Genomic DNA, 68,535 nt, shown 5'->3' with positions numbered 1-68,535 from the left:
CCAAATCGGTGATTGAAGGCACCAAAAAAAGAAAAGAAAAAAGATTAGTGTTTTAGGGGGGATTTTAGATCTTGGTAATTGTTGGTAATTTTAGTTCTTGGTTAGCTATTTAAGATGGGCTTGTGGGCTAAATTGATAATTCGAAGTTTAATAATAATTTATCATTTTCTAGAGAAGATTTACTCTCTGTGCACCTCGAATGCCTACTATTTTTTCCTCGATCTTAAATCTCTACGGCGTCAGTTTTTTGATAGTTGGATATTATTATGAAGATGCTGCTTGATGTTGGAAATGTTTGGATTTGTTGTGGAAGAGATGGAGTGTAGTACTTCTTTTTTTCCAGAGTTTGTAACGAATTATAAACAAAACTCGTACAAGTTTGATCACAAAAGGCCTACGCATGCCACTCCCTCATTGGATTCGGACAAACATACCAAATCCAAAAGGAAATTTCCAGAGCAGAAAAGGCGTCGAAGGAAAGTGACTGGAAAGAAACGTTTACGTGTGGAGAATTCCTTTGAACAAGACACCCTTAATTTGTCGGCCTTCAACTTACTGCTTACAGGATAAAATTGTATATTGAGTAAACTAACAAATATGAAGATCAGGGATGTGAAAGCAATATCCTGATGGAGATTATGGATCTAAAAATGTGTATTAAAATTAAATCTAGATACTTGTAGTAATCCATTGCAAGTCAAAAAGAAAAAAACACTAGACTGACATGCAAAATGCCTGTGTAATGAACTATATCTAGTGTCTTCTATGCTTGTTTACTTTTTCCCAGCAAACCCACCTGCTCAGGAATGTTGGAAACGAATATATAATGAAAAACTGTTCCTTTCTTTAATCTGCTATGATCTATGATCCTTTGTAATCCTTTCTGCATTTTTTTTTTTTTTTTCTGTTGGACTCTTCTACTCTTGTAACGTAATAACTTTCTGTCATTCAAATTATGCTGATGAATTCTGTTCAGAGGCTGTTTCTGTTCCTGGCACTCCTGCGGCAGCAATTGCTGCTGGGGGGCCTGGTATTGCTGCATTCATGAATAAGAGTGGTTTCAAGAAAATTTAAGTCATCATAAAATTATGCAGTAGAAGTTAAGAGACTCAACCAGTTGCAGTGGTAGATGGGGAAACTGATGACGTGGGAGGCAAATAAGGATGTTGTGTTGTTTTGGGGATTTGCAGAGGACTTTCATGTCCATATTGGGCATGGAAGGGATAGTAATTATAGGCTTCAGGAGACCCGGCTGCTACAAAGGCGTAATAAGATGGCAACTGTTGGCCACCACCATATGCATTGTAATAGTTCTGCACAAACACCAGTAAATTCAAATGAAAAAAGTTGTCATCAGGCAGTGTAATGATTATAAATCAAAAGTTGCTGTGATCAAGAATTTGTCAATATTGTGCAAGAATCAAGATACAACTGCTGCCTGCCATATACATTCTCTTGTATATTTTCTGTGTGCTAGAACGATGCCCTACATTGAATTACTTATAATAAAAAAAAAAAAAAAAAATCATCAACATTATCAATTTTGAATTATATGTCTCAATGACTGCTAAGTCAAGAATTTGTGAGCAAGAGTGAAAAGTTAAAAGCTTTTTCAGGAAAGATGAAAAATGAAAAATAAAAAACTAACCATCGGAAACATGTCTTGTGGGTAATAAGGATACCTGAATGTTGAAGGTAAAACATTTAGAAGACAGTAAGTGGCTAAAAATTATGCAGATACATATAATTAATTATGAAAAAGAAAGTAATTTTTCTGTTCCTTGAATCTATTTGTTTACCCATATGCTGATTGTGGGAATGCGTAGTGGGGAACATGTTGATGAAAATATGTAGAGGTGGTGGTGCCTTGATAAGGAACTGGAGCCATGGTTCTAAAAGATGATCTGAATTTCTCCATTCCTGCAATTTTTTATTTTTTATTTTGCAGGCAGTAATAATAACAAATAAATAAGAATATCAATATATATATACAATGAATTTGATGATCTAGGTCAAATATTAAACTATTATCACATAACATATGAGAAATAAAATTATTCAAAATTTTCCAACCTCGTTGAGGAGTGGTACTTGGGTAGTTTTTTTGTGCCCCTAAGGCTGCAAGGTTACAATTTGCTGTTCTTCCATCAATATGAGGAGACTTGTCCTGACAAGCTCTAATGGCTGATTCCGGATCCTTAAAGGTTACCTAAGAAACACAAATCAATCAATCAAATGAGAGATTAATTAATTAAAAGCCACCCACATATGATTAATACTTTTAGATCATACTATATATAGAATTATAGAAAGAACATGTATCAAGTTGGTCTGCTGCTTACAAAGCCATAGCCTTTTGATCTTCCTGAATTTTTGTCAAGGATGACAACAGCCTCTTGAATCTCTCCAAACTGCTCAAAATAACGCTGCAAGCTATCCCTTTGAGTCTGCCAAGCCAATCCTCCAACAAAGATCTTGGTGCGGGTTGTGTCGCCTACATGTGCGGCATTGTTTGCACCCACCATCTTGTTCTGCCTTTGTTGAGACATGAATACCAAAAAAATATACAAAAGCCTCTGCTGCAGACAACCTCTTCCGCCAATAAACCACCGAAAATTCGGATTAAAACCAAAGCCAAAATAGAGTTGACAAAGGCAGAGGATGTCAGAGAGAACCGCTTGATGACAAATATGACTAGGATTGAACCAATCAATCAAATAAGTTAGACACCAGAATTTTCTCACCAATATCTGCTCTTTGCTTCTTCTTCTTCTTCTTCTATCTCTTTAATTTGTAGCAAAAAAACCTTCTAGAATTCTACAGTCACGTCCCCTCAGATTCCACAAGAGAGATGCCCTCAACAAGAAACACTCATGATCAGATCAATGCTATTTACAAGGCTGGAAAACATATATAGGAGATTAAAAAACCAAAGGAAACCAGCCAGAAGAGAAAAGATCAAAAAGGAGACAAGAAGAAATTAAATTAATAAGAAAGGTGCAAGTGGGGTAATGACAAAAGGTACAAGTATGCAAGAAATTTCCAATAAAAAATCAAAAGACTTTATATTTCCATAATTATTTTTCTGCCATATCAATGCTTTTCCAAACTTTTAATGGGTCCAAAGATACGTGTGCCTTGCTGTATTCAACTTTCTCTATCTCCTCCTTTTCCTCATCTGTTTACTATAAGTTAATATATTCATATATTCGTTTTCTTTATATTATAAAATCGTTTCTCTTAGCACCACATAAATTATTGCACGTAATAAATAATATATTATATATTATGCTTGGAATATAGGTTTGATGTGGTGACATTTTGTGGGATTTGGACCACTAAGAGAAAGAAGGAAGATTCATTGACCGTCTGCTTAAAACTATCATGATTGAACAGCTGCACACACTAGGAACGTGCATGCGATTTGGTTTTGCTGTGTGAGACAAGCATTTTCTTGCTATTTTACCCTTCAAATCCTTGTTTTGGTGCATAATATATGAATAGAATACTTTCACTTCTGCTTAGATTTGTATTTGTCTTCAAGAAGGCTCGTCTTCAAGGAGGCTCAATCGACTGAAGATTACGTCTCATGAAGCAGAAATCATTAGTAGAGGTGGACCTAGGATTTATATTATGGGGGGAAGAACTTACCTGAATATATGACTACATAGATACATATAATATCTCTCTATATATGTATTTGTGTATGTTTATTTAAAATAAATAGAGATAAGTTTTAAATTTAATTTCATAGTAAATTAATTGTAAGTTATTATTGCATACAAAAGTTATGTTTTAAAATAAATTAAAAAGATCTATAGGATTAAAAAAGAACAAGGTACATTTAGTGTGAACTTTTTCTCCTAACGAGATCACTCGGAGCTCCCATAAATATTAGAGTCAAGCCAAAATAATGTTGCGAACCGAAAGTCATTAATTAAATGGGGGCATTTTCAATTTTTTAAAGCTGAAAGAGTGGACAAAACTAAAAGAAAATTTTAAAAGGGGGCAAAAATATAATTTTGGAGGGACAAAACTAAAGAAACTTTTTAAAAAGGGGCAAAAATATAATTTTGTGGGGATAAATTTATAAAAAATTATATTTTAATAGCATTTTAAAAATGTTTGGGGGGACCTGCTCCGCCCCTAGTCATTAGATCGACCTCTTCTTCCCTCTTTTCTTCTCCTTGTGTGAACATGTAAGAAAAAAAAAAAAAATTAATATAGTATCTTTGTTTTGTTTTGTTTTTAATTCCTTGCATTGAAGAAAGTCACGGCTCTTCATATGACTCCTACCTACACCTATTTTTCACACTTTTTTTTTTTTTTGAAATATACTATACTCAGTCATTGATAAAAGTCGCGAGCCTAAAACTCTTACAAACAGAGGACAGAGCAAAAAAATCTTAAGTAAATCATAGCCTAAAGATACAGTCATTAATAACAGACCAAATCATTCATTGATAAAAGTCGCGAGCCTAAAGCTCTTACAAACAGAGCAAAAAGATCTTAAGTAAATCATAGCCTAAAGATACAGTCATTAATAACAGACCAAATCAACCATAACACAACATTCGCTAACCTATGACTAATAATCAGGTTTAAAAATCAGATCTGCATCAAATAAACACCATCTAATGCATAGGTAGCGCTAGCTTATTCCTTGGTCTTGAGAGCAAAACCTCCAAACCGATACTCATCCTCCTCAACCCAAAGGCCAGGATAAAGTTTACATCCACAACCTAAGGGTTTGGACCAGTAATAACGGGCAACAACAAAACAGGAGGAGATAGCCTTATTACAAGCGAAAAGAAAAAACCATACAGGGAAATAAAGGGAATAGTAAAACAAATGCAGGAAAAGAAATTATAGAAAAACAAAAATACAGGAAAATAAATGCGAAAAACACACAAAGCGGGTCACGGTAGCCGGAGGAGGCCGATCGCGAGCTGGCCGGAAATTGTCACGGAAGGTAGCACAAAAAACTTGGCGCGGGAAGGGCACGTGAAAAGACCCGACAACGAGTGGTGAGCAGCAAAGCGGGCGCGGAGGAAATCGGCGGCACACACAAACAAACAGGGAGAGGGAGAGTTTGAGTGAAAACCCCTAAAAGCAATACCCACCTGAGAGAGAACACAAGAACAATAGAACAGAAAACACCAAAGACAGAAACAAGCCTAAAAACAAAAACCGGGAAGCAAAGAAGCAAAATCAAAGAACAAAATATATTTTTCACACTTATGTTACACTGATTGACACAATATATTTTAAGTAATGACTTTTCATGTAAGCCACTTAAAAAGAACCAAAAAAAAAAAAAACACTTAAAACACGTCAAATTAGTGGGTATAAAATGGGTGCAAAGAATAAGATCACTCTTTATGTAGTCATGCAAAGTTGATAAAGAGCCTGTTTGGGATTGCGTTTAAGAAATAGAGTTTTTAAGAGCTTTTGGTCAAAAGTTTAATTTTTAAGCTTTTGTTAGCTTTTTGACTATTTTTAGGCTTTTTGGACCATTAAAAGCGCTTTTAATTTTTTTACCAAACGAGTATTTTTTTCTTTAAGGGAACTTTTTGAGTATTAAAAGCACTTTTAGGCTCATCAAATGCACCCAAACATACCCTTAGCCTGTTTGGGATTGACCTAATAAGTTAAAAAAATACTTTTAGTACTTAAAAAGTTACAAAAAAAGCTTATTTATCTCACAAAAAACTCTAAAAATACTTTCTTTTTTTTAAAATTTTTTTAATTTTTTAATTTTTAATTTTTAACTTTAAAAGGGGTAACATACTTTTGAAAAAAGCTTAAAAGTGAAGTTTTTTTTTTTTTTTTTTTTTTTGTTAAATTCACTTTACCACCATAGAGTTTCAGGAATTTTTCAATTTAAACCTCAATGTTTAAAAATTGGCAATGTACCCCTTTAATGTTTCAAAATTTTTTAATTCAGACCTTCTATTACTAATTTCCGTCAAATTTGACAAAAAATATTACGTAATTACCCTAAATGTTTTTTTTTTTTTAAATCCCCGTCCAATTAGACGGAAATTAGTAATGAAGAGTTTGAATTGAAAGTTTTTAAGACATTATGGGGGTACATTGTCAATTTTTAAACATTGGGGTTCGAATTAAAAAATCCCTAAAACTTCATGAGGTGAAGTGAACTTAACCCTTTTTTTTTTCTTCTAAAAGTTATTTTTTACTTTAAAAGCTATATTGCTCAGTATTGCAATCTCATATATGCTCTTAAGCGCTTAGCTCAAGAGGTGCATTAACTTTTATAGCGATGGACTTGTTAATTTTTTTTTTTTTTTATATAAAAAAAAAAATCAGTTTATCAATCTTTTCATGATCATGAGAAAAAACTTGAACACTACATTCAGCAGGTACAATGGATATAATTTTGATTAACACGATATAATTTTGTGTTAACTCTGCACGCAGTTTCTTCTCTTTATAAAAAATAATAATGACGATATTTTATAAGATATTTTAGCACTAATTATTCTTAATTTTTTTTTTCCAGAGTAAGAATATTCCTTTTGAAAAAAAAAATACAAGAATTATATATATGAAGGATATTAAAATATGATGAATCAAAAGGCACGTGCTCCAAATAAGGGTTTGTTTGAGATTGCGTTTGAGGGGATTAAAAGTGCTTTTAACACTCAAAAAATCAGTTTGAAGAAAAAAGTATTTGTTTGGTAAAAAAATAAAAAGCGCTTTTAAGGGTCCAAAAAGCCTAAAAATGGTCAAAACGCACTTTTGACAAAAGTTTAGAAATAAAGCTTTTGCCCAAAAGCTCTTTTTGACTTAAAAACTTTATTTTTCAAACACAATCCCAAACAGACTCTAAGTATGAACTTATAACATAAAACTTCATTCATTTTTTTTTTTTTTTCCTTGAGCAAACTTAACCTTTTTTATTGGAGGATAGAAATTTCAAACAATTTTATTGTTTGAATTATTAGCAATTTGGACAGTAATTATGAGAGAGCGAATATGAGGCCACATATCCAAACAAAATTTGGGCTACACCTGATTGGACAATTAGGCCTCATAAGAAATCTTTCACATTTGGGCATGGACCTATTATGAAAAATGGTCATATTTATCAAATTTAGATGGATTTAGGATTATGTTCAATATATGGATCCTATTCTTTCAAATAAGTAATCATGCCAAGGTGTGATGGTGCGTATATGGGCCTAATAAAAAAGGGGAATTCTATTTATCAAATTATTAATGGATTTTAGGTGGATTTGAGATTGTGTTGGATGGATTAACTCGTCTTACTCCTCAAACTAATACTCCTCTTAAAATTTTTCTCATGATGCTTTTTTGTGGCATAAAGTGGAGGCCATTATTACTGTAAAATAGCAAATTTTCTAGATCTTACAATTGGGGCGTCGGCGTCCAAATTATAGTCAACGAAAAAGGACAGGTGGATCACACACTCTAGACTGTTCGAAATAGGTGGGCTCACAATCCCTTTGTCTAGACGGTTCGAATTACACTGCAATTTGAACACCTTAATTAGCAATTCTCTTCCCTTAATATGGGTATTACTCAGCCATTACTTCTTTTTTTTTTTTTTCTTTTTTCTACTCGGCCATTACTTATGGTGAGAAAAATGAAAAGGGAATTTAGCAATGCAATTGGGCCTCACCACTAAGAAATATTGTCTCAAACCTGTTGGGTCAGCTATGACTTGAGCCCATATCACATGCTCATGTGAAACAGAGCCCAGATCCGTAGACAAACTCCAAAATCAGTCTTTAATTCCGAACCAAAATCACTAGTTTGACCAATATTTTTTAATAACCCAATTTTGAATCTAACTAACCAGTTTATGAATTGAATATATATAATCTTGAGAATCAACGATGGGTTTCATATATAACCATGGGCCTAAAGAGACAACCGCATGGCATATATGGGCCTTGTCGTAAGATTAAAGAGAAGGAGCCCAGTAGGTCAGGAGTTAAGTTCTTTAATCATTAATTTCCAAATACACTCTCATGCTCCACTATGTTTGGCAATTTCCTTTCACATAGATTATTATATTGGAGAATTGGGGATAGTATCAAGATCATTAGATAGTTGATTATGGCACTTGGAGAAAAAAAATAAAAGGAAAATTATCTCAAAAGTTCTTGAATTTTGTTCCTGTAATAAATAAGGATAAGAGTTTTTAATTTTGTCAATTTTAAATGTTTGAGTTTTAAGCTTTGTATTCGTACAACTTTTTTACAAATTTTGAGACGTGTCGTGATTGACATATGAACAATTCACATGCGTCAACGTGTCAAAAAAAAAAAAAAAATTATATGTCTAACATTTTTCGGATGGACACCAGCTGGCAAAACAGGTACCTAGCAACCTATGCATGTAACTATTCTTTATAACATCTAGATAAACCTTATTATAAAAAAACATGCATAGGATAAATGGGTCATAAACAAGTCATGGCAGGTACCTATTTTGCCAATTCTGCTGACCACGACACCACCCTCTATCCTTGCATAGAGGTGATGAAAGTTAGAGTTCAAAAAATGTCATTATTTCAAACGTTGCTAATTGAACATTTTTTTGTAGCTAGTGGTGGAGTTCTAGTATCCACCACCTTTTTTGCAAGGTAGAGGGCGGCAGCAGAAGTGGAGATCTATCTCCACCCTCTCTTTTTCTTCCTTTGTATTTTTTTTCTTCTAAATTTTTAAGCTTGTTGGGTATTATTATGTGTATAATATGATAACATGAATCTAAATACACGTGACATGTTTTGTTTGGGCGAAAGTGGAGAAGATGATAATCGGTAAGTCTTCCATTAAAATTTGAATGGAAAATATGATGGAACGACTTATATGTCATAAAATCAAAAGTATTGCATTTTATTGTCAAAATTATAAATTCATACCTTTATTTTTCACATTAAAAAAACCTTGAAAACTTTTTAGACGAGAAATGACAATACAATAAAGAGAAATGCTATTTTGCTTTCTCTCAATATATTCAACTGATGTGTAATGTTAAATCTACTCTTGAATTTGTTTTTCTTTTAATTAAGATTGATTTAATAATGAATTGAGCATGACACGTCGACGAAATATACTAAAAAAAAAAATGCAAAACAACATTTTTCGGTCATTAAAGTTCATATTATATGTGATTTTAAGCCTAAATGAATAGCAATTATGGTGTTGAAATCATCCACGTGTAAAGGAGCTCCTTGTCCTTTAAGGTGAGGAGGGGGAAGAGTTGTCTTAACATAGCCATACAAGAGAAGGAAAAGTGTTCTTCTAACAACCCATTAAAATCGACCCCATGCCTTACTCTAGAACTGCCATTCCCCTAACAACCCATTACATGCCTTTTACTGGAGCCCTAAACAAGACAAAAAGACAACACACACATCAAAACGTGTATGCCTGTTGCTTTATGTTTGAACTCTTTTTAAGGAATGAAATAGAAATAAATGTCACTTTGACCCAAAATAAATAAATCAAAAGTTTAAAGTAGTGTGGACTGTTAAAAAGGTAGCAACAAAATCAACAGTTTCCGAGCTGTGACCAATGGCCATGGATTCATTGAACCAACAACTATTGTGAGTCTGTTACTCGTCAGCTCTCCTGGAATGAGAGATGGAGGCTCATGGTGATAGTTTGTGCACCACTAGGGCCTTTCTACAAACCTAGGGTCCCACCTTTCTTTTCTTTTTTTTGTTGGGAACCCACTTAATTTCTACTCTTTCTTTTTTAACACGACATTTGGAGAAATATTTTATAATTAATTGTTTGAATTGCGTGAAGAAAGGGTTATTAGAGGCAAGTGGCTGTAGCAACCGCCGCCCTAATAAAACTATCTAAATTACCTATAACTTAGGCAATTAATTACTACTAATCTTAATTTGTTAAGAATTGAATAACAAAACCTAATGGCAACCCGTGTACGAATCTCTTTTATGGTGGTCATGTTGTCTTAATGGGCCGAGTCATTTACTTGACTAATTTTCTCCACTTTGAATAGAAGAAGAAAAAAAAAACAAAAAACAAAACCTAATTTGCCTTCTATACAAGAAATCCTAGTTTGTTAAGGATTGAATAACAAAATATAATTGCAACCCGTGTACGAAACTCATTTATGGTAGCTACAGTTTTTTCAATGGATTGAATCATTTATTTGACCAATTTGCAATTGCCTTCTTTATTTTTTATTTTCTCATTTTTTTTCCTTCTCTGCTTTGAATCGAAGAAGAAAAAAACAAAACAAAAAGAAAAACAAAACTAATTTGCCTTCTATCTCCCTAAGCCACTCACTCAACTCCCACGGGCCCTCCATGGCGTAGGGTCAAAGCTTAACTCATAACCGGCTAGCAAACAGAGTCGTCTTATGTACAACCAACGGAAGACGACGATGTAGCTGTCTTATTACTTGCCTTATGGTCCTCACCTAGTCCCTATAATAAATTGGTCTTATCATATATATTCCAAAATTGTATAAATCCAATTCCAATTTATCTTAAGTGCTATAGTTTTTTTAACGGTCTAAATTTAATCTCAAGTTTTTTTTTCGACGGTTAAAAAAAAAAAACAAAAAAAACCCTAAAATACATTACAAAAGCCCTTGGCCAGGGCTAGAAATGGCCAATTGGGGTTTAGGTACACTGGATTTGGATGTGTTGGACTGAAGAGGCTTGGGAAGGCAGTAATTCCAAAAGAATTATAATTAGAGGTCAACTTGTTGTGGAATTAGGAAATCTTTGGCTTGTGATTTCACCATTCTTTTTCCAAGATATGTGATAAGGAGATTCTCTCAGTGGAGGTTCCATTAATTAACATCTACGAGCACTTAGACAAGTAGATTTGCTTGCTACTGAGTGAAGGTTTAGTGGGTTAGCAACAAATATTTAATAATTATTTACTGTATTCAATGCAGATTCGACATAGTGCTACTTTGATTTTGTATTTGTATTTTCATAATCGTTTTATTAGATTAATTGTTTATGCCAATTTGAATTGGTTTAGCACTTATTCCACATGCAAGTGGGATATGATCAAATCAATTAATTTATAACTTAATATTTCTTTATTTAAAATATTTATTTGAAATGAGAAATGAATAATAACAAGATTAAGTTTGGACTTTCTAATATCATATTAAATCATCGTTTATCCCAAAAAATTTACGTTAATAAGAAATAATGAGCTGCATATATGATGGAAAGGGATGTCGCACCAGGATTCCGATTCTTTAATTTTCTGAAGTTCGGACAAAAAAATTCTAAAAAATCCCGATCCGTTTTTCCTATCAAATCCTGCAAAGCTCTTTCAGCTGATTATGATCTGTGAGAGGCACTGCTCAACCAACAAGCAGATCACCTGATGAAAACCTAAACCATCTCCCAATGGGACCTAAACCATAATGAGTCAACTGCACCTCAGCATGAAAAATCAACGCAAAAGCTAGGCCTTATCATACAACTACCCGATCGAATCAATTCAAGTGCACCCCTGTAGAGAAATATATATTAGTTTTAAGGAATGGAGTAGAAAGCAAACTATTGGAGTTGGGGAAAGAGTACTTAAGCCCCACTATAAAAGCTTATCTTATTTTTCTACCCCTTCATTACCAGGAAGGCACCAAACAAGTTTTAGGGTTATGATCATTCGTTTGACAGATCAACCAAAACCATAAAGATGATGTAAGTACACAGAACAAGAAAAAAATAAATTAAAAAGAGATCAAGGGTCTCTATATATAATAATAAGATATTAATATTTATATATGGACAAACCTTTTTACCCTTCAAGATATTCAAAATTGGCCCATGCCCCATAATGACAAAACTTTAGATTAGTCTAAAGTGCTGCCTAACCTGTAATGCTAGGCCACTTGCACAGTGATGGAGTTCATTTACAGCAAAGGGGGTCCATGTGACACAGACAACAGGGCCTCTAGTTGTATAAATATACAGAGCTTAAGGCCAGCAGTAGCTAAACGATGACAATAAGCCACCTTCCCACTAACCGACCTATCTTGCATGCGTGTTGACAATTTCATCTTCTTCCCCTTTCTTTACACACAATTTATATCTCGCTGCCTCTTTCCTTTGCCTTCAATTTCACAATTAATACTTTTTCTTTTCTTTTCTTTTCTTTTTTTTTGTCACAGAAAGATAGTTTTCTACCGCTCCACTCCACACAAAACAAACCCATCTTTTCTTTTTCCCTTTTCCCTTCCCCACATCCAATTAAAAATAAATAAAAGAACCCCATCTTTTCCTTCATTAATATATAAATACCGTGTTGCCTCTGCTCCACGCTCATAAAACCTCAACTGCATCTCTCTCTTTCTAAAGCAAAATGGGGAATTGCGTTGCTCCTAGTAAACCCAGTAAAGGACTCTGCATCACAGATGTTGCAGCAAAGCGTGAGAGTTTTACAGGTTGTGAAGATGGATGGAAAGGTTTTGGAGTTCAGCACGCCAACCACTGTTAAGGATATCTTGGTGAACTTCTCCGGCACAGGAATTGGTTTATCCAAGGAAGCTTCGGAGCATCTCCCACCCAACTATGAATTGAAGATGGGAAAAGTCTACTACATGCTTCCTGCAGATATTTCATCCACACCTCATGACGACGTCGATATTGGTGTAAAGAGGATTAAGATTGTTATAACGAAACAACAGCTGCAAGATTTATTGACAAAGCAGATATCAGTTGAAGATGTACTGTTGGGGCTCGAGAAACAAACGTGTGATTCCCTTGATTCCCCGAAAAATTGGAAGCCGAAGCTTGAATCCATCCCCGAAGGAAGCGAGTAAAGTTTTCAGTAGTTATTAGATATGTATACAGTAGTAGCATTTTGTCTCATGACCATGTTCTTCCTTCACTGAAATATAAACATGGAAACATGCAGAAAAAAACAATGAATGGTTTTTGTCATATAAGATACAAGGAAGTACTCACAGTAGTTGTTCTTATCGATCCACTTCTTGCTCAACATGTTTGTTTGTGTTAAATCTTGTATAAAAAATAGGGGCTGGTTTGTTTTGATCTTTGTGGTGTTGTTAGGTTTATGCTTGGTTGTAAGCAAGAGACAAGTTGATGATTAACAATTAAACCCTACTACAAAGTGGTTGCTATGGGCTTTTTCCTAATTCCCTTGGATCACTTAAAAAAAAAGAAAGGAGTTTCATCCTCAACATGTGATTGTTAAAATATTGGTATAGACTTAGAGATTAAAAACTCAACAAATCCATTTTGCATGATCTGTAGGAAAGTTTGGCGCTTATCAGTGCTTAGGACTATTCAGAGTGGTAAATTAAACGTAGGTGTCTAACACCGAACTACCTGTAAGTAAATTAATATGTTAAGTAGTTGCTCTGTTTTGAAGATGGTCAAGTGTATCACATGATTCACATCCCTTTTTGTCCCCCCTGTTATAACTAATTTTCTGTTAACATTATATTAAGTGCATAACGTTATTGAATTACAATCTTAAATATTTGTATATAAACTCTTGAATTCTCTCTCTTATAAGCTGTTTTTTAAATGATAAATTTTACCACAAATTTATATCATTTGATTTTAGAGTGAATTGGCTCGGACCTCCCCGGAGTATGAGATAATTTTATTCTAAGCTTGCTTTGGGACAATTATTCCTTAACATGATACTGAAAAACATTCAATCGTGAGAATTGAAGGGGTTGCAATAGACCCGTTTAAGGATTTTTGAACATTTCAATGATCTATAAAGGCTACAAAGCCATAAAGGGATCGCAAGAGGTTGATAGCATGGACAACATGGAGAGTGACGTGGACAAGAATTGAAATAAAGAGCAGTGAAGATACCCGTCTCCTCTCTCTCATCACGGAAGAGCTCTGTTACTTCCCCTTTTTGGAGTGTTGGGCGTGACTTTTCAACCATAACGCGTGGCTTCAATTTTTTCTACTGGGTTTTGGACTTGTATCGGGAGTGCTTTTGGCAGCCGACTTTAACTCATTATAACGTCGGTACTCTTCACACTCATTTATTATATTTATTTTATATTAGTTTAATATAAATGATTTTTATTTTTATTTTTTTAATAGTTGATATGAAAAATCACTTAAAAACATGAATTAGGATCATTTCTAATTAGTTATATTTGATAGATATTTTTGTCTCATCAAAAAGTAAAAAAATAAAAATACCCTTCAAATATAATTAACAAGTCAAAGAGGGTCTAGGGTCTTGTTATTTAGAACACATCATGCCAACTTATATAAAATAAATGTGATAATTAAATAGGTGTGATGAGTAGCTGTTGGACACCAATATAAAATGAAGGTATTTTTTTGTCATAAAAAGCTTTGATTTTTCTTACTGAATACTAATTATTTTTCAGATGAGATCGTCAAAAGTCTGATCCAACAGTAACTATGGGCGAAACTACCCCTAGCTTTGGGAGGTCACTCGTCCCCTCAAAATTTTTAAATCTCTCTAAATTCTAAGTTTTTTTATGAGTTGTGCCCTTCAAAATATATATATATATATATATATATATATATATATATATATATATATATATATATATATATACCCTTTATTTTGGTCCTCCTATCATCTAAAATCCTAGTTCTACTCCCGAGAGTAGCGTTGCTCGACTTGAAATAAGTGTTTTTGCCCCGATTGAGATAATTTTTTCGTGATTGTATCTACCCGTGGATGTACCTACATTGAGAGATTGAACCATACATAAATCGTAGTGTTCTTGTGTGTAATTGTTGTCTTATTTATCGTAATTATGGTCTTTTGCAGTACAAGGAGTTATCATGAGAACTTTAGTTGTTCATGAGTTTGATCATTTCCTGATTGTCATTTTGTATAACTAGTGTAGATTACATTATGGGTATATATGGATGAGCAGGCTAGGATGCAGCAAGAGTCTTAAACTAACCTCAAAATAAACATTTGTGTAAACTATGGTTTTCTACCGTCATCTATCCTAATAGCAATCCAAATTGTAAAACATGTTAGAATATTAATTAAAATAATTAAGTAAATTATTATTTTTATCAATTTAAAGTTGTGAGATAACATGATATAAAAATATTAGTCCATTATTTCTAGCAGCTGACACATATATATATATAGTCTTCTTTGGAGACAATGTGTCCAATGTATATAACTGTGAAACAACTGCAACATGCTTTGTTCTTTGGCTTATTGTATAACATTTAGATTTAAATCTATCTTTCTTTACATTTGTTGATGATAGTATATCACTCTTTCAACAACAAAGCATATATAGGAAACATATCTGACAAAGTTCAACCTAATTCTGGGGTTGGGTTTCCAATGGCATAAAGAACAATTGGTCTGTCACAATTATCAGACTAGCTTGCTTTTTCTTTTCCATGCTTTTCTTCTTTCCCTTGTCTTTTCTGCTTCTCCTCATTTCTCAGCTTCTATTCTCCTTTATCTGTTTAAAGAGATTTTATTTTATTTTATTATTATTATTATTATTTAAGTTCATATAATCTTTTGTAGTCTCTTTGATCTTTAGGCTTTGCTTATGACCAAAGTCATTTCATACTCCCAAGCGTTGTTTTTGTCATTTCCAAGCACGTACTATGGCAGAAAATTAAATGATAAAAATGAGCTTTAATGAAATATTTAAGGGTGATTTGATCGCTCCCAAATTAATTTTCTTGAACCAATTAACGAGGTAGTACATTGAATTGGGATTGTTAGATTAGTGGGGAGGATTTGAGGCAAAGTAGGGAAAGTTTGCAGAAGAGTCTTGAAAGTTTGTGTGAAAGTTCTGGACCCATTAATTGTCACCACCCAAAAAAGACATTTCGTTTCCCATTTATTAAGTTTCTCATTCTTTCGGGGAAAGAAAGCTCTATAGTATGCTTGTAAGTGGAAGAAACGAGGTTTGAAATTTGACCCTTGTGATTTGTATTATTTTCAAATCATTCCCTAATCTAAAACATGCACAGGCGCTCTAATGGGGGCTGGGACTTACGGCCGTGACTCAAATGATAATTTGCCGAGACTCAAATGATAATTTTCTTGCTGTACTTAGTTTGTCTCTTGATTTTCAAATTGACCCAACAATGGCCGAAGTTCTAGTAGGGTTGAATGCTATTATTTTTTTGCAAGAATTTGGGTTATAATAATATCATCTTTGAGGGTGACTCCATTGCAAGTTATTAAGGATATTATTTCAGAGGGTCTGTGTTTGTGTAGTTATGGGCAATTTATATAATGTATTCAATGAGAGCTATTTTTGTTGAAGAACGTCCGTTTTATGTATGTAATGAGGGATGCCAATAAAACTGTGCACACGTTAGCACAATTGGCTACCATTTATGTTATTATGTCTACTTAGTTAGAGGATGCCCCACCTAGTGTAAGTGATATTGTAAGGAGAGAAATTTTTTCTCCTTGTGTGATCTTTTGATGGATTTTTTGAGATAATGAATATTCATAATATTCTTAAAAAAAAAAAAAAAAAAAAAAAAAATTCTATATAGTTATATTAAAATGGTAAACATCCTTAAAATATAATTATCAAACCCTAAAATATGTATATTTAATACATTAAAGCCTATTTAATCTCAAGTGCAACATTAATATGCACTGCAGGAGAGTTGTGAAGGCAGAGGTAATTTAACAATCGATTCCACGCCGGTCGATATTTGATCTACGTAGGGACGGAGGTCTATTTGCATTTTCGATAGGGGCGGAGGTCCTCCTCCGTAGGGGCGGAGGTCCATTTGCTTTGCTCATAGGCACAAACCAGGCAAAAATAACCTCCATAAAAAAAAGTCGGTGGTAAAAAAAAACGACAAACGAAAAAGCCCATTTTCGCCTCCGCCACCTCTCATCGTACCCTGTAGGACCAAAGTGCGACAATAAATGAGAAGAAAAAACCAAAAAACATTAAATGCGGGCAGGATTCAATGTGGCCCAATCTAATTAAAGCTTGCCTACGGTGCGCGCAGTCAGTGGTATCAATTGTCATTGTTGCACAAGGTGGACGTAGGTGAAAAATTCAGGTTTATATTATTATTATATAATGACGTGTCAAAATTTGGGCACACGTGAAAACCTCTCAAAAGTATGAAGAAGTAACTCTATTTGGCATCCCTGATAGAAAGAAAGCAAGAGAATCCTATACACTTTTGACTGGTCCACCCAGTGGGGACTACCCATATCTTTCAACAATAAAATTACAAGGTAAAATTCCTTTTAACAACCAATCCCAACGTGGCACCTTCCAAGAGCACTTCCCTAGCTGCCTTGCATTACTAAAATAACCCTGAAATTTGCATGCTTCTTTGTTCTTTCCCATTGGAGGATCTCTAAATATAAACATCATCCGTGTCTCTTCCCCCACAAATCCCCAAAAGAACACAATTGTCTTTTTTTTTTTTTAATTATTTAATTATTATTATTATTTTATTATCTTTTTTAAGAACACTTTCAATTAAAATAAAAAAGAAAACAAAGAACATGAGAACCAAAGCACCAGAGGGGGGGTGGATCTTTGCCACTACAAATGAGGACAAAAGAGAGGGGAGAAAAGTAAGTGGGAATGCAGTCAGAGTAAATTCTAACCGCAGCCTAATAAGCTACATGGTGAGCGCTGTGTATCTTTTGAGCCATTCAAGAGAAGGAGGTTTGGATGATAGAGATGTAATATGAGATAATGTCTACAATCTTCCAGTCTTGAGCCATGATAACCACAAGAGGGTCCCCTTCTAGAGAAAATTTCTAAAGCTTCAAATCTAACGCCAAAGAGGGGGCAAGATGGGCTGCTAGAGCCTCGCCATAAGTTGGATCACATGGAGGGTTTATTTGAAATACAGCCTTGATGATAAGACCATTGGAGTCCGACTGATAAGACCATTGGAGTCCGGCCAATCCCTACGCTTAGGCTGAAAAATAACACAAGTGTCTATTAAGCACTCATTAGTCTAGCTAAAATAGTTATTCTTGCTAGCTTTGTAGCAAAGTATTCTTGCTAAGTTGTTATTGCGCTCAACAAATTTGCTGAGTACTATAGTTCAACAATGTATAATTTATGTTAATAAAAAATTAATTTGATTATGTATTTATTGTTAGAATAGTGAAAATAAATAATCTTTTAAATGTTGAGCCTAATGAATAGTAATAGTAAAAGTTGATAGTTAAAATATTGAGCAAATGTAAATGCTTCGAAAAAGTGGGTACTTTTTTTTTTTTCCTGAGCAAAAAGGTAAGGGGGCGACCAACTATGGCTACTCTACTTGGACGTGACCATAGTAGTACCTACCCACTGAGAATTGCTCAGGAAGGACCTAGACAACAAAAAACCGCAGACGCTCTCTCAAGACCAATTGAGTCATAACCTAATACAGCTTCACAAAGGGATCAATAAAATTCAAGGTGGCTAACACTAATAAAGAGCGAGAGATTTTTATTGCGGGATTCGAGCTCGCTCCCTAGTGCGTGCCTAATCACATGAGGATTGCCTTGATATCATTGAACCACCACTTATTGTGGTAAAAAAATGGGTTATTAAAATAGAAAACAAATATATATATATATATATTCTTTAACTAAACTTTATATAAAAATTTACTTAACAATGCTCTAGTTACGCGTGAAGCCATGAAAATTCCCTAGTTGTTTTTACAGAAACATAAAAGAGCAAAAGCTTCAAAAGCCCCCCCCTATCTTCTGCTCCTGCTTTCATCAGTCTCGAGAGTAGTCCCTCTCTTTCATGTTGTCTCTTACTGTCTGACATAAAACTCCAGACAGTGTTTACCATGCCACAAAAAACACTCAATTCTTTTAGCATTATATAGTGCAAATGTTGCCGTTGGATTTTATATAATGGAGGGTCTGCTCCCACATACATGGGCTAGCTAGCAAAACCAACTTGGAGACTACATTATTTGTTTCTTTCCCCTCATTCATAGTTCTGTGCCTTCTGCATTTAAAGATGCCAACTACTCAAACAGAAGAGCTCCTGTAAAGTAAAGAAAATCTCCAGAGTCTTGTAATTGCAGCAGGTTGCTTTTGCCTTAGATGTAGCAGGATTTTTTTTTCATGGGGAAGACTGGGGGAAGCTCGTGGTTGACTGCTGTTAAAAGGGCTTTCAGGTCTCCTACTAAGGAGAATGAGAAGAGAAGCAGTAGAAGGAGAGAAGAAAATGAGCAGGAGGAAGAAGAAAAGGTACAAACGTGTGTAATTAATTTCCTCCAACGCTTTGTTCATTATCATCATCTTGTTTTTTGTGTACGTGAAATGTGTTTCTGGGTTTGTGCAGAAGAGAGGGAAGAGAAGATGGATTTTCCGGAAGCCTTCGAATCAGGAAACGATTGTGGAACACTGCGAAGCAAGGACCATAACCGCTACAGCTAACATGAAAGCAAGAACTAGTTCTGTGACGACTGTGGCAACCGATCCTGTTTTTGAGGCTGCTGATGCTGAGCAAAGACATGCCATTGCAGTAGCCATGGCAACCGCAGCTGCTGCTCATGCGGCTGTAGCAACAGCCCAAGCAGCTGTAGAGGTTGTACGGCTCACCAGGCCTCCCATCTTTGGGAGAGAACACTTTGCTGCTGTTGTCATTCAGACTGCCTTCAGAGGCTATCTGGTCGGTAATTTTTATACTGTTATACAATTGGAACGAGGTGAAAGTAAAAATTGACTTCTTTTCACCCACGTCATTTCAAAAATGCAATGCTGTTATATGCAAAAGTAGTTTGATTGACTAATGGTTGTGGTTATGAAGGCAAGGAGAGCTCTTCGGGCACTGAAAGGGCTGGTGAAGCTGCAGGCCCTGGTAAGAGGCCATAACGTTCGAAAGCGAGCAAATATGACTCTCAGATGCATGCAGGCTCTGATTCGAGTCCAAGCTCGTGTATGTGAACAACGTAAGAAGAGGCTTTCAACAGAAGGAAGCGTAGGTTCCTCCATTAATAGTGAACCGAATAGCTTGTGGGGATCATATTTTGCTGAAATCAAGTCCATGGTACTAAGAAATTAAATTAGTTTTAAGATATCTTATATTAAGTTTTAGCTGCCCATATTTTGATTTAGTTGTTAAGCTTTCTTTGCAGTCTAGAGATGAAAGTTGCGTTGCTGATGATTGGATCCACTGGGATGAGCACCCACAAACAATAGAGGACATTCAAGCCATGTTACAAAGAGCAAAGGAAGCTGCCTTGAAAAGGGAAAATGCCCTGGCCAATGCCTTCTCTCACCAGGTTTTGCTCTCTTTTGTTTAACTTTCACATTTTCCCCAATCTTCTTTACTGCACTAGTAATTAGTAACCTCATTGCTACAATTTTCTGCAATGTTTGCATCAAAGATGTGGAGAACTGGTAGGGACCCAATTGCATGTGAGGAAGAGGTAGAAGAGATGCCTAATTGGCTTGAAAGGAAGCAGTGGGAGAGCAAAGGCAGAGTTTCATGTGATCAAAGAGAACCCATAAAAACAGTTGAGATCGACACCTATAGACCTTACTCCTACTCACATAGATCACATAATCAACATCACTGCTACCAACCACACAGACCCAGTTCATTCTCTGTGGCCTCTCCTGTCCATAGAACTCAAAACAATCTCACCCACCATTCACCAATCACACCATCCCCGTACAGGACAAGGCATCTCCAAGTGCATTCTTCCAGTCCTCGATGCTTAAAAGAAGAGAGGGACCACCCAGTGCCTTGCCTAGGCTCCCCATACAACTATGGAATGGGAATGAGTGGTGGTGCTGCTGCCACCGCAGCATTGCCAAACTACATGGCTGCCACTGCATCTGCCAAGGCTCGGTTTCGGTCACAAAGTGCACCAAGGCAGAGGCCTTCAACCCCAGAAAGAGAAAAGACGGGGTCGGCAAAAAAACGCCTATCATTCCCAGCTCCTGACCAATGTGTTGGTCTTGGCAATGGTGGCACTTCTGATTATAACTCAAACAGCCCAAGCTACAAGAACATTCATGGAGGCCATCTTGGAATGGAGCAGAGGTCAAACATGTCATCTTGTTGCACAGAGAGCCTTGGCGATGAAGTATCTCCCCCTTTAACCAATGACCTTAGGAGGTTCTTGAGGTGAGAAAATTCTGTAAATGAAACAGATGGTCATGGCAAAGTGAATGCATTGTCTACTTAAAAGTCAGAACCGGAGGTAGATGAAGTATAAATGTGAGAGGAGCATGTTGAATGAGAATGTATGATTGGAGACATAAAAATCACTGTCATTAATGGAGTTCATCAGACAATCTCATTACTCTTTCTTAAAAGGAAAATTGAATTATCCGTGTTGGCCTCCACGGCATTAAACTATCTTGTTTTGTATTATTCTGCTCCTGCTAAGTACTCTGCAATTTAAGCCTCCAAACTAGCCAGATGCAGCTACCCAGCAAATGGGCTCAACACCACCACCCAGCTAACCAAAACAGAGGTTTTTAGCACATAGAAGACAAAGTAGAAAAAACCAAGGCTATAGAAAAAGAGAAACCTACAAACTCAGGGCCACGAATATGCTACATTAGGCTTAAATCAATTCCCTAATGACCTTTCTTCACAACCATACTCTCAAAAGCAGATCAGATACATTCTTTTCATATTGTATTGTTTTTTTTTTCTAATTTTCATATTGTATTGTTGATTTCTTGCTATAGTGGAGGGAGTACTTTTTGAAGCATATCTTTAACCATGATTCACAGAGATTCTTCCTATGAAATTGTGTCCACCTTTATTCAATAAAAGTGAGAACCAAGGCAGATGTTGACAGGATCTAGATGTTCTCCATAAACCAGACTCCAAGCAGAAGAGACATCCAAGAAGATCCCTCAACAAATTTGAAAGTGGAATGAGAGTGACGCTTAAGAAATTGCATAAGTTATTCATCAAAATAAATAATTTTTTTTTTAAAAAAAAAAATTGCTTAATTTAGACCTCCAACTTAATATGCATCCTTCTCCACCCTTAATCATCTCTACCAAAGGTGATAACTTTTACGGAGGTTAGAAGAAAAACAATGCATCTCTTCATGCATGATGGTCTATGAATTTTGGAGGTTGGAGGAAGAATTACATTTCATTAACTGACATTCGTTCTCTTTGTTTTCCTTCTAGATTTCTACACTTACTCGATTTGGACTTATCCTTCCAAACACTTGCATTCCATTTTCTACATAGTTCCTTTATTGGTATTAGAGACAAGCTATGGAGAAGACAGAGAATAGAATAGAGTTTGAGATTGTTCTGTAAGAGATAAACAAGACCATCAATCGACAAGTTTTGAGTTTGGCTTCACCAGTGACTTTTTACAATCTTGACCAGATAGCCAAATCAGAGGAATAGCCTTCAATTATCATCGTGGGTGGTCTGAAATATACTGGGAACGTAGAGACTTAGAGAAAAAGGTATCTACTAGAAAATGCATACCGAGTCATCACCGCTGCTCGCTGGTCCAACCAAATTGCTTGAACCAAGATTTGGTAATTTTGGTCATTTAGGCCCGTTTCAGCCTCAATTTGGACTGTTTCAAAACCTAATATCATATAGTATAGAATTCTGATATTAGAATAGTTTAGAATTCTGACAAATGATAATCTAAAACGTTGACAAGTTTGATGTTGACAAGTAGCAACTTAGTCTTATATAGTGCAAGACTGTTGCATGACTGCATCAATAGGCTTCATCACAAAATGTCTAGCTTATCATGAACAACACTGGAGCCTTTGATTATACTAGGAAATGTGCAGACCGCAACATCATTTTCCACTTGCAAACTCACATTCTATTCACATATAGGTATAGCTATACCATAATAATGCTCTGAAATCTGAACAGAGTTTTCATGTCCCTCTCACTTTGTGAACAGTTGAGGGGAACAGCGAAAGTATAAAACTCATCCACACTTTACATGGCTTTCGCATAACAACTAAGTCAACTAATTATGAAATCAATGAATAAACATTTTCATTTCCCAAATATTTATTCTCGGGCATATTTGAATTTCTAGCAATTTGTAACTCAAACCACAAACGTGAGAAAGTATTTATAAGACCCATATGTCCAAACAAGTAAATAAACAACTCAAAACTTATTTGAACAGGTAAATTCTATATTAAGCCCCTCACATTTGTATCTTGAGTATAAACCAACACCCCACCCAACAAAAAAAAAAACAAATAGGCCAAAAAATGTTTAACCATACTTAGCCCTGCATAACAGAACAGTAAGCTCTTTGTATTTGGTAGCACCCACAATCTCAGGAACTGGTGGCTTTGATGCATATGGGGCAGATCTATATGTACAGAAGGATGGGTTCCCCATGTACCCCAATGACAATGAGAAATGTTGCACACTAATCTAAATTACATGGAACTATGGACCTAACCTGTTTGTAGCAAAGGCCATTTGATCAACCTGTCTGTACCGAACAAACAAACTGTATTCTGTTCTGTGCTGCCGGATAGAACCGATTGATGGATGAGTACCCTTTTTGTACTGCTAATATTAGGCTCGTAAGCATCAGCTGGGTGATGCATTGCTCCATAGTTATCGAATCTGACAAAATAAGACACGCACATCAACATAAAGACCCTTTTTGACAAAATCTTAGTGTTGCATTTTATGTTTGGCGTGAGTATAAAATTATATAAATTAACTTCAACTGGACTTACCTTTTGATTGTAATGGTTTAAATTCGTATTGTATATTTATTGAACTCGTGAATCGTGTTAAAAATTGCTAGTCTTCCCGCTGCCAGAACCATGGTTATTGCTCCAATATTCAGCAGAAGGTACTAGGGATTGACATCATCAATTTCATGTGACCATATGTACTTTAAAGGAAGGTCGGGCTAAAAAAAAAAAAAAAAAAGACAACGAAAGGCTAGTAGATCAAATACATGCCTCCATCAATGGTCAACAGAGTCAACACAAACCACAACTCCAAACAGATTCTCATTTGACCTTAAAAAAACAGAGTTCAATATCCCACAAAGCTAATTCCAGATACACAACTGATTATCCAAACTAAGATCACAATGAAACTAAGAGAACAATAACTGTAATTCATCATGTTCATTCAAGAAGATCACGGTGCCAATTTGCTCTAATTCAACCACGGCAAAGCGATCTCAGGATTGGCCCTTGAAGTCCCAAGGTTTGGGCTGCTATTACCACTACTATCAGAGAATGAAGCAAATGTTTTCTGAAGCACCCCAGAGGGTGATGAGACCATGATTGCTGGAGAACTACTTGAATCGCCGTTCCCGGCAATTGGAGTTGACGGCTCGGATGCCGCCCCGGCGGTGGTTGCAACCGTGCTTGGCCTTAACACCTCAGCTAAAGGCCCACCTGGTGCGGGAGCAACTGAAGCAGCAGGGGTGAGCCAGCTTAAGAGATGGGATTTGCTACCACCACTTTCATTGTTTCGATCCCTTTCAATTTGGCCTAAGCCCATGTGGATCTGACCAATTTCTTCTCCAATGGAGTTGCTGCCACCCATTGATAGAGTGAGTGAAGAGGGTGAGAGCCCGTCCGATGAGACAGAGCACATGGCACTAGAGTTGGCTATGTTCTCCTCTGTTACTGCATTAGACCATGCATCAATAAAACCCCTTGTGGTTCCCGTGTTAGGCTCTTGATGATTAGAAACCATATCTGGGTTGAGGAACAAACAACAGTCTTTGTTCCGTGGATCTTCACAGCTGCTGAAATACGTATATGAATTCACATTCAGGGGCTCCTCTGAGTAATTTTGTTTGAAGGCAGAGGCATTGGCGTTATAGAACGAGGGCCCATAGCTTAATTCCATTTTATTTTGCATCAGAGATTGCCATTGTTGGACAGTTGTAGCCATTGGAACAGGTTCTCCTTTCAACATCCAGTCCAAGCTCCTTAAAAACGCAAACACAACCATATCAGGACCCAAGAATACCCATCTAAGATTTCCACAATAATATTACCCATTTCACAATTATTTGGCTTCAACAACTTAAATTTCACCCACCTATTCAAAACAACAAGTACTTGCCAATATCTTAAATTCTTTTCCCTGTTCTTTTCCAAAACATTCCCACCAACCAACCAGACTCGTAAAAGGGAAAAAATTATACCCACCTTGGTTCTTTTTGGGATGCAACGGAGACAACAGTAGGCTGATGGTGGTACGGCTGACCGGAAGTAGGTCCAAGAAACTGAGATGAAAAGGCACTAGTATTGATTGTGGGGTTAGAAACAGGGGGAGTAGGAAGAGGCTGATAATCTTCACGGCGAGACCTCTTGATGTTGTCGTTGTTGGCATGAACTTCCACAGGCTTTCTTGAACGGGGACGGCCTCTGTGCAAGTGGCGCTCACAGTACTTGTAATCAGGCGCCACATCTCTGGAGCATCTCCATTTCTTCCCATCTGTTCTCTTGCACCTCCCTGGCTCTGGATCTGTACTGCTCGACAGCCTCAGCTTCAGACCACTGCTAACCACTGTCCACAAAGCATAGTTTTAGTGTAGAATCTCAAAGAAATGGCAGGAAAAGAAAGCAACCCATCATGAAAAGATTGCAGGTGTGTATAACAAAAGGCACAAACTTTAACACGCACATACAACACACTAAGCAAACCCACATCAAACAGCCACAAACACACATCAAATGGCAAAAAACAGACAAGAAACAGGTAGCATATTGTGTGTTTGTGTGCGTGTCTGTGTGTGTGAAGAGAGAGAATTAGACCCACATCAGATCAGTTAAAAAAGGAGAAGAAAATAGTAGCCCATCATAAAAGTAAGCAGAGATTGAAGAACAAAAAGTCAACAAGAGTTGAGGGGTCATTACAGGGAGAGTGGGAAGCAGCAGGGTCTGAGGAAGTCCTGCTAACGGGAATGAGGAGCTCAGGAGGAACAGGAACAGCAGCCATCATGTACTTGTATATCATGGCTTGTCTCTCAAGCTCTTTCCACTGTGTATTTGTAAAAGGAAACCCCAAAGATGATGTCGTTGTTGTTGTTGCCATCCTCCCTGTTTACACACACCACCAAAAACACAACACTAATCCTCATTCCTCAATATTGCCTCAGACAAAACTACCTTTACTCTCTCTCTATCTCTCTCTAATTAATTAATATAACTTTGCAATGACTTTGAAAAGAAAAAGAAAGAAACACAGACCTGGGGACTTGGAGGCGGTCTGAAGAGCTGTAGTGGGAGAAATGTCAAAAGGCTGCACAGCTCTTACAATTGTACCTGCACTTGTAACAGCGGCACCAGAACAAGAAGCAACAACATGGTATGCATCATTAGTTATAGCCCTGTCGTTACACGTGGGACCATCACCATCGCCAACCCAACTCTCAGATGATGATGGAAACGGACGGTGCTGATTTCCATCATCATGACCCATAATCGCCTTGCTAGTAAACGCGTCAAGGCCCTGCAGCTTCACACCAAACTTGGGAAAATCACATCTATTTTCTTTTGCTTCCTTGTCAAAAACGTTAAAGCTATCCATAGTCATGATAATAAAACGCACCACTTTCCAGAAATAGAAAAACCAGAGTTTAGAGCCTTAGACGACCCACCTTCTTTTGTTTTCTGCTGCTAGAGCTTAATTTCTAATAGGCCACCACATGACCCATATCTCATATTTTAATACAAATCTCTCTCTCTCTCTCTCTCTCTCTCTCGGTTGAGTAATGGTATTGTGTTTGTGGGGTTGATGTGAGATTTATGGGTCTCGAGTAGTGGGTTGCCGCCATTCTCGGCCTTTGCTTTGCTTCCATGCTTCCAACATTCGCACCATGCTAGCTAGTAGACAAATTACCAAAAGCGACTACTTTCTTCCCCTCTATCTCTCTCATCATTATTGTGGCATCTATCGTTTTCTGCATGTAAAGCTAAACCCCGTACTAAATCCTCCACTGCCCATATCATTTTGGGAAATGACCATTAGGGCACCCCACCCCCCCACCCCACCCCCGACGACCTTTTCCACAGCGGAATAGGCTGAATAGCCACCCCTAATACGTAGGAGGCACTTGGGAAAATGGCTCAAAGTTTCACACTTGCACTCCATCATAACTTGCTAAAAGGAGTCGATGCACATGTGCTTAGGAAAGTGAGTACCAATTTTCCTCGCTGGACATAATAATAGAAGGATGTTGGTTGTTTCTTCCTTGATCCACTCAAATATTTTTCCAAATAAAAATAGAATTTGATTTGTAAGTTAGTTGAGACGGTGACACCAATTTGCTGTAATATCTACTGTGAATAATAGTTAAAAAAAATGTGTAGTTTATATAATATAATCTAGTCAAAGTCATCCGATAGGCTTTTAGACTAAAATAGTGACAGATTCAAAAGTTTTATCTTAATATGGGCAGAAATAAAATAATTAAATATAATAAACTTGCAGTCTGCAGAAGACGGTTCACTGCTCAAACATGAAAACTTTTACCACAGGCTTCACATAACAGAATTACGGCGTCATAGTAGCCAGCAACGATGAACAAACACAAAAGAACAATTTTGTGATAGCCTGGTAGCTAAAAAGTAGTGTAAAACACCATCTCTTTTAGTTTATTTTGATTTTTGAGTAGAAATTTGGGCTGGGCTGGGTTTTATAGTAGCTAAAGTGTCAATGACATAAAATTTTGGGTTTATTTTATAGGAGCTAGTGGAAAATTTGAGCATTAAAATATTTTTTCTTAAGAAATTTTTTTAAAAAAATTTCCTAGGCCGCCCTCGCCCACCCACGTGTGTATCCGCCACTGGGCTAAGAGGTAGTCTATGTACACTATCCTTTTATACCATTTTATCATTCTTTAAATTTTTATTGAATTTTGAATGGATTACTACTAAATTTTAATTCAAATATAATTTTAAAAATTATGTCAATTTTGGAGACAAAAGGTGATAAAAATAATGGTGTATAGAATTGCTCTATTATATTAGAACCTCACCTTGAGACTATTTATTTATCTTTGATAGAGGTGTGTGAGTGTGACAAGATAAATGTTGTTGGTATCTTTTTGTGCAAGGCCAGCAACATCTCCATTTCATTTTTCATGTTAGATTTTACATATTTAATGGTATATATATATATATATATATATATATATATATATACACGTTATCACATTAAAAATAAAAAAGAAACAGTTAAACGGTGAGACTTTTTCTCATTTTTTTATTAGGAAAAATGAAATTTCTTATTGGGGCACTCAAAACGGTGAGACTTTGATGGTTACAAGCACCGTGAAACCCCCTTTGCCCTAAAAAAGAAAAGCACCGTTAAACCCTTTTGTGCCTCGGAAGACGAACAAGGTGAGCCCACATGGCCGTAGACGTGATGCGCTAACTAATTGTCTCGAAGATTGCCCTGTCTATTATAATATTACAGCCAACAAGTGGACCCTAAGGCCACTCGCTCACTCAACGCGTCAGATACCCCAAAACAATCCAAGGGTCAACTCTGACGATTGCATCGTACGCCCTATCCAGTTAGTGAGTGTCCTGGCAGGCGCGTCGACGAGCGCTTGTGTGATGGTGTTTGGATGCGAGGAAAATTAGAGGATTGAGATGTGGACAAGACATGAGGTGGGACTATGGATGACAAAAAGATGAAATTCTGGGAAATTTATATAATAATGACATTTTGATTGGAGTTGCATGGGAAAGGCAAAATAAAATAATAGTCCAAATATGAGAAACGACTTTAAGATGGTTACTGCTTGGATCTCATTGGCTGACCAAACGGTCGTTGATTTGCATTTGGTTTATATATACTTCTTAATGTTTGTTTTTGTATTATTATTATTATTATTTTTTAAAAAATAAATAAATAAATAAATAAAAATTAGACCGAAAGATACTCAAAGGATGATATTCCTTATCAAGATTGACATGATAATATCCTATTCGTCGGGAATAATTGTAAACGCTTTCTCAAGTCTCAATTACAATTGGAACTGAGATTGGCTATAATTTATTGACCAAATTACAATTAATTTGGATGAAATGATATATGCTGGCGTAAAAAAGGCCACAATAAAAGAAAAAAACAAGGTTATTTTTTTTTAAAAAAAAAACATATTTAGTCTTTTTTATAATTTTATTATGATGACCTACTTCAAAAAATAATAAATTAATGCAGTTGGGTTCCTATAAAATGAAGTTCCTGTTGAGATAGCTTGAAGTGCAAGTGATCTCCACACCTATCCTCTATAAAGAGTTGGTTGCATCGAGTTTAATTCCTGTTATGATTTTTGTCTAGCAACTCTTTTGATTGGTTTGGGACTTTGTTGTAATTTAGTTAATTTTTAATAAAATTTTATCTCACTTACACGCCAAAAAGAAGTGACACAACCACGTACTAACATTATTTGTGTGATTATATATATATTTGTAAGAAACCATTGATGTTGCCACTTTGGACAGAGGAAAATTGGAATAAGAAAGCATAGTGATGTATATATAAAGTAAGAGATATGAACGCAATCCTCAACAATGACTAATTCATTGACACCAATTGTGAGAGACAGAGGGAAGACACTAGACAGAGAGAGCAAAAAGAAGAAATTGATAGATCTTTTGAAGCAACTAGGTTCCCAAGGAAGATTGAGGAAACTTTATTATATTATATTATATCATATTATAAATATAGGTAGGCTATGGATGATGGATGGATGGATGGATGGATGGGGCAAAGACGTGGCAGGTGAAGATATTAGAATCGATGAGAGAGGCAAAAAAACAACAGCTGGACAAGGCAAAAATGGGGTGTCCCCATCACTTGCGCAAAGCAAACCCACTCCTCTTCTCTTCTCTCTTATCTCCTTTGTCTTCCAACTTTCAAACCCTGACGTCTAGTCCCACCCATTGATAATTGATTGATGCTCAATCACTCGGTCAGGAGGAAATGTCTGGTTTTTTTTTTTTTTGTTTTTTTGATGAGCTAATAATAACGAAGTTGCTGAGACAAAAAGGAGCCGTTCTCACTTTTCACCTCGGCATGCGAGCGAGCCCCATTACTTCTCGATTCTCGAATGTGCCTCCCTCCCCTGTCGTTTTCACCCGGCACCGCCCTTCTTGTCGTTCTAAATAAAAATAAATATCTGATTTCACTTAAATTAAATAAATGATAAGTCAAAAAAAAAACCCCAAAAGAAAATATATATATTGGAACGAACCTTTCCAAACAATTAAGATCTTATTGTATGGAATGAGGAAGGCAATTGCAGTTTCTCTAAGCTTCCCGAGCTCTACGACCCTTTGATATTATATTATTCTCCAATTCATGCATGTGAATATGTGATGCTTGAGAGAGAGAGAGAGAGTGAATTATACATGTCCCTCAGTAAGCAACAAGGCAATGACGACGGCATGGACCCCCTACTAAGCGAGTGCCAAGCTACCACCTCCAAAGAAACACAGCTTTAGTGGTACATTTATTTATTTATTTTTTCATTGTCAATGACTTATTTTATTGTGATGGTGCAAAAATCTGCAGGCCAATTTCATATTAAAGAAATATTTGAAATTAACTTGACGGGAAAGATTATTCAAGGTCACCGTCTCTGAAAATGGGAACAACATCATATTCAGATAATTATAGTAGATACGTAATTTTGTTTTTTCACTTTTTGAATGAACAAAAATACCTCTTTTACTATAATTAACTGTATATTTTTCAGTTGAAATAAAATGGAAAAGATCCTCATTCCTAAAAATGAGTGTTACCAATACACCCCGGGTGCAATGAAGGAGCGTGGTGCTCCCTTACACATTAATTGGTGGGTGGTGTAATTATTGGTATGGTAATAGTGGTATGAGTGACAACTTTGTGCTGTAATTTATTTATATATTGATGGTCAGAGGTCCAGGGTAGAAATTTACTCCTCAGTAATATCTTCTTCATGATTGTCAGTCAATTAATTAATGAAGATTTACCTCAAGATATAAAAATTGAAGATATTATTATGCGAGCCACCGAAGGCTCAAGCGAATTGCCCACGGCTATTCTGGGCCATTGCCATTGATGGGTAAGGAAAGCCTCAAGTCTTCCAAATGGAAGTCATATATTAAATCCCTCCAAAGAACTGAAATTAAGTCCATCATGTGTCACAAGCCCATGTCGAGGCTTTTGTGCAGTGAAGGCCCGAGGTTGGCAAAATGTTTTTGTGTATAAGAATTTGAGCCCAAAAGGCCACTAGGAACTTGAAGGAGTCCAATTAGGATTTCCTGCACTTAATTAGAGAATCCCGATCCGAAGGAGTCTCCAAGTTAATTTAAGCATCAATGTTCTATTTATGAAATATGAATATCTATCATTCTTCAAAATCAATGCTGCACCAGTGCACCCAACATAATTCTCCATGGAACAAAATTAAAAGCGTTTTTAAAATAAAGCGTTTTTAAAGGTGCAAAAAGCCTAAAAATAGCCAAAGTGCACTTTTAGCAAAGTTTTAAAATAAAGCTTTTGGCTAAAAACTCTTTTTGACTTAAAAACTCTATTTCTCAAACCCATACAAGCTCTAAGGCCGGTAAAGAATGCAAATAAACTTAATTTCCACAATAATCTGCGATGGAGCTGAAGCCTACCATTTTAACAGCAGAGAAAGCAATATGTTAATACAAAATAGCTCCCAAGTGGAGACACCATGCGCATTTCAGAAGTAAGTAACACAACCACCGCATACAAGGAGAATAACTCACAAAGACAATGCATCAGTTCTTGCAGATACCTACTGATTACAAAAACTATCACAAACACAATTTAACTGGTCTGACCATCCAAATTCAAATTCAAAGGAAATTTTCATCAACAGATCGTGTATGCTGCAAGACAAGTTGTAATTATTCCCTAAGAGGGGAGGGGGGTAACCATTTGCATAGTAAGAAAAAACCATGCTTGGAGCCATAACATTAAATTGCAGTAGTGTGCCTCAAAGCACTACTCTGTCGTCCCCACATTTTCTGAAGTTCCACTTTCTTTCAACTTTTCCAAAGCCGAAATCCGTCTATCCAGTGACTCAGTGAGGCCATTCACCTGGAGAGAGAGATAGAGAGTCATAATTGAAAACCATATCCATGTTTTCTCACAGAAAAGAGAAACATTAAAGATCACAGTGCTTATTCTAGCCACCCAGTAAAATGCCTAAACAATGATCATATAGTTCATCCTTGAAAACCCAAGAAACCGTTATGACAGAAAATGGTAACGATCATGCTTTAGTTCTTGTCAACAAAAAAAGCATAAACTCTAATGCAAAATGAAAATGAAAGTTTTTCTTATCTGGATGATAGAAATCCTTTTTTTCTTTTTAGAGTTCAACTACAAATTTACTTGGAAAGACGGTTCCATGACAATTTATTGCAAACAATAACATAATTTGGCAAAACTGTCAAGATATTGAAGTGCTTCTTCAGTAATTTACTCCCATTTTATGTTTCCAGAAGTGATTCAATCTTGGGTTCCTCAGTGTATGAATGCAATGGCCTAGTATCATAGGTAGTGGCATGCTTTGATGACTCAAAAGAGTCACACGCTCTTAATAGCAAAGTTGTCAATTGCATAATCACATTAACACTAAAGTTGAATTTGGAAATGCTTTTTGATGCCTTTATACAGCCTGGAAGTACATGTAGTTCATGCATGTGTGCATGTATACGTAAGGAATGAAGGAGTACAATAGGAGCAGAATAAGGGAGTAGAAACAAACCTATGAGAAAAAAAACAAGAAGCTAACCACCAATGAGGCAAACTAAAAGACTTATTTTACAGTCAACTTTGACAAAACATAACAAGCAACATTACATACATAAGGAATGTTCCAAGATGGGCAAGGCAACAGCTGAAAATATTGCAGGAAGAACAGAAGAAAAAAATTGAAGCTTGCAACAAATAGAAGACACAGTCCTAAACAGCTTATTTATGAGAAAGAGGACAGCTAAAATCAAACTAAAACAGTTTGAATTCAGGCATTTACGATCATTCACTAGGCCAGGAAACTAGAAGGACAATTGAGCAACTGTGACTATGGAAACTTCTAAGCAACATCACTTGGTTTTGATTGACCTAATGTCCCACGTGTCCAAAACTCATAATCCATCCTATTCATCCAGCATTCTGTTTTCTCCTCCCTCGGACAAAGAAAAATACACCCTGAAACTAACCCAAGTCCAAAACCCAATTCCATTGGCTGATTGAGCACCATCACAGAAATGTCATAGCCACCCTAAAAATTATAACCCCCTAACTCCTCTAAGCAAGACCAACTCAACGCATGGCTCATTACTCATAAACACGAGGATCAAACCCACCTCCCAAAAAAAAAAAAAAAAAAACCCTATTGTACTCGAAACTATTGTCTTTGTTGAACCATGACAAACAAACATTCACCACCACCAAGCCTTCTTCTACCAAACTAAACTCAATATGACATACACACTTCTCCCATATACTTCCGTTTTCATAACAATTCACATAACAATGCCAATCTGGAAGTAATTCGTGATGTAAAATCTCGATCTCTCAACCCATTTCCCCACCTATCCAGCCCATTCAGCTTGCTTCAAAACAAAGCATACCATCAATCCACATACTAATACAACTTTACATACAACAACATGCTAGGCATGTCCTCCAAATATTTGTAAATTAATGATCAATTAATTAACTATCCCCCACCCTCAAATTCCTTCGAATGTTTCAATATCCATATCGACGAAATGGGTTTTATGAATACTAAAATTCCGCATAAATATTCCGAAACCCACATTCAAAATCGAACGAGCAATCCAATATTTCATTCATATAGCAAAAGAATTCAAAGACCCGCTAAAAAAGGTGATTTTTTGCTTTGGTTGGTACCCAGTACCTGTTGGGAAATGGCCTCCTGGGCAACCTTGTAATCCCTGTGAAGAATGTAAATCCCCACAAACGAAGCCACTGCAGCTCCTGTGAAGAACGACGCCAATCTAACTCTCAGAACGTAACCCATTTTCCTCTTTCTAGTCCTCTCTCTGTCTCTCTCTCGGCACTGTCTCTTCTGATCTCTGATTCTTTGTAGCCCTTGTCTCGGTTTGTGATCAAAACGACAACGCAACAATTTTTAGAGTCTCTCAAACGACGCCGTATTAGAAAAAGCGTGTTTATCTTCTTTCTTTTTTTGTTTTTTTTTGGTAAATTAAGCGTATTCGTCTTGGACAGTTGGACGTAGTAAATTTTGCCTTGGCAACAGTGTTTTCTGGGGGAGTGCGGTGTTGAATAGAATATAGGATATAAATTGCGAGTGGGCCGAGTGGCACCTGTGGGGGTCCCATTGAAGTTCGTTTGTTGGAAAACTAGGGCAAAGGATTTTTTGTTGAGAGTAAAGAGAGAATAGAGATGCAGCAGTCACCACAAGTTTTTAATGGTACTCCCACTGCTAATATCACAACTGAGCAAATTCAAAAGGTATTCATAATTCTTTTGTTTGTGTGTGTGGGTGGGTGTAAGTGCATAGTTATGTATGTGTAAAATGTGTGCATGTTTTGTAAATAGGGTGTCTTAGGTATGCCATGTAATATGATAGAAGAAGTGTGAGAAAACTCAGAACCCAGTTGGCTTTTATATTGAAATTTGATTAGTCCTGTTTATATTTGTTTGTGGGTAGTTATTTTAGAAAGTGATCCGGGGGGAGGTTGTGGTTGGTGGGGGTGGTTGAGAAGGAAATACATGAAACATTAAATTGATCCTGAAGTGTTTGATACATTGTGTAACTGAAATCTAACATCTTTCCTTGAGGGCTGGACAGTGTCTCACATGCAGTTCGACCAATTGCATTTTGATGACAAGGGGTAATTTGTGGTAGGCAAATGATATTTTTTCATTCCCCTCACCATCTTCTCTCTCTTGTTTGTTTTGTTTTTTTTTGAAAAAATCAAAATGTTGAAAGAGGGAAGATGGTGAGGGGAATGTATTGTAGCAACCCTCTTTGTGGTAATGTACATTTCATTGAAATACGCCCTGTGGTTGTGATTTATAGGGTCATATGGTTGATGCATAAAAAATGGCACCATAAGTTGATCAAGAGGTGCATTTTCACTGATAAACATGGTTATCTCAATGTATATGATTACATTAGAAGCAGCAATTTTCCCAAGTAATGCGAGTGTTTTTGCCATTCATCTTACAGGAATAGGTACCTGATACTTCCTTTGATGTTCTTATCTGCATTTGTTTTCAGTAGAATGCAGTATGCACCTTTGGTGGGCTTTCATATATTAACATGTTGTGAAGTGTGCTGTCTCTTCCCTTATTTAAAGTATCACGAATGGTTTTGACTATGGAAAGCTTGAATTATTGTTACTTTTATGCGTGTTGTTTAGGATTTGATCATGAATAAGGCTGGACAGATGTTTTCGGATGCAAGTTCAATTTGTTTGAACTAAAAAATTCGTTGATTTGATGGCATGCTACCTTTATAGGAATTTGCACTATGCCTGACGTTGAACAGGAAAAAAAAAAAAAAGGAAGAAAAATGTCCTTTTACACTCATTTGTAGATGTTGATGTTCGTTTGCTTGGTGCAGTACCTGGACGAGAATAAAGAGTTGATTCTTGCAATAATGGAAAACCAAAACCAGGGAAAATTCGCCGAGTGTGCCCCGTAAGTGGTAAACTAACGGAATGTTCTTCTCTTGTTTGTGTCCAATATTCTTTCGTAATTCTGTTGTGAGCTGATTGCCTGATTGTTTTAGGTTAAACTTGAATTCCTTGAACTATATAAACTCATGTTTTTATTTGTGATACTGTCCCCCTTAACTTTTTCCACTTTCCATTTGCTCCTTTCTTTGATGAGAGTGAAGGACCAGATGGCTCGTTCTTGGACTGCCATCTGCTCCTTTCTGGATCCCTTCAATGGCTCGTTCTTGGTGAAGCAATTATGTTGGATTGGTTGCAATGGGGGGTTAAGGAAAAGAAGATCTATTCTTCTATTGTGTGGGAGCAGCAGCATGTCGCTTCTGCACCACACCCTGCAACTTCTGTAGCAGGTTGAGCATCTGGCAGTTCTGAAGGGCAAATTGTGAATGAGTGTTAGTTTAGAGGGGTTAAGCAGCATACAAATCCTTTACTAACGTAAAATGCTCACTTAAAACTCTGAAGAGAGGTTCTATAATGAAATGTTATAGCATACGCAACAGTATGGTGTGCAGTTATTTTTAACTTGCATAGCTGATGCATGAATGGAAAAATCTTGCAATGAATATAGATATTTTTTTAACATGAAACTGCATCCCCATAAAATGAGATTGAACCTAGTTGTTGAGAGATGGTAAGTAGTGGAACGAGAAGGATGAGACTAGGAATGAATGCATTTGTTAGACATTAGATGTACGACCAATTGAACACTAAGTATGAAAGGGGGATGAGATTGTTTAGTAATGTTTAACAAAGACATCACAGCTTATGACCTAATAGATATGGCCATAAATTGGTTGCATGATCAAAAGGAACTAATGTAATACAGGTTACTGGGCTAAGATTTTCTTTGGTTGTACACCAATTTTTGTCAGTTTTGTGTATAATTTCCAGGAATTGGTCACTATATCAACAAAAATCTTTGTAGTTATGACATTTGCGTGGAGTAACTCATGGTGAAAATTTGAATGTTATGTCTTGTATTTCCATAAGATTACTATTTTAGTGTACCCTCCTGGCCAGTGCTTCAGCATCTGAACTGAGTGCTAGAATGTATGATGGCTTATCATCAACTTCACCATGAGTTCTTATAGTATTCATATCCATGAGTATCTTACAATTATATGGTGTTCTAGTATATCTCATTCAAAGCTGTATGCAAAATTATCAGGATTGGAATACTTAAATCTTTAATTTCTTGAGGATCAATATTTTTGCTTGGTTTTCCAACTTGAAGAAAAGAGATGAGAATTATGTTGGCTTATTATTTACTCACTGCTGACTTATCTTCCTGGGATCATCATCATATGACATTTGAAATGGTTTAAGGTACCATGCCCAGCTTCAGCAAAACTTGACGTATCTTGCTCAAATCGCTGATGCCCAACCACAGGCACCAACAATGCCTTCTCAGGTGAATTTTGCTCGTAAACATCCCCTTCCAAAACTAACCATTGACTAAGAAATTTTGGTAACCTCCTTGAAATGTTTGCAGATGCCCTCCCAGTCTACAATGCACCAAGGGCTTTTAATGCAGCACCCCCAGGCAACAATGTTTCAGCAACAAACAGGTCCCATAGCACCTAAGTTGCCTTTCCAGTTGAATGATCAGCATCAGTATCAGCATCAGCAGCAGCGTCAGCAGCAGCAGCACCAACAATCAAAGTACCTCCAGCAACAGCAACTCATCCAAGGGCAGATGGGAGTAAGACCCGGTGGAACAAGTGGCAATTATCAGGCCATGCAGGCTGGCCTTGGAAACAATTTGTTTGGCATACAAGGAAGCAAGCAAGATAGCTCAGAGGCTGGTGCTGAAGATTTTGTCGGAAAGTTATAATTTCCTGTTTCTTCGTTTTGTTTTTTTCCTCAATTCCCCCACCCCTTGGGTTGCTACACCATCATCCCAGAGAAGTTTTATCTTGACACCGAGAGTAGTAGCAGATGGTGCGGGACGATGCTTTTGTGTAATCCTTTTTATCACCTAAAAAATTGGGGCAAAGCATTCCCTTCATCTATTTGGGAAAACTCTACTTATACCCTGCAAACTGTCAAGCCTTTTAAAATGTTCACTCCAAAGTTTAAAAGCTTGCAATGTGAGTATTCAATGTATAAGTTTCTTTTATTCACGTCTTTTGTTATAATTTTTTTGTTAAATCTTAACGGAATAAGCAAAAATGACCAGATTATCCTTATTTATAAAATAAATAAAGGTACAGTGTGAAGAAAAAACAGAATGACCAAAAATCACCAAAATATTATCGTTTATAAAATAAAATAAAATCCACTCACAGCCACATTGAGCCTTTTTGTGGAGAGGAAGAGAGAATTAAATAATGGCCCAAGTTTTGAAGGGTGTCACAAGTATTATCTATCGTAAACTTTAATACCTTAGTCCTTCCATTTATTTTTTAAGCGGAAATTCATGTCTCATTGCTTAAAAAAGCCACACATCCCTTATGCTGCATATTTAAGCCAACTCAACATAATATTATTTTTACCCAAATCAATTAAATCCCATTCATCCTTTCTCTCCAAATCACACAAACAAGTTCTTACGAGTTTCCTTTCTTGTCATTATCTTCCACAAACCACGCGCGCGCACACTTCTTGTGATTGTGGGACTCGAAAGTGAAGTTAATTCAGCTTAAGCTGCATCAACTTCACTTGGGGACCATGGAAGCTACAAACAGCAACTGCATTTTACATACTTGGAAAGCGCAAAGAGAATCAGCCAATGAGTATAAGTTATCAGATGCACTGATGCAATTGTGTGCATGAATATCATTGTTGAGGGTAGAGTCTTGTTTTGAGTTAGATAAACACTCACAAATGCATGTTGTAATTCCGACAATACGAAGAAAATGGAAAATAAATCAAAGCAAACCGATTTTTTTTTTAAAAAAAAAAAAAAAAAAAAAAAAAGGGGGTAAAAATTTCAATCAGTACGCTGACAATTCAATCAGCGACAACACATTCTATTGCAAAACCGGTATCCATCCCCAAATATCCCAATCTGCACTGGTGCATAATCCTGATCAAGAGATTATCCACATAATTCCACGTCTCCTGTCAGCAGAAAAAAAGATATTGATTAAGTGCCATAGTTCGGTTGCATTCAAATCTACCAGCATTAAACTCAGAAATCTCCTTGAGGCATGTAAAATTACTATTGCTAAATCTACTCCAGAACGTATGGGTTACGGCGTACTCAAAACTCATTAAAGGAAAGAACATTTTCAACTTAAATAACTGGGAAACAAGACCAAGATTTGTGTAGTAATTTGAAATGTGTTTGCACTATGCCCCACAAAATGATGGGAGATGCAATTTGGGCCATTTATCTAAATAAGCTTAATAGAATCAAATATTTGCATATATTGGCAAACGAAATATCTTTCCGTGCCACGAAAAAGGCATATGAGATACCATCCCATTATTATCCAACATCTAGATGATGGCTGATACAATGAGCTGCACCTCTTTATATTTTTAACCTTATTTGCAACATAAGCAGGAACTAAAATGATTGATTATCTGATCAAATCATTGATGACTCAGAAATCACAGTATTTCAATTATCCATACCTTAATCAGGTTGTTTCAAAATCACAACAATTAGAAGAACAGCTAACGTAAAAATTCAAAATGATTATACAAGGAGACTCTCATGCAAACACATTTCAAATTTACTTACCAAAAAAAGTGTACTTACTATCTTCTGGAAGTAAATGCAGCTCCAGACATCCTGTCAAGGTAATACACAATTAGCTCAATAACTTTCAATAACCATTTACCCAGGTATAAAATTAAATTTGCAGCCTGCTAGAAGTTTTTTAGCTATACCTGCCCTGCTGTTTTCCAACAAAATTCAAGTTAGTTCTCCCATTAGCTGAGCCTGTGCTTTGGGTATTGCTCAAACTTGATCTATTAAGATTTGATCCATTTCCAACAGTCAAAAATGCAGATTGCATAGGCCTGCTTTCAGGGCCATTCATTTCCCGAGGATCTTTAGATTTGCTCAAAATTTTTATATTTGAAAGACCTCTAGGAAGACCAAAACCAACACCATTTGGTTGCTGATTCGGCATTGCAGAAAACTGTGGTGGCTCATCAGATGAAGTTGAAGGAGATATGACCGCATACTCCTTCAAGGCTGTCTTGTCATTATGTAAAGTTTTTGACTCGATGGATGGAACCTTTTTCAGTCGGTGAGGTTGCGCCACTGGAGTAACAGCCATAGAAGGCACAAATGAAGTGTAAGGAGATGATGCTTTAGCTGCAGCTGCAACTTTGGCAAGAGCTGCTTCAGCTGCTATCATTTCTTGAGCTCCTTCCCGAAGCTGAATATAGTCGCCCTCAATCACAAATAGCTGATATCACATTTCAAGGCTCAGATTTGATTATATATCTATATCAACCAAAAGAAAATAAACATGTGTGAGTGCACACGTGCCCGTGTGCATGCTGAAATTCCAATAAACTTACTTCAGGGTGACCAACCACAAATTCATCAAGCTTCCCATATTTTTTCTTGTAATCATGCCAGTGTAAAGGTGCAAGCATCTTGCCCAGCCTATTTGGTAGCTGTACACAATTAACAAATATAATCAAGTCAACCAATTTTAAATAAATAAAAAGTAGCATGCTTGCTAACATGGCCTAACAGTTTATAAGTAAACGCACTAACCGTTGAACTGATCCGAATTCGACCACCGGCAGTTGTGCGAACTATGCAAGCCAACAGTGATCTTTCATCAAGAAGAGCAGGCTCTGAAGTCTTTCCTACTGTCAGTGTATTTTCCTGCCGAGTTGAGACAAATGATTCAGACAAGCCTGCACCAGTGGCATTGTTTACAGCAGTTTCACTGAGATTAACAGATTGGATCGAGGCATCAGATGATGATGGGTTGGCAGCAGAACTTAATTGTTCTGCAGTTGAAACTTGGCCCTCTAGCCCATGATTAGTTGAAGTCAGAACACTCGGCTCCTGCGCCTGTTCAAGTACAAGAGAAGCTCAATCACTGTCATACTTGCCAGCTGCTCAATAGAGTAACCAGGCTGACCCCATAATAACAAAAATAACTGGAACAAGTAATGACAAACCTTGTTTTCGCTTTTCTGGTCAAGAGTATCCAATCTTAAGGCATCACGAAACTGGGAAGAAATTTGTTGGAGGCTCAGATCAGTTTGGGGGGTAACCAGGTAACCTCTGTCAATTGACTCAAGAACCTGAAACAGAATTTTTGGTGGTTCTAGTCAATATGGCATGTAAAACCAAACAACTGCATATTAATAATCAGGACATTAACAACTTCATTCACAAAACCTGTGCTTCCCCGGTTGATGACATGATACCAGAATCAGTCTTTGCCCCTTGGCTAATATGAACATCCAGATAGTCTTGACGAAGAGCCAGTCCATTAACAGAAATTTCATAGTTGTAGTTCGCCTCTGATCTCATTGGATTTTGGTCAACTTGGGATGGTTGGATTTCATTCTGTGTAGATATCTGAGAACCCTCTGATACAGACTGAAACCAAAAAAAAAAAAATGATGAACAAATTTCAGATAACATGAGTGACACTGAAACATTCAACAAGAACAGAAAAGATGTTTTCATTTATCAAAACCTGTTGGTTCTGCCACTGTTGGAGGGAACCCATTGCTGGTATTGAGTGAAAATGTCCAACATGAGATGGAGGCCCGTGTGACGGCACAGAATGGGGAACCCCTTGTTGATGCATAACATATGGATGCAAAGCAGTCACTTGTCCAGATGGGAGGTAGGTAGGCATTGCAAGCAGAGATGATGGAGCAATTGGTACAACAGGAACATGTTCGGTCTAAAAATAAACACACAAGGATATGAAATGCTATGTAGACATCTTTGAAATTACTATTTCACACACACAAGCACACAATAATCATATATATTATCAGTTGAACACCAAAAAATCTGTTTTCTGAAGCTATGAGGTTATCGGAGAAGTAAGTATTCCAGTGTTATAAGATACATTTCCACAAGCATTTCCATTTTATAATATACACTTCCTTCAAATTACATTTATAACATCAACAAAGACCACCCTTACCCATTCCTCTGCAACACCAACTACAAAATCTTTATCATTTTTCCCCTTCCAGTAGAGAAATGCTTCACTTACAAATTTTCTCCCCAAAAGTTGATCCTCAAGTGATGTGTCACCATCACTTGTGATCTATTATTTTGGAAAATGTGTAACCATCTCAAAGGATGATGACACATCACTTCGGAACCAACTTTTGGAAAGAAAATTTGGTAAGTGTATCACTTCTCTCAATCGTAAGGTCCATTCGATTAATTATCAAAGAAAGGAATGTTATCCACTTTGTGTGTCCAATATACATGGTTCTACCAATAAGACTTCGCAGCATAAAATGCTCATTGAGAAAAAGGCACCATTTTTTTATATAGATAAATAACAATGACAAACCAAAAAGTGCAATTTACCTGGGTTGATGCATTGTCAGTTGAAGCAAAAGATGAAACATTATCTGAACTCCCATTTGGAAGGGCACCAGAATTTCCACCCGATGTACCACCTCTATTGCCGTCTAGTTGGTTTCCATTGCTCTGTACAAACTGAGATACGTCACTTGAATTTGTTTGGGATAAACGCGACTCACCATTGTAAGTTCCACTCCTTTCCCGTGCATCAGCCAGCTCAAGATGGAGCTGTTGTATCGTATGCAGATGAAGTCTTTCCATCTCTGCAAACTAACCAAAAACCCAAAAAGACACAATAAATAAAATTGTATATCTACCTTATGTAAAATAAGGTCCCTCCTTAACCCAAAAAAAAAAAAAAAACAAAACAAAACAAAACAAAACAAAACAAATAAATCAAAATCATAGACACGAACAGATTACACTAGGCAGAAATTAAACCGCATTGTATTTCATCCATTTCAGCATATATTAGTCAACAAAAGCTGACCTAAGTATCACTGAGAAATGTACAGAGTAATGAAATTCAAAAGGTCAACCACAGAGATCCAATATAAAGCTAATAAGAAAAAGATAGAATAATATACATTTACGCATTCATGTGCATCCACATATAAGACAACCTGTCTTTGACAATCCAAAGATAGGTTTAAACTGATTTGAGCATCCTCACAAATCAACGCACTCTAAAACTGCAAAATAGAATCCAAAAGCAAGCTAACCTGTCTTTGACAACCATGCCACAGCTGGTTATATTGTTCAGTACGTTCACGCAATTCAGCTTGTAAAGAATGGTTAGTAGTTGATTGCAAGGCATCCATCTCCTGAACACGAGTAATCCAAGCTTGGGCTTCCCTCAATTGTTCATCTTTATAGAGAATGGCTTCTTGAGCAACCCTATGCTGCAAGATTAGATCATTATCAGGCAATGAACATCTGAAGCAATGGCAAGTATAAGATAGCTTCCAGGAGGATAGAAAAAGGAAGAAAAATTAAAACCTGACCATTATCTGTTGTTTTAAGCTAACATTTTCCAAAGAATAACATTTATCATCATATAGTTAGGAAACTTTGAACAAGAACACAATGCTTTAATCAACATATATGTAGTACCTAGAATGCTTGAAGTTTTAACTTTCACTTCAATATGACAACAGAAGTACACACCATAAATGCAAATATACAGACCTGTTCCTGCAATTCAATAAGCTGTCTCTCTTTCTCTTGAATATGTTCTTGAATGTCGCGCATCTGCTTTATATGTTGGGCTCTTTCAGCTTCAGAATGATCGCGTTCTCTTCTGCAGCATTTGTTCAAAATGTTCAAACCTCCACTTTCAAAACTGGGAATAAATAGTAGAGTTGCAATATAACATATAATTGAATAGAAAATGACTAAAGGCATAAAACACATATACATGCATTTACAAACTGAAAGAAAAAGGGCTAGAGCACAAAATACATGTGTTAGGCATACAATTCGCACCTGAAGGATGCTAGTTCTTGATTTTGTTCTCTCAGAAGGTCCTCTTTAGCCCAGGCCTACCCAGTCAATATAAGGGAAAGTTATTTAAGAAATTTTTATAGCACCTTACCCAAAGGAATAAAGAACACACAAAAAACAAGCAAGCACTCAACAAACCGCTTCATTGTCCAATTTAATTGCATGCAGCTCCCTATCTTTCTCTTCCATCTTCCTTTCCAATTCGCGTATAGCCTGTTCCCTTTCATGCAGTTGCTCCTGCCAAAATAAACCCAAAATTTATAAGTGCAGGCAATAATTGGCCGTTAATATCCTATTCAGGAACCTGCTCCCAGAGATCAAAGGCTGTTATCAACATGTAATTTTAAAAGAATAGATTTCTTTAAAGCTCACAACAGTTCACATATGACTTCACATCAAAAATTGGTCATGCCAGATTTATCACATAATCACATTGACAAATGAAGACATGAATTGTTACTCTCTACAACTACCTTGACAAGACAAAATCCCTTTCTCAAGTTTCACTCCAGAAATAATGTTATTATAAGCTTCTTACAAATATAAATCCAAATTTGGAAGGTCAAACCTGAAGCTTGGCAGCAGCATTAGCATGCTCTTTGATCTGAGCATCGAAGTTGCTTTGCATTCCCATTATCTCAGATCTTGCAATCATTTGAGCTGTAAGTTCAATCTCAGTCCGTTGTAATTCCTCTCTTTGTCTAGTAACACTATGAAGTCTCTGCGGCAAAAGGTCTTCATCTAAGCTACCATCCACTGTGATTGAACAGAAGTCGACATCAAGCGGCTCTCTTCCCTGCTGCACCTTGATAGAACAGCAAATCATTTTTATTTTAAATAACTCCTCAACATCACAATGTATTTCCAGTATCAGAACCCTTACCTCATATATAGTTCTCTCATCTGATTGCCCTAACTTCGATCGTTCCAACTCCTGTGCATCAGAAAATGCCTAATTATGAACAAATAATTAACTCTCAAACTTCAAATCCTTATTTTATAACAATCCCCAATGCTCAGTTGACTACCTTAAATGGTGTAGGAAACGGGACAAGATAGATTTCAACCCTCAGACTATTTCATTATTTCTGATCCAGGAAAAACTGGAAGATATTCTCTTTATCTTTTCCTCCACTTTCCTAAATTTCAATGAAGAGTAACTTCAGAAGTTCTCCTTCCATTCCCCCTCCATCAATGTATCAACACAGTTTTTTTGGTTTTCAAGGAGTTTGGCAAAGCTCAACTCCGCTAAATCAAAATAGCATAATATTGTCTTTTGAGCACAGTAACCCAATGTCTTCTCCTAAATAACAAAGCGAACACAATATTTTCATTTCTTTTCTCTCCCTCAATTACTTCAAGCCCAAGTTCCTAACACACTACTTTTTTGTTCCACTATATTGCCCGCAGTTATATTACCATAGAACATTTCCAACTAATGTCCCAACTTATGATGATGCTTCATTAGCTCGCTCAACGACAACATGTCTTTTAAGAAGATGAGATCAAAGCTTTAATTCACGAAAGCTTATTCATGGTTTAGGCACTAGGAAATATAGTCCGTTCAACTTAACATTAAAACAAGATCATCAGGCTCAGAAACAATGAGATATTCGTAGTTAAGCAACAAAAGCTCAATGACAACATGTCTGTTAAGAAGATGAGATCAAAGCTTTAATTCACAAAATCTTATTCATGGTTTAGGCACTAGGAAATATAGTCTGTTCAACTTAACGTTAAAACAAGATCATCAGGCTCATAAACGATGAGATATTCGTAGTTCAGCAACAAAATCAAGCCTAAAAGCTGAAACTCTGAAATTCATACCTTTTTCTTACTAAGAGCAGAAATGTGATAGATTTTTTTTTTCTTTATTTTTTTAACTTGATGCCCATAATTTTTTTTTACAAACACACACGCAAATCATCGAACTTATGCGTATGTTGGTTGCTAAGAAAACCAACGAAAAGCATTTTAACACAACGAAAAGTGATCCATAAACCATAAACCATAAACCATAAACCCTAACCCTAATCTTCAAGTGGGCTGTTGAGAAACTCAATCAGTGACAAGTATAGCAAGCAAAGCTGTCACTTTCTCTAATCCCCAACATTAATGTCTAAAACCCTAAATTTCTACTTCAGTTTCCGTTTCCTATCCCCACATTTTCTCGGAACCCAAACAAGCCCCAATGCCACACAAGAGTTTCAACGAGACCAGTACCTCGTCCCCGGCGTTCCGATGCTCCGAGATGGCGCGCCACTCTTTGCGGTTTGACGCCGACGACGACGATGACGGTGGCTGGGACATCGGTAGACGCACGGCGGCGGAGGCGGCAACTCCGGCCGATACCTCCATTGGAATCAAAAGCTCCGAGTCAGCTCCAACTCTCTCTCTCTCACACACACACACAGAGAAAACCCTAGGTTTCTAGAGGACCCGAAAGAAACCCTAGAAATGGAGAAATTTACGATGGAGGGACTTGAACCAAAACTGAAAAGGCAACGAAAGGGAGGGTGCCAGGGTGGTGGGGGTAATAGGGGTGGCGGAGATTGGGGGTTTGGGATTTGAGGTTTTGGAGGGGTCGGAGTGTAATTAGTGAAGAGTTCGACGTGAGAGAGAGTGAGAGAGCCAGAGAGGTGATTGGGCGTGAGAAATTTCGACCCAACTGAGGCTCCCGCCATTTATAGGGCAGCTTTATCACCTGGTCGTGACAGGCTCACGCGTTTTGGTGTCGCGTGCATCTTACATTCTAGTCTGGCTTTTGGTTTTTTTTTTTTTTTTTGTTTCTTTTTTATAGATTGCTAATTGACATAGATTTTCAATCAATTTTATTATTGATAGGTTTTCTTGTCAAGATTGATTGACTTGTATTATGATAACCTTATATTGGATTTATGTAAACACTATTTTTTAGTCATTTTATAATTTATATTATGGTACCTTTATATGAGATAGTTGTCATTTCGTACTTATTTGTACTTATCAACAAATTATTAAGACTTCCGGCTCGCTTAGGTATCCGATTTTTTTTTTTTTTTACTCAACTGAACTTAAAATTATAAATATTAATAAAAATAAGAGTTAAATGCTAAAAAAATTTCTTTAAGGTTTGAACTCTTTATTTTTTGTCTCTTAAATTTTTATTTTTATCATATGAGGTACCTGTAGTTTTCATAAAGATAAAAATGGTATTGATAAAAATAAGGGTTAAATGCTAAAAAAATTTCTTTAGGGTTTTAACTCTTTATTTTTTGCCTCTTAAATTTTTATTTTTATCATAGGAAGTACCTATAGTTTTCATAAAGATGAAAACGGTATTTCCATTAAAATTCCGTTTAAAACTTAGCGGATCGTCACGTCAGTACCAATCAAATTGAGCCACATATCCTATAATTAATTTTTTGATTTTAAAAAAAATATATTAAAAAAAAAATTTCAAGAAATTAAAAATTTTGGGGGCTTTCCGGTTTGGGGCCCCCAAACTGCCATTTTTCAGCGAGGCTTGATGCAGTTCGTCGGTGGATTTGTCCATGGTGCCGTAGATGTAGTCACCCAGTGGCATGAAACTTTCGGATTTGTCCATGGTGCCGTAGAAAACTGCTTGGGGATGATGAACTCCTTTTATGAGTTGACGGGAAGGGGCAGAACACCTGGTCATTGGAATCCGAAAATTGTAGCATCTCATATTTTCTCCTGTGTGTTCAACAATGTTTCTGGTTTAGAATAGTAAATGTCTCTCATTCAAAAGTATGACAAGTATTGTATTAGCATTACCTAATAAAATCCAATCGTTCCTCCATAGAAGAATCCGGTTTTGGTATTAAGGTTATTTGGGATGCAAGCTTCATACTTCTGGTTAACTGCAATATTTCCACCTAGAGTTTCCAAATTACCGACTTGTATGACTACATCTACGGCACCATGGACAAATCCACCGACGAACTGCATCAAGCCTCGCTGAAAAGGGCAGCCAGATGGGGTGGCCTCCAAAGGGGAAATTTTTCTCCTTTTTTTTTAAAAAAAAATAATAATAATTTTTTAATATTTTTAAATTGAAAAATTAATTATATGACGCATGGCGCAATTTGATTGATACTGAAGTGGTGTTCCGTTAAGTTTTAAATGAAATTTTAACGGAGGTATCATTTCCGTCTTTATAAAAATGACAAAGTTTTTCTTCAAACTAGGTTGGAGGAATTTCCTTACGTGTCCCTTTTTTTAATAACAAGTGAGATGCACATGAGTTTTTACTCAAATTTATTTCAACTTTGTCTATACTATTAAAAAAACATGTGCATCTCACATGTTCAATGGACACATGTTATTTTTATAGACTATGTTGGAGGAAATTCTTCTGACTCAATTTGGAGAAAAACTTTGTCCTTATAAAAACTACATGTACCTCTTATGATAAAAATGAAAATCTAATAAGCAAAAAATAATGAATTCAAACCCTATGGGGTTTTTAGTATTTAACCCTACAAACAAATAGTTGAGATTATGTTTGAGTTGTTTGAATAATATAAAATATAATAATAATAAATCAAGTTAAAAATATATATTTAAAAAATAAAAAAATAAAAAATAAAAAAAAAAGTTGGTTTTGAACCACCCCCAACTGGTTTTGGGGGTGGATCAGCCACCCTGAGACTCTCAGGGGTGGTCCGGCCACTAGCCCTATATATATATATTTATTGATTTTTAAATTTTCTTATTAGTTGGGTTGAAAAATATTGAGTAAAGTTGAAAATTTGTGAGTTAAATTTAGTGTTAGTGGTGTCAAATCAAACTGAAAACAAAAAAAAAAAAAAAAAAAAATTGAGATAAGTTGGTAAGGATTTCCTTCCCAAACAACCTCGGAGTATTCGGGAGGAAAAAACTATATGCACTCTCTGTCAGACAGTTTTTTCTTCAACCTGTCTTGATATTGTTCATTCAAATAAGATCTATAAAATTTACTTCAACTTAGTCTACTAAACTAACATATATCTTTATAATATACTAAAAATATATGCAAGAATCACATATTTTATTAATTTTGGTAAAAACATATGCAAGAATCTTAGATAGTACGTGGGTATTGTTTTATAAAAAATTAAAAAAACAAAAACAAAAACAAAAAACAAGAAACTTATCCTACCCGTTCTTCCTTTTTTTTTTCTAAAACTAATATCCAAATAAGATCAAGAGAACATGAGAATAAACCACAACATTTCTCTTATCTAATATACATGAGATATAAATTTTCGATAATTTTAGAGTCTTTATAGGACTTACGTGTCCAAACAAGGATTATTCCCAAACAAGTATCGGATAATCCATTCCTACTCCGATATATAAGTTTTATAAAAGCTATTTTATCCAATAGTGAGGATAGGATCCAATATACCGTTGATATGATTGGAAAAGAAGGCATTGCAATTGTGGGACCGTTTTCTCTGGGTAAATTGGGCTTCTTTGTTTATAGGGTCGACTGCATATTTCTTCGAAGGTCCATTTTCCTATCTTAGGCTAACTTGGGCTTTCTATGTTCGTTTGGGTCAATTAGATGTTTCTTCAAAGGCTCAATCTTCCATCTTCTTAAAAAGGCTTTAAAGGGTCTACAAATGTGCTCCATCAAACTAAAGTAGATATCATTGAGACATTGACATCAACTTCATGATATATAGCTACAAAAATAAATAAATAAATAAATTATGCCATGTGAATCATGGAGAAGATTATTTAAATTTTGTGAATTGCATATTAATATATTTATCACGCAATATTATTTATATCGTTAGATATAATAACTTTAAATTATATGCGATGGAAAGTTGAAAATTGTTGTAATTGAGGTTCACATTTGAAAAATGTTGTTTGCAAGGTCTACTTAAGAAAGTTGTTTGGTAAATTTTTTAAAAAATTTTGTTGTGTTTTCAAATAAACAACCACTAAACATGCAACACCATTATATTTTTTTTTCAAGTTTTGAGGTTGACTTTCGTACTAATAAAAAAATAAATAAATAAATAAATGGTGGCCGATGGGTCGCGCAACCTCTCTCGTATGAGGAAATAGGTGGTTATGCGGTGACCCTTAATTGTTGGGGGTGGTCGTACGACTACCTCTTTCTTTTCTTTTTTTTAAGTTATAAAATGGCTCCACACTTTAGAAGAAATAGACACATATTTTCTTTAAATATTCATATAAGAAGGTGCGAGAAATTTATAAAAAGCCTGTTTTGTTTTATGGTGTGAAAAGTAAATAATTTACTAAATGCTTTGAAAAAAAAAGTATATTTTTAATCTTGAAAACAGAAATGCGTTTTCTATTATTTAAAAAATTAAAACAGAAAAATGCTCCTACGTAGTTGTTGAGAGATTCTTAAACATGGTTTGGATGAGAACTTGCAATATTCCTCAGTGCTCTTTGTAGCCTAATGGTAACTAACAAATGTGATATTTGGTCAAAAACATATATTATAAAACTCGTGAGACAGTCTTTCACCTAAGCCAATATTTTTATAGGGGGTTTATCCCCAATTAGATCCCATGATCGAAATTATTATACAAATATTAGTTTAATTAATCCATTTAAGGAATCTATCTCATGTTGCTTAATCTATATGCTTAATAATAAAACTGTTTTCCTTTCTTCTCTTTGCTTTCTTCTTGTTTGTAATCTTCCCTTTTCCCGTATTGCTCAAGGAAAAGAAAAAAAATGGCGGATCTTACGCCTCTTGCACATGGGTTCGAGTCATATAAGTATCATTTTTATGTATGGTCAAAATTTTATTTTGTTTTATCTAATAATGAATATGATGTTATATTATTTAAATTTTTAAATGACAGGACATCATATGACCTACGTGGCATCATGAAATAACTTATTTTTATTTTACTTAAAATGAAAATAATCTTATTCCAAGTCATTTGGAGCTTGGGAACATAGTACATCATGATGTCGTGGACCAACATCATAAGTGGGACAACAATTAAGAAAATTAGATAAAGTGGGAATACTTTCACCCCAACCAATAGAGTTGGCCCATCTAAAAAGATTATTAGGAGGCTAACTAGTTTGCAACATTATGAACTAATGTGAAATAAATATGAGAAATAAATGTAAAAAGTAGCGTTCATTTTTCAAATAAGGTAGTCTACAATGGCGAATCCGGCAGAAGCAGATGGCTTAAGCTCTTAAACAAACATTAAATTGAATTCCTTAGAAGTCAATTAGTCATTTAAAAACTCACAAAACGCAGTCATTGAACTTAATAATTAATCCAACAAGTGTTCCTTCATTCTACTCCACCGTTATTTTCGTTTTTTGTTCGTTTCCCTTTCTTTTTCATTGCAAGTTGGGTTGGTAATGAGATGACAACTTCACATTTGCAACTCTAGACGGGTTGGTTTGGTTACCTACGCAGTCATATATGGAGAGATGAATAATCTACCTAATTATTAATATACATAATTAATGGATTGCGATCTTTGGCAATAGTGGAAAAATTGTCTACCAATTTTATTTGAAATCTTGACCATCAATTTTCATCAAATAGTCACAATTTGGCCACGTGTCTCATTTAATATAAAATAATAAATTATTATTATTATTTTTTTAAAAATAATAATTGGTTTACAAAATATTATTTTCATCTAACAGTCACCAAACTCATAAATTTTGATTTATGGGTTTGGCCTTAGGGGTGGCTCCGGCCACCCCCAAACCAGCCCTTGGGGGTGGCCGGAGCTACCCTTTAGGGTCCCGGGAGGTGGTTCGGCCATTTCCTAGGATCAAACCCATAAATTTTGGACCACGCCTAATAAAGTATAAGCCACTAATTTGAATCCTATTTTCCTTTCTTGTGCGGATATGTAAAATAATTTTTTTTTTTAAAAAAATGCTCGGTAACACCGAGCAGTATAACGTAAAGTTACTCATGGTGTGAGGATTATGTAAAGTTTTAAATTAAGTAATAAAGTTTTTTTTTTTTTTTTTATTGGGAATTGTTGTAAAGACTAGGGCCGGCATAAAAATAAACAAAAAGAAAAAAAAGGAAAAAAGAAAAGAAGAAGAGCACGGGATAATTAACATATATATATATATAAAAAAAAATCCGACAATATAAGCAAAAGTAGAAGCGATTTATTCAAAGAGAGGCATACAAGGTGATTCTTAAAGCTCAACGGCAAATCTGTCTGGACTTGTACAAATCTTAAAGTTCAACGGCAGATTCCAACAACAAAAGTAATCAAGAATTGAAAGCACGAACATAAATATCTTCTTAATACTTGGTCTATATATACTGCATCAAAAAAATCAAAACGCGTTTAATTTTCGCAAATTAAGTTGACCATACATTGCGTACAACTATGTCTCATCCTCCCACTAAACAGGCCGTGACCATTTTGTGATCACAGTCTTTGTGAATTATGATAATCACAGTATTTAAATTAATACCATATCATGAGCAAAAGAGAAATAGATAGGGATAAACCCATATCACAAATACCGCTTAATATATCAATTTTTTTTTTTTTTTAAGCGGCATGAGGAATGGGGATTAATTAATCCTTATATTGAACATTGGCAAACAATTTTGACCAGCAAGAGCATATCGTTGAATTTCAATCCAAATGCCTGGAAGCATTGCTTGAAGACCAAGGACATTTCTATTATAATAATAATAAGAAAAGAGAAATTCTATTTAAGTTCACATTATTGTATGTGATCCGATCATACAAGTTATAGGTAATCTCATCTGATCATGCAAGTTGAAGAAAAACTTTTGTTCGGGATTTTTCCTTTAAATAAATAAATAAATTTCATAAACAAAGTTTAAGATTTAATTGAACCTCGTATTTGTACGTTTTCTTATTGATCATTCTCGAGTGACACGGTTTTTTTTTTTTTTTTTTCAAATTAGATTGAAATTCAGCTTGTTAAATTTATACATTACTTTAAAGCGTGTGATTTTCATATATATATATATATATATATTATTAAAAAAAACATATAATTTGAAGGACACATAATAATTTATTTAAAAAATTTAGAGCCAATTTATTTATTTATTTATTTTTAAAATTTATACTTTACAAGTAACTGTTGGTAGGTTTGAATTAAATGATTAAGGTAAATAATGCAATTTATAGTTGACCCACAGTTGAGTCGGTGTTATCTTAGTCCAATAAACGATTTCACTCACAAATGCCCACAGCTGACCGTCGCAATAGCTTCACTCTCCAGCTTTCAGAAGCTTTATAAACCGGCACCATTTTCAATATCCAGCACTATTCTCTCTCTCTCTCTCTCTCTCTCTCATACGCCGGTGTAAACTTCTAAACTCTCCTCCTTACGTTCCAGCCGTCTGATGCTTTGACTTATACTGGTCAAAGCTCTAAAACCCCGAGATCAACGATGGGCCATTGCTGCAGCAAGAGCGTCTCCGTCGTCGACAACGACGGGAACACCGGCTCCGGTGACCCCTCAGCGGTGACTGCGGCGACATTACCAGTATCCTCCAACTCCGTCGCCGGCGATGCCCGCTCCGGGAAGGCCACGCCGGCGCACTCTTTCTCTGCCAGCCCCTTCCCGAGCCCTCTCCCGGCAGGAGTGGCCCCGTCGCCGGCGAGGACGCCGGGGAGGAAGTTCCGGTGGCCGCTGCCACCGCCCTCTCCGGCGAGGCCAATCATGGCGATTCTCCGGCGGAGAGGTCAGGAGAGGCCGCCGGAGGGTCCGACGCCGATACCGGAGGAGAATGGGGAAGGGGAGAGAGAGGGAGGGCTCGATAAGAGCTTCGGGTACGCGAAGAACTTGGGGGCAAAGTTCGAACTTGGGAAAGAGGTGGGTCGAGGGCATTTCGGTCATACCTGTTGGGCAAAGGGCAAGAAAGGAGTGCTTAAAGGCCAGGCCGTGGCTGTGAAAATCGTATCTAAAGCTAAGGTGTGTGTGGGTATGTGTTTGTACAGTTTTTTCCTACTTTAATTGAAGTGGGTTTTTAGTAAATTAGTAATTTAAGCTAGTTTTTGTTAAATTTCGTTTGAGCTTAGTGCAAAGCTGGGGAAGTGAAGGTTTAGTTAAAATTTGATTTTTTCTTACTTAACTGAAGTTCGGTTGTTATCGAATTTTAAAACTGAAATTGGGTTGTGATTGGATTTGAAATTCAAAGACGAGACAAAAGACTTGGTAGTTGAGGTAATACTCGGTTACTTAAACTAGCATCTTTTAGGCTTATTTGGTCCAGGGCAAAGTTGGGCAAGTGAATGTTCAGTTAAATTTGATTAATTTATTGGGCTGCGATTCAATTTCCAAAAAAAGGAAAAGATTATCAGCTCTCATCCAAAAACAAATGTTATTGGGCCTCTAGTTTATTAGCCATATATTAATTTGAAAAGATTTCTCCTTAATTAGGGTCTCTTGATGTTGTTTACTCGGCTCTTGTGCTTTAACTGGTGTATAGGATGTGCGATTTTGGAACATTTTGAGCTAATGGGTGTGCTTCAAGTTGTGGTTGATGACACTAAAAGTTGCTTTTTGGTTATTGTATGAAAATTACTCCATTTGGGCGACTCAAGTGTGTCTCAACTTTTGATTAGATTGTAGAAATTACTAATATGCTTCTAGCAGAATAGAGATAGGAGATTGGTTGTGCCGTAGGAGTCTGGGGCATTTTAAAAAGAGAAAATTTGCAGGGATGGATTTCACAAATGAGCATCTATGTGTTAAGAATCATTATAGGGAAAGTGGATTACAGCTCAAAAACACTTGAACTAGTTGGACAACAAGTTATGCCTCCTGATTTGCTTTTTGCAGGGTAGAAGGTAAATGTGGTTCAGTAAAATGACAGATGCAGCCATTTTTTGCACCATGTTCTTGAGGACGAGTTGGCATGCAGTTTGGAGTTATTCTGAAGTTATTAGATCGTCATACCAGATTGAGTGAAGTAAAGATGTACAGATAACCAAAGAAGTTGTTTATAGTTAGTGCATGGGATGAACTGAAGATGATTGACACTGTCAGATCTAGGAATAACTGAACAAGTATGAAAAGAATGAGTTGATTGACAAAGCTTTCCTTCTTTATGAGAAGTGGCAAACATATCAGACCTTTGATGCTCGTTCAAACTAAGAAAGTGGTGAACACATGGTTGCACTCCCATAGACTGATGACAAGATATGATGTTAATTCAAGTTGCACGATTTGAGTCTTGGAAACAGGGTATTAGGAGCTCAGTTTTGATTTAGGGTATTATTTTAGTATGAGTAATTAATTAGTTTCCATAATGACTAGGATTAAAATTACTTAGATATTCATGACTATTATCTGTCTTCTGCTTTCCGATTTTAGTCTCTGCATCCCTTATGGAAGATTATGCGCTAAAGATACTCTGATTGAAGTTGCTTCATTGTCTCACTTTTCAATTATAAGCTAAGATTAATTTGGACTGTAAGTAATGGGACAAAAGCTTATCAGCTGGTAGGAAGCTATTGATCAATTTCAACTTTATGTGCTAGGGGTGGTCGGAGCTTCTTTCTCTTACTTTTGAGCAGAGTGCTTCTTTGAATAATACATCTTATGTCTAATATTAATTCTTAGTAGCTGTTTTTTAAATCAAATTTCCTACTATTCTTATTCTTGTGTTGTTGTTGGTGAGACAAAATTTTGTTCACTTTTTACTGCTTCATGAAAATAAATTGATTTATAAAGTTGATGCCTCTAGGTTTTGTTGGTCTTTGGTAATTAACAGTGTGTTGTGTGGCAGATGACGACAGCAATAGCAGTTGAAGATGTTCGGAGGGAAGTGAAAATATTAAAAGCCTTATCTGGGCATAAAAATCTGGTCAAATTTCATGATGCATTTGAGGATGCCAACAACGTCTACATAGTTATGGAGTATGTTTATCCTTGTTGAAGTCTCATTCTAAGAAGACTTGTCTCTTGGTGGCAGTTATTTACTTTGTGGTTGATTATGTGAGGAAATCTCTATACATCTCTAGAGTTCACATCGACGACAAACTTTTGCCTAAAGTGCAAAATCTTGTTAAGAACATTCATTGGATACAAAATATATAGATAGGTTAATCTAGGCATAGTTTTTTTATATTTGTTTACCTTTGATTGTTCTGAAGGATTTAGATTTTCTTTTCCCTTTCAGATTGTGTGAGGGTGGAGAACTACTGGACAGAATTCTGTCAAGGTAAAAATGGATGAGTTTATTTTGTTTGAACTCAAAATCTTATTCCTAATCATGGTGAATTTAAGTCCTACTTCTGTTTTCTATGAGTTTAGTTTGATTTTAGTCATCATAAATTGTTACTATCCTGGAATGTAGAGGTGGAAGATACACGGAGGAAGATGCTAAAAAAATTGTGGTTCAAATTGTAAGTGTAGTTGCCTTTTGTCATCTTCAAGGTGTTGTCCATCGTGATCTAAAGCCAGAGGTATTGTGTTGCCAACGAACTAATAATCTTTCTCCAATTTCTACTATTGCAATCGAAATGAATTGGCTGTGCCCATGCACATGCATGTTGTTACTTTTTTGTTTTGTTTTGTTTTGTTTTGTCTTTAGTTTCTGTTCCAATTCCAATTAATAACTCTATATGTGCTGTCTGCTTGACAGAATTTTCTATTTGTCACAAAAAATGAGGATGCTCCAATGAAGGCTATCGATTTTGGTCTATCTGATTTTATTAGGCCAGGTAACAGTTTCTTAACCTTGTGCTATAGCTTGGAAGGATATATGAATGGCCTAGAGCGATACATACTATGATGTAGTATAACCCAGTTGCCCTAATTATTTTCATACTTACGTAGCTCCTTTTGTTGTATCTTTAATATATATATATATATATATATGCACTTTGGTGGTTAAATAAGAGGTTCAAGCTGCCACCAAATATTATCATGCTTCATGGACTTTGCTCCCTGCAAAGCTTCTCCTTTTGAAGGGGTTTTTCTCTTTTAATTTTTCAGTTTGGGCAGGTAAGAAGGATTAAGAATTAGAAGTTAGATGAAACACAAAACACGCATCCAATTACTATTTCTCAATTGGGTGATGGGACCAATTGCCATAGTTGAGTTCTATGACTTCTATCCATAAAAGGTCTTTGCCTGGTTACTAGCTCAGATTATTCAGAACCCTGCTCTTGAGTTATTGACCATATTAAGTTAGGTTGGTGACAAATTCAACTTAGTTTTGGGGTTTTCCTCCATCTGAATATACGGAACTCATTCTCAACTTTGGTTAGTTGCAACCATTCTTGAGAAAAATGCATTCTATGATTCTTGATCATCATTTTCACCAATGGCTTTTCTCAATTGCCTCTTGTGATGGCTCCTGTGATTTCATATTTCTTTCGTTATGGAGTTCTACACAAGGTATCCATTAGGGTTCTTCTCCCAAGCATTAAAAATTGCTCAACTGATAGTTAGGTTAAACTACCATTGTGCATTCTTTGTCAATTGAATGGAATAGATTCTTTCTTAAATTTCAATGTGCAAGACTGTGACATGATACCTGATAATAAAACTTGATCTTGGAACATCTTATCAAAAATATTTATCCTCAGGCATCTTCTTCCAAAGGATATAATTTTACTCCTAAGATGGGCATTTATGATTATATATGGTGGGATATTATTACTGATAGGGATGAAAGGTAATTGGTTAGTAAATCATTTTTTGCTAATTACTTGATTGGATTTATTTTCTTGAACTGTTGAACAATTTTCCTTATATTATACCTTAGTAGGCTATTGGGGGACCAAGTCAGGTAGGCTCCATTGCCCTCTGCTTTAGAGTTTGACAAGTACTTAATGGACTGGATAGGCACATAAGGAATATTTTTGGGTATCCAGTGTATAACCTTTTATAAGCAGATTGTGAAATTTGCTTGATAAGATATGTTAAATTCAAGATTTTTTCCTTTATTTTTTTTAATCACGTTTTCAACAAATCAATCATGGCTTCATTTTTGGGGGTGGGGGGATTGTTGGGGCAACTTGGCAAAGCTAGCTAGCCATTCCATAGTGATATACTTTGCTCCAAATACGGCCTTGGCAACAAGATAGCATTAGGATTTAACTAAATTCAACCACATTCTTGTTGATAAGGGGTTCTTGACTATACATAATTGCATGTAGCAGTCCCATTCTCAGTCACTTGACCCTTTATTGATGCAATTTACAAGTTTCCTGACAGTCAACAACAGAAATTCTTCAGGATTATTTTCTTTTACCTTTTGTTTTCTTGATATTCAAATCGAGCGTAAGTTGTGGATATTCATCTGATTTTTGCACTTAAATGAATGTATTAAACTGATAACAATTTTGGCACCCATAGGATATGCTTCTGTTAAGATTGTTTTTTGTTTTGTGTCTTAGCTTCCAATACTCCGGAAAAATGCCACTTTCATCTGTACAATCCTTTAATAATTGTTTCCCTTGTATTCATGGTCACATTGATTTAACAGAAGTTCTAATTCTTGTACATGTGCAGATCAACGTCTCAATGATATTGTGGGCAGCGCATACTATGTTGCACCTGAGGTGCTTCATAGATCTTACAGTGTTGAAGCTGATTTATGGAGTATTGGTGTGATAACATATATATTGTTATGTGGAAGCAGACCTTTCTGGGCACGTACTGAATCAGGAATCTTTCGTTCTGTGCTAAGGGCTGATCCTAATTTTGATGATTCACCTTGGCCTTTGGTGTCGCCAGAAGCTAAAGATTTTGTTAGAAGGCTTCTGAACAAGGACCACAGGAAAAGAATGACTGCTGCTCAAGCTCTAAGTAAGATATATTTGATTTATGATTTTGTTCTTAATTTACTATCAATTTTTAGAAACTTCAAATGTTCTCTCTCTCTCTCTCCTGAGTTTCTATGATTTGTCTAAATTTTCCCAGATAGTCGTGTGTATATAAATTTCTTATCCATCGAAAATGATGATCACCTCTATATTTGCAGCTCACCCATGGCTACGTGATGAAAACCACGCTGTGCCTTTAGATATATTGATCTACAAGTTAGTCAGGTCATATGTTCGTGCAACACCTTTCAAACGTGCAGCATTAAAGGTAGTTGCCTAGTATGTTATTGTTAAAACACACTTTATTTTATTTTATTTTATAATAAATGTTAGAACACACAATTGTTTATGGAAAGTGTCTTTCATTCCCCACCTCCTCCCACAAAAAAAAAAAAAAATGAAATATAAAAGAACCAACCACGTTCAAAAAAAAATCAACAAGGTGGCTTAAGAGTTGATGTAAAGGCAGGGGCAGAACTAAAATTTTAGGCTTGGGGGGAACAAAACTATAAAAAACCACTTTTGGAGGGTAAAAAAATTAATTTTTGAAGAATTTGTATAGATTTTTTAAAAACTTTTTATGGGATCATGAAGATTTTTAGTAAAAATTTTAAATTTTTACTGCTCCCAAGCTCCAACGTGATTCCATCCATGTATAGGCGTGGTGTTTGCCTTTACATGGCACTTTCAAGTGGCATGTGGCTCACATGGCCCATTGCTTGCGGCGAGATAGCTTTTCACTTGATGTTTTATGTATGCTTTATACTGGTTCTCTCTAAGCCATATTTCTTTTTGTTTATTTATTTTTTTAATAATAATTGCAGGCTCTCTCAAAAGCTTTAACAGAAGATGAGCTCATCTACCTTAGGGCTCAGTTTGGGCTGTTGGAACCAAAAGATGGATGTGTGTCCCTTGAAAACTTTAGGGCGGTTAGTTTGTACTTCCTTATATTTTCTCAGTTCCTTAATGACATTTAGGTTACCTTTTGAACACATGATTTTGTTATAAAGTAACATGGTGTAATATATAGCTTTTTGATTAATGAATTCAAGGTTGACTTGTGTAGTATAATTTTCTTTATATATTATCTTATTTCTATTCATCATGACATTTCAATTTATTGTGAAGAAAAGTGCAGGCTCTCGTGAGAAATGCCACTGATGCCATGAGGGAGTCCAGGGTTCCTGACATTTTAAATTTGGTAAGACATATTGATGTATTTTAATTAGCTTATCAAGAACAAGGAAAGTGTGATTCCACATTTTGGCTTTGTTTGTTTTTCCATATATCATGGTGTTCATGATTATTAGTGTAATGCTAGTATAAAATGTTCTATTAGTTTTTGCACGCTACGATACTTGCGAGTTCTCGTGTAATTGGAGATGGGTTAGAGAGACATGCATACATAGCCAGCCTAGTTCCTTTGAAAGCTGTTGAATCTTGTGCCTGCCTGAGGCATTCATTTGTTTTACTTTTTGCGGTTTCTCTGTTGACAAAACCTAGCCTTCAATGCAAAATGGATTGTATAACACCAAGAACTGTTACATTTTCTTCTTTGGGTCTGTCAATTTGAATGTTTTTCCTGCAATACTTTATGCTAACTGTTGTAATGATGAATTTAAGATGGAACCGCTCTCTTATAAAAGAATGGACTTCGAAGAGTTTTGTGCTGCTGCAATCAGCACGTATCAGCTTGAGGCTGTTGAAGGATGGGAGGATATTGCAAGTGCGGCTTTCGAGTATTTTGAACAGGAAGGCAACCGGGCCATTTCAGTTACGGAACTGGCACAGGTATGGGCGTCCGAGCTAAATCATGTTAAAAGTATTGATTAAATTTACTATTTTCTACTTTTTCTCTGTTTATTTCCCGTGTTTGGCCTGAGTTTGATTTGGAACGGGAGGAGTATTGATGAATAATCTTGTGCAGGAATTGAATCTGGGTCCTCAAGTTTACTCTTTGCTCAAGGATTGGATCAGAAACTCCGATGGAAAACTCAGTTTCCTTGGATATACCAAATTTTTACATGGTTTAACAATACGTAATTCAAATACAAGACGCTGATAGCATGTGTTTTTAACAGAAGTTTCATACAAATTGTTGTCTCTTTTTCTACCGACAATTTAAAGAAAAAAAATGGTGTAAAGATGAATGTCCAGACAGGTTGAGATTGATTCAATATTTGTTTATGTCAGAAAAGTGTTCTGTTTTCGAGCAAGAGATCTGTAAAAGTATGTGCATATAAGCATACAGTATCAACTGTTGAGATTATTGTATCGATAAAGATTAACATAATTTAATATATTCATTCAATTTTACCCCCTTAATGAATTCTATATGCTCATTATTATATGTTTGATTAGAAAATAATAATAATAATAATAAAAGCCCTACACAAGGCAACTTTCAGCAAATGCACGTTGTTGTAAATGATCACATGTAATTATACATGGAATATAATAATAGAAAATAAATTGTCTTGGTCAAGGCAATCATGCTCGTAACACAAACTGGATGGATAGGGTTAAGCTCTGCCTCCAATTATTAATCAAAATATCATCTTTCTATGAATTACTTGGCCTGGACAACGTGTCAATTTGGTATGCATATTGTTTACGTCATCTAACGGTTGAAACATATATAGGGCCCGTTTGGGAGTGCGATTTCAATAAGTGTGATTTTAAAAATTGCGTTTTTAAAATCGCTAAATCGCTACTTTTTAAAATCGCACAAGCGTTTGGAAAAACATATTAGAAAGTATTTTTTTTTTTTTATCAATTTAGTGTTTGGATAACATTAGCATATAATTGCGGTTTCATGACCAAATTACCAATAAGGATGAACAAGACAGAGAGGATGAAGAAAAAAAAAAGAAGAAGAAGGGTTTTAATATATTTTAGGTGGGTATTCTTGGTATTTTTTTTATTCCCGTTCTAAAAAAGGTAACTATTACGCCAAATATCTTTTTAATAAAAATCGTGATTTTGTTTTAAATTCGCACTTTTTCAAATAAGCACCCTCTAATCAGCTTATGGAAATCGCAGATATTTTTGTGATTTTAAAATTTGCCTTTTTAAAATCGCAATTTCAAACACCCTAAAATTGCGATTTGATTTAAAATCGTAGATTATTTTTTTAAAAACGCACTCCCAAACGCACCCATAGTGGTGGAGTGCATCTTATCTTCTATGTGGTCGTTGCACAAAAACTCTTTTTTATGTAAATCACACAGATTTTGACACATCAATAATCTAAGAAAAATGCAAAAAAAAAAAAAAATGTATGTTAGCAAAACATAGGATTAATTCTCTCTAAGAGACATTAGCTGCCACCCCCTGTTGGTTCCACTCAGTACCCATGCCCAAACACTGCTGCCCACCACCTAGCCTCTCCCTGCCGCCGCTACCCCGACCTGAGGGTTGGCTATCCACTCCCAGCGGCCTGGGAGTGGCCACGATCCACCTCAACGGCCTGGGGGAGAGAGATCCGGCCACCCCTAGGCCACTGGGGGTGGCTCTCGACCACCCTTAGGCTGGTGGATCGCGGCCAACCCCTAGGCCGCTAGGGGTGGCTGCAATCCACCCCCAGTGGCCGAATCTCTCTCCTCCAAGCAGCTGGGGTTGGCTCGCAGCCACCCGCGCCCATTTGGGGTGGCTCGTGGCCACCTCCGGCCACTGGGGGTGGCGGCGAACCACCCCACCTCCCTCTGTCACTCTCTCCATTTATTTTGTTTTAGAAAATAATAAAACCTAATATAATTAGATGTGGATATTTATTTTTTGTTAGAATGTTCTAACTGATGTGGCAACCACTGAATAGTTTGTACAAAAGTCTACTTTTATGTATGGACCAAATTGAAGTTATTCTCATAGTTTTTTTTTTTTTTTTTTTTTCTACATTATCCGTATAAGAAGGAGAGGGAGATTCGAACTAGTGGCATCCACTTCATTAAGTGTAGTCCCAACCGATTGAGCTATCTCATAGTTAGTGGCTTATGTTCAATATATATAATTTTCAAAACAAAAACTTTGAAAAACAACTCAAACACAAAACGTTTTTGAAAACACAAAAATAGTTTTCGCTCATTTCACACCCACATGGTATATATGTTTTAAATAACTTTCAATGTCAAAAAAAAAAAAAAAATCTCTCAAAATGCATTAACAAATAAAATCAATTTTTTATTAAATTCTCCTCGTGTTAACTACCAACCTACCTCAAGGAAAATGATAATTGTACCCACCAATATATATGAACTGATTCCACATACCGTTTGAATGCATTAAAAATAGCAGAGTCTAATTTTAATAGCTTTTAATTAGGTTTATATATATATATATATATATATATATATATATATATCAAGAAAATTTTTTAAAACTGGGGCATGCATGGCCTTCTATCCCTGTCTGTGGCCAAATACAGGGATTTTTTTTTTTTTTTTTTTTCTTTTTTGTGATACGAAAATTTAGAACCATGCATGTCAAAAATCTTGGGATAAAACATATAAAAATCTAGTACCTCTGAAGGAACCTGCACTGAGAAAGACAAATGAGCTGTGGACCCTCAGGCTCAAGCCATCTTCTTCCACACCCACACACCTAACCCTAGCTGTTGCATTCCTCCCATATTCACCATTACCAAACACATCGTACGCCCAATAAGGGACCAAATGCAACAGACAAGTGGGAAAAGAAAATTAAGAGGAAGAAAAAAAAAAAAAAAGAAAGTTAATAATAAATTTTTTGAAGGGACTTGACTCTTATCCTTGAAGCTCTTTAGGTCACCACACATCAATAAATTCAATGGCCCCAAGCAAACCCCTTGCCCACTTCCACCGTCCCAACCGTGTCCTATACGTTACTTTCTTGTGTTCACATTATCAATGAAGCTTGGAGATCGAATATTACAAGGAAAAAGCAACTTGACAATAAATCTTCTCAATTCTCATTCAAATTTTGCTTAATTGTCATCATTAATTTACACCAATCTGGGTACTCTATAAAATCTTCCACAAATACAAAATAAAAATTTACATGATCAAATTAATTAATTAAGCCCTAAAGCACCACACATGGTGATGATGATGGTGGTGGTGATGGTGATGATGGTGGTGGTGGTGGAGATGTGATGAATTCTCTTGATCAATGATGCCCTGGACGGTGCGGAACTCCTCCACGTGGCAAGGGATTGTGATGGGGCCCTTGTGATCAAATCCGTACTCTTCCTCCGCCTCCTTCAAGAGCTGCATGAAGAGAGGATGGTTGATGTAGATGACAGGGATGACAAACCTTTGACGCTGCTCCTCCCCTTGACCGACCAAGATCGCCAGACACCCCTTGGGGATGTCTTTCAGCTCCTCCTTCGTCTTCTCCTGATGGTGGTGAAAATGAAGGTGCGGGATATGGATGTGGAAATTCAGGTGGTGCCTTTCCCCTGCAATCCCCATTTCCAACAAAGCTGCCAAAAACCCTACTTTTTGTACAAACAACAAAATAAAAAGAACAGAAAAATCCCTGGCTTTTTCTCGGTGGGTTATAAGAAAACTTGGGAGAAAGGCCACGGGTCGGAGGCAGAGATGGCAAGATTAAATAGGGTTCTAGAGGAGTCTGTTAAAGGTGTTGGAATATTGCTCATGATAGATAACCCACATATGAACAAGAAAGAATGAAGGGAGAGACGGAGGGGTTTTGGGAGAGGAAGATTAGGTTATATATATATATAGGCGCACATGGCTGGTAACGATGTTTCTAGGGTTTGCTTACTTTGTACACAAAACGGTTATTTTATATATATATATTATTCTACCTGAGTTGTTACAGTAGGGCTGAAATAGTCATATCCAAGGTGGGTTTTTTATTTTATTTTATTTATTATTATTGCCGTCGTCTAAGATAAACCTTCTGATTTACAGCTGGAAGTGGGAACTGGGAATGCGCAGTACGTGTGGGTCACTCTTAATTGCGGCATCTCTTCAGACTTGCATGATTTTTGGTAGAGTCGTTGACTTTTTTTTTTGCGGGGGTTAATCTTAATCCACCCCAATCCCTTATAATTAGGCCAGATAATTTTACTCTAATTAGGGTTAGTGAGTCCCACATCAAGTTAGAAGTTTCTCTTTGCGATTAATCACTATTAAATTTAATCAAATGGTAATTCTAATTAATTAAAAGACACCTCATTTTTTGAGAGAGACAAGTAATTAGACAATTCAAAATTTGTTTAGACAAGTAAATCCTATATAAACTAATCTCTTGCACTATATCCAAAAAAAAAAAAAAAAAATTTACTCAAATTTAGGGTAATTCAAAAAAATAAAATTTAAATATTCAAATAAGTGATTAGACAATTCAAAATTTATTTGAACAGAAAAGTCAAGAACTATCTCTCGCTCACAATATATTGATGGAGACAAATTTTCCTCCAGTTGTTTGCTTGATCCCAATCCACTAAAGAGTCTAGAGTCGTCTAGCTTTAGGAGATCCCAACATGGAGTTAATGGATAGATCGAGTTAAAAATAGTGATTTTAATAGCTATATCATTCTTAATATGATATAAGTAGACCACCTAAAATTATTTTGATTTGACACTTTATAACAGAGATTGGAGGGTAAACCGTAAACAATATTTTCAATATTTTAAGGGACGGCAAAAATGTAGATAGCCCTTGCTTAGATAACCCTTTTCAGGTTTTTGGCGTTGAAAAAATTTGGGTTGACAATTACCTACAATTATCAAGTAAAAATTTAGATAATTTTTCCGAACAAATAATTATTAATAGACCCATCTAATTAAATATATTTACTCGGTCACGATTTCCCATCAGTATGGACCTTTTCTCTTTCTCTCTCACTCTCTCAAGAAAATCTTAAAGGATAAAAATGGAAATCATATTTTGTGAATTTTAAAAAATGGAAGAGTAATGGAAATCACTTGCTCTCATTTTAAACGCTAGGATAAGGAACCGCGGAATTTGACTGCGCGTTTAGTAATCACCTGCTGAAAGTACTTCCGGTTCCAATTTTTCTTGCGGATTGGGGGGGTAAAGACACGTGGCAACAAGCCGCAAATGCGGCGCCACGTCTGCAAAAGTGGGCCTTATGTTATGAACAACAGAGCCGACCGACAATGAGGTGTCGAATACAGCTCAGCATGGAGGGAGCAGCCAATAGCAGGTCTCTCCAACATGTTCCTTTAGACATCACAGCGACGTCACATCCTCCGCGCTTCTTAATTTTCATTTAATTTTTGTAAATTTGTGTTACTTGTCAATTAACAAAATAATTGAATTTTGTTTTGTGTGCGCAACTGTGACTTAAAATAAATATGAAATACCACAACTGCCCTTCACTTTTGGTGATATACATATACCCCACATGGGGATCCCATGTTCTGCTCCAATTTAGGACCGGATCTTGTGCCTGAGTTTATTGCAAAATTGTTGTTGAGATTTTCTTTCTCATTGGAATTTACCATTTTGTATCCCTCCAACATTTATTACATCATTATTTATTATATTTTCAGAAAATGTTAATATTATAAAACCTCAAGCATTTAATTAGAAAATGATTTTTAAATTTTAAGAAATTATATATATATATACAATAAATAAAAATTATAGCGTGTCTTGATCTGTAATTATTATAATGCACTGTCGGTATATATGTAAATTGATCAAAAAAGAAACAAAAGCTTCTCCTTAAATATTTTTGTTTTGCATGCATTGATAGATTTGTAAGATTTTCGTACCACTTCTTTCCAAAAGAATAAGAATAATAGTACTAAAAATTCTAAAAGAGCTAGAACATATTCCAGCCACTTGATTCACATTTCATTGATGTAGAAGTTTCATGAATAGTAATTTTTAATAAAAACATAAAACATTCTTAAAAACACAAAGTTATAAGATTGGGAAGAACTCCAATTATATTTTTTTTATTAAACGTCATCCGAGATTATTTAAATGGTGTGATCAAGAATCCGAGATTATTGGGATATAATTATGATCCCCACATAATGGGAATGGTTTCAAGTACTCACCAAAAAACAAAGGAAAGGTTATATATATGTTATCTTAAGAGCTTGGTGGAACTTTGATAGTGAGCACTTTCAAGTTATTTTCAATTTGAGAAATACTAAAAGGAAAATTCATGCACTTCTGGTTTCCCTCGAATTGATGTGATTCTTAAAATTACTATTTAATTTGTGATAGATTATTATTTAATTTTGATTAAATAGTAATTTTAAAAGTCACAATAGTTTTGAAATGATACAAGAAAGATACGAGGTGACATTTAGCATTATTCTTTGGTTCGGTTTCAACTTTCAACTTTGTAGAGTGTATTTTTATTTTTAATTTTTTTTTAAAAAAATTCTAATGTAGTATAAAGATAAAAATAATTTCAAGTATTTTATATTTTAATTTGTTTTTTTAATGTTTTTTATTTATAAACAAAACAAAAAGAAAAAGAAAAATGCCTTTGATGTGATATAAATGTGAAAGAAATTTGGATTGTTAGTTATTGTGATGAGTTGTGTGTTGGATAAAAATGAAAAATGAAGGGTTGCCAAACGGGCAAAGCGGGCAAGTAAATATTCTCCTTCCAAGAATTACACTTTAAAATAAAAAATTAGAGTGCTGATGGCATGCTTACGTTTTTCTTAGTGGAAAAGTTTTGACTAATTAGGGAGAAAACAATTACAAATTTACAAATTTGTAAAATAAATAGAAGAAAAATATATGAGTAAAAATGCCCAATAAAGGGAGGAATGGTACTGTTTAGATCTAAAAATTAATTTGTTCGGATATTAATTCACATAACACTTATTGCGTCAATCACTAAACAATTAAATGTAAGTGTTAAATTTTTTTTACTAATGTTGTTGTATGTGCCACATGACAATCATGTAGACTATCACGGGAATTTGTAAATAAATTATAATAAAAATTATAGTATTACAAATATTTTCCTAATTAATAATATTTCTTTCTTTATTGTTAGGGTTAACATTTCATTTTCAACATGATTAGGATATTAGGAAAGAAATAAGACGAAGAATATATATATTTCGATATGTTTGAATGGTAAACGTCAATTATCAATATTATATAAGTAAACATCACTACTATGAAAATTTCAATATTCCTTTGAATCATCTTTTTTTCTCCTTCCAAACTTTCAAATAATTTACAGTTCATTTTCTTTCTCTATTAATATTTTCCTCCACATCGTGTTAGAACAAACATCAAAAAAAAAAAACCCATTGAAATCAAAGGTTGACCACAATTAACCTAGCTCTACATGCAGAGGATTAGGATATGATCAAAATCAAATGAGAACATCATGTGAGCTTGATGAGTTGATGGCATATTCAAAACCCAGTTTTTTTTTTTAATCCTTATTTTATCCTCGTTAATTTCCTTGATATAAAGTAGTTCACTCGTTATCCACAAAATATGTAATTGAGATGAAGGCATGAGTAAATCGCAAGGTTTTTCCGTGGTACCATCTACTTTGATTTGAACATTTGGCCAAACTAGATGATAAGGTATTGACTTAGCCTTTAAGGTGGTCTTCATCCTCAACAAATGCACATTTCGAACAATAATTGCTTTATTTGTTACCGTTTTTTATTTTTGTTTTGTTTTATGTTTTCCAAACAAAAACATTAACGTACAACTCAAAATACAAAACTCGCAAAACACTCCAAACTAATCTTTACGTCACATCATAATACTTCTTTAACTGAAAAAACATTAACAAATGTGGCGAGACTACCTGGGTGCCACTGTCTCCGAAATATTCGGGAAAATCGAGGTTTGAGTAAATGTTAACCGGAAAAGAAAGAGGTGCATGTTGCATGATTAAAGGAATAAAGGAATGGAAGGCAGGTCGGTCGTCTAAGAAATGTGGATGGGTAAGGGTTTTTGCTTTGGAATAAAGTAATGATACGATGAGAAGCAATATATGAGTTGCTTTCTTAACTTTACCGAAAGGAAGGTGCCTATCTTTTTTGTTTTTTTCAATAAGATAAAATTTCAAAATTGGTTCTTAACATTAA

The 68,535-nt window shown here is 35.8% G+C and overlaps 8 protein-coding genes across 20 annotated transcripts; 4 read left to right on the top strand and 4 right to left on the bottom strand.

Annotated features, from left to right (window-relative positions):
* Window positions 1–613: 613 nt before the first annotated feature.
* Window positions 614–2,996, bottom strand: LOC132190697 (uncharacterized). 3 transcript variants are annotated; one of them, XM_059605751.1, is made up of 7 exons: window positions 2,745–2,996; window positions 2,343–2,592; window positions 2,074–2,209; window positions 1,800–1,920; window positions 1,649–1,682; window positions 1,115–1,313; window positions 614–1,036 (listed from the first exon to the last, which is right to left on the bottom strand). In XM_059605751.1, the coding sequence occupies exons 2-7, from the start codon at window positions 2,547–2,549 to the stop codon at window positions 954–956; spliced, it is 780 nt and encodes a 259-aa protein (XP_059461734.1). In that variant the 5' UTR covers window positions 2,550–2,592; window positions 2,745–2,996; the 3' UTR covers window positions 614–953. The 3 variants fall into 3 exon arrangements, with proteins under 3 accessions (XP_059461734.1, XP_059461743.1, XP_059461727.1); XM_059605760.1 differs by having other exon boundaries at window positions 2,343–2,579; XM_059605744.1 differs by having other exon boundaries at window positions 2,343–2,996.
* A 9,189-nt stretch (window positions 2,997–12,185) lies between these two features.
* Window positions 12,186–13,049, top strand: LOC132167683 (uncharacterized). The gene has a single exon (XM_059578693.1). It carries the CDS (start codon window positions 12,412–12,414, stop codon window positions 12,817–12,819), a length of 408 nt encoding a protein of 135 aa, XP_059434676.1. The 5' UTR covers window positions 12,186–12,411; the 3' UTR covers window positions 12,820–13,049.
* A 5,722-nt stretch (window positions 13,050–18,771) lies between these two features.
* On the top strand, window positions 18,772–21,348 carry LOC132174964 (protein IQ-DOMAIN 17-like). 2 transcript variants are annotated; one of them, XM_059586744.1, is made up of 5 exons: window positions 18,772–19,211; window positions 19,306–19,635; window positions 19,774–20,013; window positions 20,090–20,248; window positions 20,354–21,348. In XM_059586744.1, the coding sequence occupies exons 1-5, from the start codon at window positions 19,086–19,088 to the stop codon at window positions 21,101–21,103; spliced, it is 1,605 nt and encodes a 534-aa protein (XP_059442727.1). In that variant the 5' UTR covers window positions 18,772–19,085; the 3' UTR covers window positions 21,104–21,348. The 2 variants fall into 2 exon arrangements, with proteins under 2 accessions (XP_059442727.1, XP_059442735.1); XM_059586752.1 differs by having other exon boundaries at window positions 18,775–19,211; window positions 20,102–20,248.
* Window positions 21,349–23,935: 2,587 nt separating this feature from the next.
* Window positions 23,936–26,783, bottom strand: LOC132174947 (growth-regulating factor 7). 3 transcript variants are annotated; one of them, XM_059586724.1, is made up of 5 exons: window positions 26,581–26,781; window positions 26,171–26,438; window positions 25,838–26,020; window positions 25,127–25,487; window positions 23,936–24,903 (listed from the first exon to the last, which is right to left on the bottom strand). In XM_059586724.1, exons 2-5 carry the CDS (start codon window positions 26,400–26,402, stop codon window positions 24,117–24,119), a joined length of 1,563 nt encoding a protein of 520 aa, XP_059442707.1. In that variant the 5' UTR covers window positions 26,403–26,438; window positions 26,581–26,781; the 3' UTR covers window positions 23,936–24,116. The 3 variants fall into 3 exon arrangements, with proteins under 3 accessions (XP_059442707.1, XP_059442714.1, XP_059442698.1); XM_059586731.1 differs by having other exon boundaries at window positions 26,171–26,432; XM_059586715.1 differs by having other exon boundaries at window positions 26,171–26,783.
* Window positions 26,784–34,239: 7,456 nt separating this feature from the next.
* On the top strand, window positions 34,240–37,809 carry LOC132191998 (GRF1-interacting factor 2-like). Its single transcript, XM_059607172.1, has 4 exons — window positions 34,240–34,457; window positions 35,575–35,651; window positions 37,013–37,097; window positions 37,179–37,809. Exons 1-4 carry the CDS (start codon window positions 34,389–34,391, stop codon window positions 37,518–37,520), a joined length of 573 nt encoding a protein of 190 aa, XP_059463155.1. The 5' UTR covers window positions 34,240–34,388; the 3' UTR covers window positions 37,521–37,809.
* A 587-nt stretch (window positions 37,810–38,396) lies between these two features.
* On the bottom strand, window positions 38,397–46,331 carry LOC132182347 (uncharacterized). 7 transcript variants are annotated; one of them, XM_059595575.1, is made up of 16 exons: window positions 45,897–46,331; window positions 44,557–44,625; window positions 44,242–44,478; window positions 43,812–43,910; window positions 43,656–43,711; window positions 43,359–43,470; window positions 42,893–43,072; window positions 42,174–42,440; window positions 41,314–41,526; window positions 41,010–41,213; window positions 40,787–40,912; window positions 40,371–40,676; window positions 40,169–40,267; window positions 39,527–40,053; window positions 39,378–39,428; window positions 38,397–38,749 (listed from the first exon to the last, which is right to left on the bottom strand). In XM_059595575.1, exons 1-15 carry the CDS (start codon window positions 46,029–46,031, stop codon window positions 39,395–39,397), a joined length of 2,664 nt encoding a protein of 887 aa, XP_059451558.1. In that variant the 5' UTR covers window positions 46,032–46,331; the 3' UTR covers window positions 38,397–38,749; window positions 39,378–39,394. The 7 variants fall into 7 exon arrangements, with proteins under 7 accessions (XP_059451558.1, XP_059451566.1, XP_059451573.1 ...); XM_059595583.1 differs by having other exon boundaries at window positions 39,396–39,428; XM_059595590.1 differs by having other exon boundaries at window positions 44,242–44,472.
* Window positions 46,332–52,864: 6,533 nt separating this feature from the next.
* On the top strand, window positions 52,865–60,785 carry LOC132183148 (CDPK-related kinase 6). Of its 2 annotated transcripts, XM_059596549.1 has the most exons (11): window positions 52,865–53,606; window positions 55,426–55,556; window positions 55,819–55,860; window positions 55,996–56,104; window positions 56,284–56,362; window positions 58,161–58,457; window positions 58,633–58,742; window positions 59,299–59,403; window positions 59,613–59,675; window positions 60,098–60,265; window positions 60,402–60,785. In XM_059596549.1, the coding sequence occupies exons 1-11, from the start codon at window positions 53,082–53,084 to the stop codon at window positions 60,534–60,536; spliced, it is 1,764 nt and encodes a 587-aa protein (XP_059452532.1). In that variant the 5' UTR covers window positions 52,865–53,081; the 3' UTR covers window positions 60,537–60,785. The 2 variants fall into 2 exon arrangements, with proteins under 2 accessions (XP_059452532.1, XP_059452539.1); XM_059596556.1 differs by lacking the exon at window positions 60,402–60,785 and having other exon boundaries at window positions 59,603–59,675; window positions 60,098–60,186.
* Window positions 60,786–63,396: 2,611 nt separating this feature from the next.
* On the bottom strand, window positions 63,397–64,188 carry LOC132166940 (auxin-responsive protein SAUR32). Its single transcript, XM_059577804.1, has one exon. The coding sequence runs from the start codon at window positions 63,919–63,921 to the stop codon at window positions 63,526–63,528; it is 396 nt and encodes a 131-aa protein (XP_059433787.1). The 5' UTR covers window positions 63,922–64,188; the 3' UTR covers window positions 63,397–63,525.
* Between the last annotated feature and the right edge of the window lie 4,347 nt (window positions 64,189–68,535).

The sequence above is a fragment of the Corylus avellana genome, chromosome ca1, assembly GCF_901000735.1.
Source record: "Corylus avellana chromosome ca1, CavTom2PMs-1.0".
NCBI classification, from domain to species: domain Eukaryota; kingdom Viridiplantae; phylum Streptophyta; class Magnoliopsida; order Fagales; family Betulaceae; genus Corylus; species Corylus avellana.
Note: the sequence above shows the minus strand (reverse complement) of the source record. Positions and strands in the feature narration are given on the sequence as shown.

Coding starts and splice junctions, on each gene's coding strand:
- LOC132190697 (XM_059605744.1), bottom strand. CDS start 2,549: ATGTCTCAACAAAGGCAGAACAAGATGGTGGGTGCAAACAATGCCGCA. Junction 1,683..1,799: donor TTCCCACAATCAGCATATGG/GTAAACAAATAG, acceptor TTCAACATTCAG/GTATCCTTATTACCCACAAG. Junction 1,037..1,114: donor CCCATCTACCACTGCAACTG/GTTGAGTCTCTT, acceptor TCATGAATGCAG/CAATACCAGGCCCCCCAGCA.
- LOC132167683 (XM_059578693.1), top strand. CDS start 12,412: ATGTTGCAGCAAAGCGTGAGAGTTTTACAGGTTGTGAAGATGGATGGA.
- LOC132174964 (XM_059586744.1), top strand. CDS start 19,086: ATGGGGAAGACTGGGGGAAGCTCGTGGTTGACTGCTGTTAAAAGGGCT. Junction 20,014..20,089: donor TTGCTGAAATCAAGTCCATG/GTACTAAGAAAT, acceptor TTAGTTGTTAAG/CTTTCTTTGCAGTCTAGAGA. Junction 20,249..20,353: donor CCAATGCCTTCTCTCACCAG/GTTTTGCTCTCT, acceptor TTTGCATCAAAG/ATGTGGAGAACTGGTAGGGA.
- LOC132174947 (XM_059586715.1), bottom strand. CDS start 26,516: ATGACTATGGATAGCTTTAACGTTTTTGACAAGGAAGCAAAAGAAAAT. Junction 26,021..26,170: donor GACCGCCTCCAAGTCCCCAG/GTCTGTGTTTCT, acceptor GTGTGTAAACAG/GGAGGATGGCAACAACAACA. Junction 25,488..25,837: donor TGCTGCTTCCCACTCTCCCT/GTAATGACCCCT, acceptor CTTTGTGGACAG/TGGTTAGCAGTGGTCTGAAG.
- LOC132191998 (XM_059607172.1), top strand. CDS start 34,389: ATGCAGCAGTCACCACAAGTTTTTAATGGTACTCCCACTGCTAATATC. Junction 34,458..35,574: donor CAACTGAGCAAATTCAAAAG/GTATTCATAATT, acceptor TGCTTGGTGCAG/TACCTGGACGAGAATAAAGA. Junction 35,652..37,012: donor AAATTCGCCGAGTGTGCCCC/GTAAGTGGTAAA, acceptor AAATGGTTTAAG/GTACCATGCCCAGCTTCAGC.
- LOC132182347 (XM_059595575.1), bottom strand. CDS start 46,031: ATGGAGGTATCGGCCGGAGTTGCCGCCTCCGCCGCCGTGCGTCTACCG. Junction 43,073..43,358: donor TTATTGAATTGCAGGAACAG/GTCTGTATATTT, acceptor CTAATCTTGCAG/CATAGGGTTGCTCAAGAAGC. Junction 41,527..42,173: donor CTGACAATGCATCAACCCAG/GTAAATTGCACT, acceptor GTTTATTTTTAG/ACCGAACATGTTCCTGTTGT.
- LOC132183148 (XM_059596549.1), top strand. CDS start 53,082: ATGGGCCATTGCTGCAGCAAGAGCGTCTCCGTCGTCGACAACGACGGG. Junction 56,363..58,160: donor ATCTGATTTTATTAGGCCAG/GTAACAGTTTCT, acceptor GTACATGTGCAG/ATCAACGTCTCAATGATATT. Junction 59,676..60,097: donor TTCCTGACATTTTAAATTTG/GTAAGACATATT, acceptor GATGAATTTAAG/ATGGAACCGCTCTCTTATAA.
- LOC132166940 (XM_059577804.1), bottom strand. CDS start 63,921: ATGGGGATTGCAGGGGAAAGGCACCACCTGAATTTCCACATCCATATC.